General features: G+C 38.4%; 3 protein-coding genes and 2 pseudogenes across 9 annotated transcripts; 4 read left to right on the plus strand and 1 right to left on the minus strand.

Moving 5' to 3' along the window:
- Positions 1 to 1,136: 1,136 nt before the first annotated feature.
- Positions 1,137 to 5,091, plus strand: LOC131300364 (GATA transcription factor 1). Its single transcript, XM_058326156.1, has 2 exons — positions 1,137 to 1,443; positions 4,221 to 5,091. The coding sequence occupies exons 1-2, from the start codon at positions 1,309 to 1,311 to the stop codon at positions 4,815 to 4,817; spliced, it is 732 nt and encodes a 243-aa protein (XP_058182139.1). The 5' UTR covers positions 1,137 to 1,308; the 3' UTR covers positions 4,818 to 5,091.
- Positions 5,092 to 18,485: 13,394 nt separating this feature from the next.
- On the plus strand, positions 18,486 to 25,474 carry LOC131300366 (probable leucine-rich repeat receptor-like protein kinase At2g33170). Of its 7 annotated transcripts, none has more exons than XM_058326164.1 (3): positions 18,505 to 22,360; positions 23,577 to 23,704; positions 24,955 to 25,225. In XM_058326164.1, exons 1-3 carry the CDS (start codon positions 19,426 to 19,428, stop codon positions 24,979 to 24,981), a joined length of 3,090 nt encoding a protein of 1,029 aa, XP_058182147.1. In that variant the 5' UTR covers positions 18,505 to 19,425; the 3' UTR covers positions 24,982 to 25,225. The 7 variants fall into 7 exon arrangements, with proteins under 7 accessions (XP_058182142.1, XP_058182147.1, XP_058182146.1 ...); XM_058326163.1 differs by lacking the exon at positions 24,955 to 25,225 and having other exon boundaries at positions 18,505 to 20,935; positions 21,143 to 22,360; positions 23,577 to 24,132; XM_058326162.1 differs by lacking the exon at positions 24,955 to 25,225 and adding an exon at positions 25,243 to 25,474 and having other exon boundaries at positions 18,506 to 22,360; positions 23,577 to 23,955.
- A 7,586-nt stretch (positions 25,475 to 33,060) lies between these two features.
- On the plus strand, positions 33,061 to 40,831 carry LOC131299575 (uncharacterized). Its single transcript, XM_058325161.1, has 3 exons — positions 33,061 to 33,199; positions 37,783 to 38,070; positions 38,677 to 40,831. Exons 1-3 carry the CDS (start codon positions 33,061 to 33,063, stop codon positions 39,039 to 39,041), a joined length of 792 nt encoding a protein of 263 aa, XP_058181144.1. The 3' UTR covers positions 39,042 to 40,831.
- Positions 36,100 to 36,259, minus strand: LOC131302191 (U2 spliceosomal RNA; annotated as a pseudogene).
- An 8,496-nt stretch (positions 40,832 to 49,327) lies between the features above and the next one.
- Positions 49,328 to 55,711, plus strand: LOC131300367 (probable leucine-rich repeat receptor-like protein kinase At2g33170; annotated as a pseudogene).
- Positions 55,712 to 72,089: the final 16,378 nt, after the last annotated feature.

A 72,089-nucleotide genomic window follows, 5' to 3' on the forward strand; every position in this document is an offset into this window, starting at 1 on the left:
AAGAGTAGTGGAAGTTAGAAAGTTATTTCCTACACATTTATTGTTTCCTATAAATAGTCTTTTAAGACTTCATTGTAATCTCTTCAACAAATCAAAGTCTTAACTTTATTCTTAAGTTTTGGCACTACTAACCCATTCGGGTTATAATTAGGAGTAAGATTTCATATTCTAAACTTAATTTAGGATCTTCAATATGTCGCCCACGGTGATAGATCAATCGTTGAAGATTGATGAAAGAATCTCTTCCATTTGTCTTCATTCCTATCATCAATTTCACATTTAACTCGACTGTCATTTCTTTTCCGGTGAAATCTTAAAATACGGCGTGGAACCACGGATCTGTCTTGTGGAAACATAGCCGCATCGCCCTTATTTTGATGTTGACATTATTTTCCGAAATCTCTGTTGATTTCGATCGTAGGAAAAATTGGTAAACAATTAGTACTATTACTACAATAGGAAAAACTATTCAACGCCTTGCACAAGGACGGTGTCCGAAGATCTCTTTCCACCGCACATTTTGGTATGGGATTCAAAACAAGTGCTTAAGTTTCATTCAACTCAATGTGCAGTGAAATAATACTCTGAAGTACCACGTAACAGTGCCACAAGAGCACATAATGATGTCTCCCAAAATAGTAGAACTATTGTAGAGGTGTAGATGTATGAATAAAGGCTGCTACTCGTACAGACAAAAGCACATAGATTGTGCACAATTTTTTTTGTAGGGCCTAACACGGGTTTCAAACAAATAATTTGAGCCGTTCATTAAATATAAAATATTTTTTTAAGAGTCCCCTTAAAAAATCAGCTCAATTCGATACCTATAAGTTCTCAATCTAATCATTTAACTTTTCATTGAGATTTCAGGATAAAGAAAAGTAAATGATTGGATCGAACACTTGTAAGTAGCAGATTGAGCTAATTTTTTACGGAGACTATTGAAAACGTATTTTAAATTTAATGAACAAATCAGATCATTTGTGCGAAATCCATGATGTATCCCAAAAAAAATCTGTGCACAATCTGTGCATGAAAGGCGTGTGCGGCCTTCCTGGCATGGAAATGGAAAACACAAAAGAGAAAGAAACGACAAAAAAAAAATCTACATCCCCTCGTTGCCCACCCAAATAAAATAATCTCCACAATAAAAGAGAGAGGAAACAGCCCCCATCTCTCTCTCAACACCTTCTTGTTTCTCTCTCCCAAAAAAAAAAAAACGCCCATATTTCCTGGCTGTACCCCCTAGCAAGTTTCAACGTTCTTTCTTCATCTTCTTTTCCTTTACCTCTCTGTCTGTATCTGGAAATGGAGGGTCGTATCATGGTGGAGGATCTTCTAAACTTTACTTTGGACGTGGGTGAGGAAGATTATCATTATGACGAAAATACCCTCAAAGCCCCTTCTTCTACCACTTCCAATAGCCAAGACCCAGATGACCCTGTAAGTTCCTCCCCCCCTCCCCCCCAGTTCCTTTTCATTTCGTCATTTGGGCAGGCTGCAAATTCTGTCCGAGTTTGTGCATGACTCGGAATTTTTTTGGGGTTTCTATGGTTCTTTGGGGGCCAGTAACGTCGTGACTCGGCCGGTTTTGGGTCGACTCGGACGAGTTCGGCCGAGTCGGGACTGGGTCTGATGAGTCGGACTGTGTTGGGGCGGCAGTTTCGATGTTTTTTTAAAAAAAAATCGGTAACTACTCAGTTGCCCGGAGCCCAGCCGCGTGGTGTTCTCAATCATTTAGCACCACACAGTTGTAAGTGGCCGTATGCTCAGTTGTGGGTCCCACAAGAGTGTGTGGTACTAGAGTGTTTCAGAGCATCACATGTCCGTGCTCCGAGAGCACCGAATAATTAGACTAAAAGTCACGGGTGAGAGAAGATTATTTCTAGAAGGTTGCGGGTTACGACAATGGATAATTAATGCATGTGGAAGGGTCGTTTAGGAATTTCAATAATGTGTTTTTCCTTTTACTTGGTACCAAGGATGGGACCAGGGGTCTAGTGGTGCGACCGCCACTACAAGAATTTTAAAAAATACAATTATTATATGTAAAAAAAAAATTATGCCCAACTTATATAGTTTCGCCACCATTAGATTTTTTTAGTATATATTTCGCCACTGCTAGAGTAAAATCTTGATTTCATCTTTGTTTGGTTGGGTGGCCAACTTGTGACATGATGGATGTAGTAATTATTCAGTGCCCCGAACTCTTCTTTATCCCACATTTGTGTAGGCTCCAAATGCTTTGTGTTGAAGAAATAGTTTGGGGCACCACGTGACAATGTCTCCTGGCATTGAATAATTTTTCTGCTGAATGGGTTGTATCAAATTGTGGCATCATATAGTACTTGTCTATGATGCAACCATTTAGAGTATCTTCACTTCTTACTCAGATTTTTACTCAAATTTGAATAAAAATTTGGGTAAAAACTTGATTTGGTATTGTGTGTCCCAATAGGTAAACTCAAATCCAAGCACAAATACGCACAAATTTGAGTAAAAACTTCATTAGAGGCAATATTGTAAATTTAAAGTTGTGAAATTTGCCTTAAAAAATTTGAGTAAGAGTATGAGTCTTAACCAAATTTGTTTGGTATAGGTTTGGGTAAGGAGTGGAGGGGGATTTTGGATGATTTTTATTCAAATTTGAGTTTGAGTCAAGATTTGAGTAAGGAGTGGAGATGCTCTTAAGCTTCGTTCAATTGCACGGAAAGGATGAGAAAATCAACTTTTATGTAACTTTCTGCGTGTTCAGTTATCAGGATTTGTAGGACTCATAACTTTTAACTTTCTCATTGAGAAACACTTTCTTGCAAAACAAGTTTTGCCAAAAGAATGGAATTCTTGTTTTCTTGCAAGATTTTCTGTCAAGAGAACACACATTGAAAAATAATTTTTTTTTTCCTTTACTTCACTTCACTTCACTTTTTTTGATAACCAATTTCTGACATAATATTTTCGACAACTGAACAGAGCCTTAGAGAATCAATGTGCCCGAGCTTGCAACTAATTGTTAGAGTTACACCAACTAAAATAAGATAAGTACTTATTTTTTGAATTAAAGGTGATGTATTATGAGAGAGTGATTTGTCTCGTAAAACGAAAAATAAGTACCTAAAAAATAAAAAACTTATATAGAAGTTGGTTCATATGAACTGGCCCCACAAGGTCTCGGTCACCTGACCTTTAGAGAATGAATCATACCATCCACTAACAGGCTCTATTAAAGCTTGGGTCTATATGAATTGACCCATTAAAATTGGAAACGATAGGAATTGAAAAAAACACCTAGGAGATTTCGAGCTCGAAACCTAGGAAAGAGCAAACCATGTCATGGTTACTCTTGCCTTGAAATGCCATTAATATCCCTCGTACTTTTGCATAATTGCCCTTTGTCCTTGGCCAGAAATTATTTGATGAGCCACGTACTATCCTTGGTCCGCACAAAATTGTATGGTAACCTAGGGCACATAATTCTCCAATAAGACCCTCCACTCTTGTTCTTAATTCTCGCATTACGCTCTCATTTTCAGCCTTAGCACTACACTCTCTTTTTCAATCATTGTACTTGCAAATTTTAGCTTTTCGAAAGACTCACGCACATACATTATTTGATTTGACTTAGATGGCACCATAGCAAACTCCATGTGGGTTGAAATATACCATATTCTATTCAAACGCACATAGATTATTTGACTTAGATGGCACCATAGCAAACTCCATGTGGGTTGAAATATACCATATTGTATTCAAATGTTGTGCCTAAATGCTATTACCCATATAGTTTAGTATGAAATCTATATGGAGAAAAAAACAAAAAACAAATGGGATGCTTTGAGGAGAAATTGGATGGTATGTGAATGAATTTCTCCTTCTGGTTATTTCGTAACCAATGTTTCATAAATTTGATTGGTTTGATAGATTTCAGGATTTGTTTGTGGGAAAAAAAAAAAAAAAACCCTTGTGGAAAATACTCCTACCATCTTAATTTATTGGTGTTACTTTAATTCATCTAATGGGAAAAGAAGAATTGCATGACATACAAATATCAAGTTGAATAGTGGACGAGTAAATTGGAACGGATAGAGTAATGTTCTACTAAATTTCGACTAATAGAAAAAAATCGACTACTATTTTTCGCTCCAAGCCTCCCAGGGCAGTTTTAAAATGATGATTATTTGTGTTTGGGTACTGAGCCATTTTTCTTCCAATATATGCAGGAGCATGCAGAGGAAGAGCTGGAATGGCTGTCGAACAAAGACGCATTCCCGTCGGTCGAAACATGCTTCGACATTCTCACCCCCCACCCCAGCATTGCCCAGAACCAACACAGCCCCGTCTCCGTACTTGACCCTACCACTACCACCACCAATAGTAGCAACAGCAGCTCCACCATGAGCTGCTGTGGCAGCGGCAACAACATTCTAGCCCCAGCTCGTTACCCCATGAAACCGCGGAGCAAAAGGAGGAGGCCAAGGCGGCCAGGTGCGTTGGCCGACCTAGCCAATCAGCAGTATTGGTGTTGGAGCCAAGTGGACGCAGAGAACTCTAAACAGCAGCTCCGAGTGACAGTGGTGCCGCTGAAGGCTCCCGAGATAGGGAGGAGGTGCCAGCATTGCGGGGCTGAGAAGACCCCGCAGTGGCGGGCGGGCCCTATGGGGCCCAAAACACTGTGCAATGCTTGTGGGGTCCGATACAAGTCAGGGCGGCTCGTGCCCGAGTACCGCCCCGCGAGCAGTCCGACGTTTTCGAGCTTGTTGCATTCGAATTCTCACCGGAAGGTGATGGAGATGAGGAGGCAGACGCAGATGGGATGAAATGATGCATGTGAATATAAGGTAGGTTAGTGTTGACTGGTGTGGTGAGTAGTTCTTTTTATTTTATTTATTTATTTTGGGTGCTTTTCTTGGGTTTTTTTTTTTTCTTCACATGGTTAGATTAGATAAGATTAGAAACTAGTAGGTTTTGTTGTAACGGATTAGAACTTAGATGTTTAGTGAATCTTTCTTATTTGTTACAGTATTTTTCATCAATTTCTTTAGGGAATTATGTCTCAAGTGTGGAAACCCGAAAAAGTTTTGGTTTTGGTTTTGAGCAATGTTCTAAAAATCGTAAGGCGCTAGTCGGACGGAAAAGCGTTGGACCACCGCCTAGCACCTAATAGCACCTAGGCAGGAATTATTCGGTCTAGGCGGTCAACTTTTAGAACATTGGTTTTGAGCTTTCATTGCTTGTGATTGGTGAAATGCAAGTTTAATTTGGTGAATGCATAAGAGGCTATGATGTGATATTATGCGAGAAAACTTCGCACTAATTTCTACTTGTTGAGTGGATTTTAAACGACTCACTCTATTATAGTCAAGAATCAAGATCCTCTCATGTGACGTTAAATAGTACCTACCACAATTTTATGTGACAATCCCGAGTCGTTTATTTTGTAAGTATTGATGTTTTTATCATCCATGCAAATATTCACGTGGATCAAACATCAAACCCTGAACGGAACTTATTTGTCTCAAGAGAACTAAACAGGAAGACTAATAGTCTATTTTTCTTCTATAAAAAATAGTGATGCCTAAGTTTTGATCGATATGGGATTAACTTTATTGGTCGCATGAATGAAAAACGCATCAAGATTTGTAAAATGGACACTTGCATCGTCAAATAAATTTACAGTGAGTCTCATTTTGCGTCATATAAGGGACCACATGAGGACAAGAGGACCATAACTAATCAAGAATAATGCATTAATGTTTGGCATCCCTAGCAACGATAAGTAGCTAGACTAGAGAAAGGTTTGGCATTCATCACAAGAGTACTGGTGCTTTCTGTATCAGTTTTCCTATACATATTTAATATTTTAGAGCCAGAGATCAGAGGTACACAGTTTTTTGGTATGCCCATGTACCAAGTGAATTATTGCTGCAAAATTGTGTTTAAAGAATCTCACGTGATTCTACGGCTGCAAATTACTTGGTACATGGGTTCATCAAAAATTGGGTATGTCACCAAATATTGGGTACGGAGGACATTGAGCCATATTTTGGTACTCAAAACTTTTTTTTTTTGTTTTCCTTTGGAGACTCATTGTGAGAAAGCATTGAGGAGATGTTCCCAAGTTCTCAAAAGTCCGTTTCCTCTAGTTAAAAACTGGAAAATAAATTTTCCGAAGTGCACACTGAAGAACTGTTCTGGAAAGTTGTTCTTTTTTTTTTTGTCTGCCCAGTTTGAATTGGATTTCTTCCTTCTGGCTAGTGTGCAATGTGAATTGAGTTAATGTGTAGTCTCCTGCCACCAAGAAACGAGTGAAAATATTGATGGTAGCAAAGGTATAGGTGCTACATTTATAGCATTCACAATCACATTGTTTAAGACTTAAATACAAGCAAGACCCGGCCCCGGGAATAGGCTATTAGGCGAACGCCTTGGGCCTCCAATTTTCAGCCCAATAATAAGGCCCCAAAATAGCAACAAACATTAAATATAATGTATATCAAGAATTCATTGAATGGTTTGAGTGTCGTAAGATCCGCGTGGTTTAAACACTCGCAAACTGTGTTCGAGTCTTGCTCTCGACATTCTTTACGCGAACAGATTTGAACTACAAAAAGTGGCGTCAATTGGTAAGCGTTTAAAAATGGGAGGCCCCATTTTTAAACCCCGTCTTAGACCCCGAAAATCTCAGGACCGAACTTGATACAAGGCTCGAGTTGTTTTGTCCATCCATAGCAGTTGTCTTGTACTATCAGAGACGACTTGTACCCTTTCGGGCATGTGGGTGGCTAGGATATAGAAGTACTTTTTTCTCCACCGGTCTTTTGATTCGACGTTCGGGCCAGATTACGCACACTTCGACTAATTCTTTCTTCTATCTGGTCAAAGTATGGCCCTTGCTGAGATGAGAGGATTCACAATAAATTAACTTTTTTGCTGTCTGATTGCAAAAATTGAATTCTAGTCAACTAGGTGGTTAGGATATACACCTATTCATGTGGCGCTGAAGCAAAATCTGTGACTCTAGCATGTGCAATTCATTTGTGTGGAGTATGAACAACGTCATATGTCAAAAAGTAAATGAGGTAGGAAGCCCAATTGGTTTTGGGAATTGCCTGCATTTTTTTCATTTTTTGCTTTTAGATTTATTTTTCCGTCAAGATTTTTATTTTTTAAATATTTATTTTTCATTTTACAAGACAGGTTATTTTCTCACAAAATATCATCTCTAATTTAAAAAATACTAACTACTTATTTCTTTTAGCGGAAGGGGGCCTTAGTCAATAGCATCAACATTGAAAAGTTGAGAATTAATGAATTCAAAATGCAAAGTCCAAACACAACCGTAATCGAGAATTAAGGGATGGTGTTGTCCAGTGGTGTGCGCAGCACCGTGTTGCACACCTCTGAGCCGTCGGATGCACGATCCGACGGTTCGGAGTTGCGCAGCATGATGTTGTGCACTTCACTGCACAGCACCAATCCGAAGTCCTGTAATCGACGATGCTACAGCCACTGACGGGTGGTATCCTGAAATTGCACTGGCGGGCACGCAGGACCTACTCCGGGTCCCGCATGGATGATCCAAGCCGTTCAATAATTTTTTTTAAAAAAACCCGAGTGTGCCCTTGAGAAATCAGCTCAATCCGATATATGCAGGTGTTCGATCAAATCATTCCATTTTTTGAAAAATCGGCAAAAATGAGAAGATTGGATCGAACACCTATACATATCGGATTGAGCTGATTTCTCACAAGCCCATTTGGATTTTTTTTTAAAATTATTGAATGGCTAATATCATCTGTGCGGGATCCGGAGTGGATCCCGCGTGCCTGTCGGTGCAAGTTCAGGATACCACCCGTCGGCGGCTGTAGGTTTCTCGCGTGGACCCACTTATTTTTTTTAATAGAATTTTTAAACGACTCGAATTAGTCGTCTGTGGCTGGAGTGAGCGCCGCCGGTGGCTCCCGTCGGTTTCTTTAGCATTAGCGTTTTCAAATTATAAAGGAATCGTCTTCTTATTGAGTGCAGCATATTCATAGCCTCATAGGTCTAAAGTGGGGAGACTCCTATATACCCAGCTGGCAGCTAGCATTTCTAGATAAGTGTGGTTGATGTTTCTTTCCATTTGTATAGTCGAATATCTTTGTTCTCTTTAAGGAGATATGGTATTTGTAGTGGAAAAACCCCGAGAACCGATTCGACAAGTCTCTCAATTATCCTCCTCCAAGATACGATAACTCAACTCATTGTGTGTTTCTACACACTTTACAATGGTATGTGAACCCAAAGTTCTACCAAATTTTCTACTTCTTTGTAGTATAATTTTACCGGCTTTTTATAGCCTGCAAACCCTTCCATTTAATATTACGATGACTTCGGTTCATTCATAAGCTAATACCGTAATTTAATTAATGAATCATTCAAAATAATTAATAACTCTAGATTAATTCTTGGACTAACATGGTTTACACATGGTTTATCTTAACTTCCACTTCAAATCTAATCGGTCTACCCTAATAAAAACACTTCTTCATTTATTTCAAATGTTACACAACAAAGCAATTTGTTTACCAGCCCTATGGGCTATATTTTTGGACTAGTCCTCGTGACCCAAAGTGGAGCGGAATGGTCTATTATGGCCCAGCACGTGAAGCTGAGTGGGTTTTGTTTGAATCCTAGAATTGGGCTACGGATTAGCCCACGTCCTGTAAAATGGCAAAGTCAATGGTTATTTGTAACGCCTCTCTCGTATGCTGTAGGACCTACACATGCATGGGACTCACATCACATGAAAGGGCGTTACAAATAACTGTTGTATTGGAGGTTTTCTTTTTCCCTGTGAAAGGGCCTTTTTAATTTTATCTTACAATCGATAATTGAACCAACTAGGAGGCCAAGGTTCGAGCCTCGTCGAGGGCGTTTGGAATTTAGAGCTATGGATAGCCTCTGAAATTCACTGTGAACTAACCTACTAACTCATCACTAACTCTAGCTGATGTATACAATATTACCCAAAAAAAAAAAACCACAACCTTAAATTGCGCGACTGCAACGTAAATCGGGTCTTATGCCACACCTATTTGGCAACAACTTTCACTTGCGGAGGGGGTTGACCAAAGAATTTTCGCTCCGATGAGGGGGGTGTTTGGCGACTGAATTTTTGCATTTGTCGGATTCTCATTTTCCCATTTTGGGTGTTTAGCATTCCATTTTGAGAATGGATTGTGGGAGAATGGATTTTGGATTTTTGGGTTTAGAAGCAAAAAACCAGAATCAGGTTTGGAGGAGTTTTTCGGATTATTGGCTTTTCCCATTTTGTGGTCAATTACCAAAATACCCACATTCCTCTCTTCATTTTTCCTGTTTTGCCCGTCCCTCTTCTTATCCATTATTCCTTATCTGTTCACACACACTAGACTATTGAATAATAAATTTAAAAAAAAAAAATTGCAAGTGGCATGTTTACACCTGTTGGACAAAGGGCAATATGGGAAAAATGCAACCCATAATTCATTTTCAACAATCATCTACCAAACACTATTACAATTTCAAAATACATTCTGCACAAACAGAAAGTCTACACACACATACAATCTGTGTACAGATTGTGCACAGATTTTGTTGTGGGGCCCACCACGAGTCCCACACAAATCATCCAAACCGTTCATTAAATGTAAAATATTTTTTCAAGGGTCCCCGTAAAAAATAATCTCAATCCGATACCTATAGATACTCGATCCAATTGTATAACTTTTCATTCTCCGAAAATCTGAATGAAAAGTTAGATGGTTGGATGAAGCACATATAGGTATTGGATTGAGCTTATTTTTTATGGGAACCCTTGAAAAAATGTTTTACATTTAATAAACGGTTTGGATGATTTGTGTGGGACCCGTGGTGGGCTCCACAACAAAATCTGTGCACAGAAATCTGTGTGAATAGCACAGCTCCTGCACAAATCTTCCAAACACTCTACCTTACTAAAAATACATTCTAGCCATAATCCGAAAAGCCAAAAAGTCAAAAATCTGAAAATAAAAAGCCAAAAAGAAGGCTTCCAAACACCCCTGAGATTTGAGTTGGAGGCTCTAACTCGTCCTCCTTGATCCGGAAGATTATTTGGAAATCCGCCATAATACATAGTTGACAATGCGAAGGAATTGCTGGACTTGCTCGAAAGAGAGATTTTTCATCACTTTGGGATGACTAGTTTCTTGTTAATATTTGGAGCATGAATTGGAGTATAGAACTCGAAAAAGACCCATCTAGAGCACAGATATACCCAAATGAAAATTATAAAAACCAACAGTTTTGAAAATCAAGATTTGTTGGCCGGTTCTAGACAAAGTAGGTTAATTAGGCCTAACGGTGTTGCAATGGACCCAGATGAAAAATTATAAAGGAAAATTCTAAAATCAACCCAATTGGCTGACAATAATAAGTGTGTGAATGTATATTAAAGGGTGCAAAAAGTACACATAATTACATGATTTTCTTGTTTTCTAATGTATTTATCGTCAGCCCAATAGACTGACAATAATAAGACCGGAAAAAAATCAAAAGATTTGAACATGTTCTTTTCCCCACTCGTGCCACCTGGATGTCACTTGGGTTTGACTGGAGTTTGGACCACAAAAACAAAACTAAAATTAGGTAGAACCATTATGTAGGGTCGGTGAGTTTTCCTAAATTAAACGGAACCAAACCCGTGTTTTCATTAATTTTTAGGTAGGTCATTATATTCACATAGATCAACTAAAATCAGTACCGGTCTCGACATTTGGATTGTCTAAACCCGACCTTCCGCTTGGTTGTCCACTAGTGTTAAGTATAAAAAAAAGTTGACATACAAGCAAAAAAAAAAGAACAAAAACAAGATTATATTATCCATTTAGCTTGAATTACATCACTCGGGTATAGTGTTTTATGATTAACACGATCCTATTAAAAGAAAATAACTTCTCCTTGCATTTTTTGAAGCAAAATTTTCAATTATTAGATCATCATACTTTAACTTATCTAAGTACTTATTTTCAATTGATATCATAGCCAATTCAGTTAACAGAAATGCTATGTATACCGATGGAATTGTAGGGATATCGTACCGACCGGCGGCGCGGGGCCGTCTCCGGCCACCGGACGGCCGATCCGAGCCGTCCAAAAATTTTAAAAAAAAAAACCGAGGGGACCACGCGGGAATCAACGGCATCCGATGTGTGTAGGGTGCTTGATCTAAACACCTTATTTTTTGTGTATAAAATATACACAAAAAATAAGGTGTTTAGATCAAGCACCCTACACACATCGGATGCCGTTGATTCCCGCGTGGTCCCCTCGGTTTTTTTTTTTAAAATTTTTGGACGGCTCGGATCGGCCGTCCGGTGGCCGGAGACGGCCCCGCGCCGCCGGTCGGTACGATATCCCTACAATTCCATCGGTATACATAGCAGTTCTCTTCAGTTAATCTCTCATGTGACTTGATAGTCTGAAAATAAGTTTTTATTAACTTCAACTTCGAAAAACTCCTCTCAGCCGAAGCAACTATGATCGGAATAGTCAATAAAATCTGATAAGCAACCCAAACCAATTGGAAACCGCCATCTTTCCAATAAGACCTTATAAAATCAAGGATGTCAATCGATTTTGTTACTTCTGTCGGCAATATTGTTTTCAAGTGTCTAAGTTCTTGGAATAACTATTTCCCGTGAATATCAACATGTTGATTGTATTCCAAGAAACTTTATAGTTTAGTGCAATGCTCCGTCAATTGCTTTTTAGCAACACTCTTGAATTTTACGTTAAACAAAAATCCAACGATTGCTTCATAAAGTTCAAATTGCTCAAACCGGTCCTTAAGTGATGCAAGAGCTGATCTATGATGTGGAGGAAATAAGAAAATTTTAAACGATCTTCTAATGATAGACTTTTATTGGCATCATCTCCCACATCCTCATCAAATTGCTTCTTTCTATGAACAGGCGAGTATGAAATGAATCAAATTCATACTTTTTCTTATAAATTTATTATGCTCCACTACCACCAACTATACTAATTTTTTATTCTCCACTACTACCACCCACTAACCAAATAAAGAAAATAAAAAGTTCACTTACCAAGAAAGAGAAACAAAAAGTCTGGTCCTGAAAGACTAGAGAATAAAGAGAGTTCTTGGGCTTGAATCTGCTCTTGAGTCTTGATCAAAATAAAGAAAACAGCTTCGCACAATCCGGCGTTAGTGTTCGGCATTGTTCTTAACTTCTTCACAGAATTAGAGTTAAGGGTTTACACCAGTTAAATTTGGGGGCAATTCAGAGTAAGGGTTTCGCACAGTCCCATCCCTTCTTGTTTTGGCTATAGCGTCCCTTTTCTTTTTTTCCTTTTTATTTGATAACCCTCATAATTTTCTCTCTTAATAATTTGCCCGCCTAATTTTTTTTATCTGTTATTTACATAGGTATAGAAAACCTCTCTTTGCTCTCCTAATTTTCTTAAGTATCATAATTTTTTAAGTGGGTGGAAACCATACATATTTATTTATTTTTAAAAAAATTTGTACAAAATTTTTTGGATGATGCCCCTAAATATATTTTTTGTTGGATTCCTAATTTTTTTTGTATGATGCCCCTAAATATATTTTTTGCTGGATTTCTAATTTTTTTTGTATGATGCCACTAAATATATTTTTTGCTAGATTTCTAATTTTTTTTTGTATACATACAAAAATTTTTATTTTTTTGTTACCCCTTGCGGAGGGTTGCCTGAGTCGACTGGCTCCCGCTTACTCCTGCCGGCCCTGACTAAAATATTACAATTTAGCGAAAATAACTTGACTATTATCATTAGGGTGAAGACAAAAAAAAAAGAAAGAAAGTAAAAACTCACCCTGATTAAGTACATGAATACTAATTTACATGAACCCCATTCCTCTAAGGGAAATTAAGTACTTATTTTTTGAATTAAATGTGATGTATTGCGAGAGACTGGCCTATCACATAGGAGGCAAATATGCAAGGAAAACAATTGCTTTATTTTTCTGTAGTGGAGTAGATGATTTTTGGGTACAAATCAGGATGATTTGAGAAAAGTAGATACTGACTTTGTGAGTCAATACGTACTGTATTTGTAATTACGGTGTTATGAAGATTTTTTATAACCAAAGGGCAAAATACATTTATATAAGTTGGTTTAAAAGTTTAGGAATTAAGGATAAGCACATTTTGGATAGTCCACGCTTCGTGCCTGCGGCGTTTTCGCCAGACTACGGTCTTTGCCAGTAGTGCCGTGCCGTCCTACCTGCTGGCTGTATGGGCGAATTGTCTCTCGCTGCTGCGTTTTAGAGGATGAAAGCGAAAATAACCCCCCAAAAACGACGTGCGGGATTTCAACAACTTTGTACGTAAAATATTTTCAAAGTAGGTAATAAATAAGTCTTTGGGTCAGGTTGTCAGGGAATCAATCGAAGTGCGATTAGGAAATCGGTCGAAGTGCGATTAAGCTAGTCCTAACACCCCTTATCTTCGAACCAATAAATGAATACTCCATAAATAATTAGGACTTGCTTTAAATTGTGAGATATAGAGATGCTGTCGGGCAACCCCACCCTACAGCATAGAACTATGGGGTTGCATCAAAACAAACAAATCCTTAATTTTTTAGTAAGGTTTTTGTAGGGAACTAATCTTCGCGTTTAGGACAGATCTGCGTTTAATTTTAGATTAACGCGGTTTGACGACGGGGTCATACAGCTCTTACACCTACACTGATTCGATTATTTTAATCTAATTAAGAAGATTATTTTAAACTTTGTTTACGTTAGAGAGATTAGATTAACATCAGATCAATGGACGACAGGTGAGTATTCTTGATCCTAGTGTAAGATGGGTGAATTGTTGATTATTCATCTACTCCAGAGAGACATGATTCAAACTATAATAAGGTAAATTCTGAGGAGAAAAACTTCTTTATGGAGCATTCCGTGAAAAAAATTTGCGGTGCTAAATCGTGCGCACGCATTCATAAGTGAAATTGCGTGAAGCTGTAAATAAAATTTCACTCGAATTCCGAGATGTTTAACCAAAGCAGAAAGGAAAACAAAATGCCCTTGTAGTAAACAAATAAGTAAAAGAAAAATGAATACCAACAGCAAAACTGTGGTTAGGGGTTTAAATTAGGGGCGGACTCAGGATTTAGTCGCATTGGGGTTAAATATCTGAGACACATATAATTTGTTTTTTGTACGTAAAAATCGAATAAGGAATTGAATTATGCGAAAATGAAAAACAAAGAGCAGAAACTATTCATATTAGCATACTAGTACATAACTCATCTACCGTTGCAAAGAAAATTTGTTACTTGTAGAAATTGATGATTCTTATGGCATTTTTTTTTTTCAAATATCTCTTCAAAACTGCAGGAAAAAAAAAATTGAAATGTAACACATTTCAATAAGATCCAAGTTTATCCTAATTTCTCTATCTGTCCTTTTTTGTTTGTTATTTTCGATATCTTTGCCTGTTTTCAATTGCTTATATCTTCTAATATGAATTTCCAAAAATTATGCAAAATATTATAAATTGAAAGATATAAAGAATTAAAAAATAGAACAACATTCAAAAATGAACAAACAAAATAAGAGGGAGGGAGTAACAAATTGGACAACACTAAAAGATTACTTACCACAGTGCAAAATGCAACGACAGAGTTTTTAGTTTTAACTTGGAGAAACTATCATATCCAAGCTTTTTCACATTAATTGGTAATTGCCTGACCTAGCTTCTATCTAGATAGACTGTGCACCGGTAGAGTTTTAATTTTAACTTGGAGAAACTATCATATATATCCAAGCTTTTTCACATTAATTGGTAATTATCTGACCTAGCTTCTATTTAGATAGACTGCTTGCTTTTGTCTTTGCAGGAGCCTATGCTTGCTTTTGGGGAGGGAGAGAGAGAGAGATAAACAAACCAGAGTATAGAAGTCTATAGACTCGTAGACTTTGTAGAGAGAGAAAATACGTTGAGTTCTTTAGACTCTAAAACTTTGTGAAAAGAGAAAAAACGTTGAGTTCTTTGTATAACGTCACAATCAAAGAGGGCAAGAATTGTAAATCCCATGGGATTTTCAAGGCAATTATATTAACCTTTGGGGCAAAATTACAAAATACTTCTCGAAACTATACATGCTCTAGGGATATTTTGGGACTTAGTGGGGTCAAGTGACCCACCTTGACCTAGTAGGTCCGCCCTTGGTTTAAATGGTTCAGTTTGGTGCAAATCGTGCGATTTGGACATTTTTTTCCAAACCAAATCGGGCATTTTGGTTTGGACACTTTGCAAACCAAACCAAATATTGATCGGTTCAGTTTGATTCGACTTGACCGATTTAGGATCGAAATTTTCTTGATTCCTACCATCATTTTTCCTTAACACACTCTATCTTTCAATTACACAATATAATAGATATACTTCCTAAAACAGACGCTCTAAAAAGGAAAATCAATAAGTTAAAACTCAATAATAAGATATACAAATCAATATGCGTTTTTGTCATGGGATTTGCCAAAAATATAGACGTTACAACCCTTTTAAGCACAATTTTTTTTTTCAATTATGTATCTCGCTTATATTATTAATTTGGAAAAATCTAAAATCAGCCTATTGGGCTGACAATAAGAAGTGTAAATATATATTAAAAAGTGTAAAAAAATATATAGAAATATGCGTTTTTCTTATTCTCTTGTGTGCTTATTGTCAACCTACTGGGCTGACAATAGAAAGACCGTTATTAATTAGTTACATGATCATTTTTTATGGTCTAGTTAACACGAAGTATTTATTTTTTATTGACTTAAATTTCGAAATTTTACACAAAGTGCAAATCACTTTCAACTATAGAATAGAACATAATAGGCATAACCACCGGCCATCACTTTCAAGACTTCAACTATAGAATTCGCCAAATTGACATTGACTGTTGGTACCCAGGATTTCTTAACTAATTGGATTCAAATTCCCCATCAGTTTCTTAGTAGAAAATGGAAACCTTGTTTTGCATGAGTTGACTAATGCAATCTATCCAGAATTGAGTACCAGATATAACGACCACCTTTCATCATTAAAAAAAAAAAAAATACAGATGTTGCTCACTTCTTAGAGTTTATCTTGGATATTTCCAAAAACATTTGGATAAACATCATAATTTTTTACTTTTCCGATTCGTCTTGACGAAACGAATCAATAATCGACAAAAGTTGGGCGCAAAAAAGGTAACAAATGCAATTTTTTTTTGAATAAGAATAAAACAAGAAAAAAACCCAAGAACCCCTTAGCGACAACTTAGCCTAACTCCATGTGTTTTTCTAGTCAATATTACTAGTAGTATGTAAGTATATCAAAATTAACCATTAATGATTTTTTTCCTTTGGAGTTTGGATAACCCTAACTCCAAGAAAAAGTGCTTATTTGGAAACAACCCCAAACCTCATGGATTGAAGTCTGAAGTCTCCTTTTAATCACCACAAAAAATGCAAAATTAAAGCCTGGCCAAGGCATGAGTATGACACGTGTTCTTCCACCCAATTCAAAACTCACTACTTCTTCCTAGACTTATCCCACATAAAGTAAGTCTTAAAAAATGGCCCACCAATTCACCTTTCTAAATTATAATGATTAGTGTCACGACATAACACTAATGGTAAGCACTAATCAAGCACAAAGTGGATTATATATTAAATTTGATTTGGACATAAAGCAAGTGCTTGGACAACTTAAGAAGCCACCACTCCAATTTGAGGGTCCAATAACTTTGGGATGGTAGGACATACCTATGTTTGCCAAAGGGCTGGGGCTCTTCCAATGGCCCTATTAGCTGATTTTTCATATTTTTCTTTTTAGGAATTTGCTCTTTCTTCAAGTCTCAGTTTGAAACCTCTCATATGTTATCAACTCCTTAAGGGCCAATTCATACGAAGTCTTTACTTTGGCTTCAAGTGGGATGGTTGGTTTATGTTCCCTAGAATTAGTCGAAGTGAGCGTAATTAGCTGGCCAGGTACCTGGTTACGAAAAAAAAATCACGTTACACTAGTTAGGCGGAGGCTGCTTGATTCAGGCGTTGGATTCCCGCCTAACACCTAGGCGGGGACTAATCGGCTTAGGAAACCGTCTTTTGGAACACTGGCTTATACTTTACCTAGTTTTCCATATTCAAAACTTTAATATTATTTAGCTGAGTTTTATTTCATTACTCTTATATTATTTATCCAAACAAAAAAAACTTGCTATATAACTTCGTATTTGCTTTTGCTTCTTCAACAGAATTCACCAAAAATATAATTCAACCTAAGAAATTAATTATGGTTCTCTATCGTAACCTATCTCTATTTATAGACCTTAACTCGATTTGGGTAGTTCATCTGTTGATTATTTTAGCAACACTTTCTGTTGTGAGAATGAGCAGCACTAGAACTACTTTTTTTTTTTGGGATTTTAATAATACTTCTACCATTTTTGGCAAAAAGAAGAAGCAGAAGAAGATTATGAGTTGTACTTGATAGGAAAACATTAATATTGATCCAAATTTTTAACATCTATCTTTCAACACAAACAAAATAAACAATTCATTGGAATTTGCTTAATTTTTGACATTGGTTCATGGAGAATGACCAGTGCTAGAACTATACACATGTGTGGACCTGTCATCCATTGTGAATGAAAGACTATCGTGACTTTAGTTCGGGCGATGTCCTGAGCTCAAAAACATATTGATTTCATAAAATCTTGATGCGTACAACAACGTTGTATACTGTATGACAAAAAAAAAAAAAAAAGATTTCAAAAATTTAGTGAGAAAAATACATTTTATTAGTATAATTACAACAATTATATACTAGCCTTCAAAAACTGCAAAAAAATTACATGATTGGATCAATAAACTACACATGCCTGATTGGCTTGAATTTTTGTAAGATGGTGTTATTCACGTTTGGCTCTAAACAATGACCGATTCAGTTTATGTTTTTGAGCTCAGAATAGAGTGGGGCTACAGTTCCCGACGGAATTCCTGACGGCTCGTCGGGCCACTCCAGCCACCGGATGGCTAATCGGAGCCGACCAAAAATTCTAAAAAAAAAAAACCGAGTGGGTCCACGCGGGAATCAACGATATCCGATGTGTGTAGGTTTGTATACAAAAAAATAGAGTGTTTGGATCGGCCACGTACACACATCGGATGCCGTTGATTCTCACGCAAACCCACTCGATTTTTATTTTATAGAATTTTTGACCGATTCCGATTAGCCGTTCTGTGGCCGAAGTGGGCCTGGCAAGCCGTCAAGATTCGGTCGAAATCCCCCAGTCGGGATCCTTAGACTTTCTGCTCAGAATAAGACACGAGCCAAATTCACAGCGGGCTGCTGTGCCCCCTGGTTCGTGTGAACATGCGTGACTATATGTATGTTTGACTGCCAAAAACACTTCACTTTCACACGTTAGGAATCTCACAGTACCCACCCTCCACAAACTGTCACAGTCCAACAAATCTACAAAGAAAATTTTTTCTCGGGAAAATAAAACTTTTATACTCCAGCTTGAAAAGTTTTTTCTTGATCCGAGCTTGAAAAGTTCACCATCTCCTTTTCTCAAGCACTTCAGAGAAACTAGTGAGAGAATGTGAGATTAGAGAGAGAGAGAGAGAGAGAGAGAGAGAGAGGAGCACGGCATGCCTTGTCGGCCATTACAAACTTCAACCAAGAGCCCTCAAGTCTCACCCTTCCTTCGCTTCACCAACTAAAGTCTCAAGATCCTTCCCTATCATTGCCATTCCTATCCCACCCGACCAAAAGGTAAAAACCCAAATCCAAGACGTGGGTTTCTATTTTCTTGCTTCAATCCTGCCTTCATAAAATAATCCCAGAAAGAAAATCTCGATTCATTTCAGTTGATCGCATTCCTTTTCCTATATTTTTCTTGCTGTTTTGGCTCTTTTCACAAGAGATGGACTTGGAGGTATGTTTAAACTTTGACCTTTGATGGGTTTTCTTGAATGGCCGCTAGTGTTGTTTGGGTTTTTGAATGATTGATTCATGACTCTGCTCTATGAATATTTCCAAGGAATTGCATTGTTAGTTGCTAAAGATTGATTACAATGATTAGAAGGATCTGTCTTTTTTAGTGTCTGCTGATCTTGTTTTGATGGGCTCCTTGCCTCCTTCTAGTGGTTGATAGATCACTGTATTATTAATATGTTGGCTACAACACAAGATTGACGTTCTATATTGCTTGGTACTTTGAATCTCTGCTGTGGAACTGTGAATTGTGCTGTATATTAGCGCTAAATGCTCAGCCTGAATTTGGATTTTCAGCATGATAATCGGAGTTGCTTAGAGTACGCAAAGTTGTTGACTTCTCAGATTGTGTCGTTCATTTGACACAATGGAGGGTGTTATAATGTCAGACAGCAGGAGAGGTATTTTTGTGAGGGTTATTGGAATTTTTGTTGTCATGGCTCTTCTGGTTTATACTTCGAAAGGGTTGAATTCGGACGGGTTGTACCTTTTGAAATTCAAGGAAAACATCCATGACGAATTCAATTACCTGGGAAACTGGAACCCTGGCGACAAAACGCCGTGTGGATGGAAGGGTGTGAATTGCACGGCAGGTTCGGGGGTGGACTCTCTTGATTTAAGTTCAATGAACCTTTCGGGAACCCTGAGCCCTATTATTTGCAATTTGGTTGAACTTACTAAACTTGATGTTTCCAACAATGGTTTCAGTGGAAGTATCCCCAATGAGATTGGGAATTGCTCAAGATTGGAAAGTCTTTACTTGAATAACAACCAGTTTGATGGACAGATACCTTCGCAGTTGGGTAATTTGTCTAGTTTAACAGACTTGAATCTGTGCAATAATATGCTTTCTGGTCCTATTCCAGATGAGATTGGAAAGCTTTCTTCTCTCTTCCAGTTTTTGGCATACAGTAACAACATAACCGGTTCATTGCCGCGTTCTCTAGGGAACCTAACAAAATTGCAAATATTTCGAGCAGGTCAAAACGGTATTTCCGGGAGCATACCTTCAGAGATAGGTGGTTGTGAGAGCTTGACTGTACTTGGTCTTGCCCAAAATGACTTAGGTGGGAATATACCCAAAGAGTTAGGGATGCTTGGGAGTTTGACCGATTTAATTCTTTGGAATAATCAGTTATCTGGTTTTATCCCAAAGGAGCTTGGAAATTGCACGAATCTTGGGACTCTTGCTTTGTACCAAAACAACCTTGTGGGTGAAATTCCCGCTGAGATTGGAAACATAAAATTCTTGAAGGATTTATACTTGTACCAAAACGAGTTGAATGGAACAATACCTAGGGAAATTGGTAACCTTTCTTTAGCAGCAGAAATTGATTTCTCAGAGAACTCCTTGATGGGGAACATTCCAATTGAGTTAAGTCAAATAAAGGGTTTGCAATTACTCTTCCTTTTCCAAAACCAGCTCACAGGTTTTATACCAAACGAGCTTAGTAGCTTGAGGAATTTGACAAAGCTCGATCTTTCTATTAATTATCTCACTGGTCCCATCCCCTCTGGATTTCAGAACCTAACTGCAATGCTCCAGTTACAGCTTTTCGAAAATTCCCTTAGTGGTACCATCCCCCAAGGACTTGGACTCCACAGCCAGCTTTGGGTGGTTGATTTCTCAGAGAACAATCTCACCGGAACAATACCTCCTCATATTTGCCGGCATACCAACTTGATGTTGCTGAATCTTGAGGCTAATATGCTGTATGGGAATATCCCAGGTGGGGTTACAAGCTGCAAATCACTGGTTCAACTTCGTTTGAATGGAAACAGGCTAACTGGGAGCTTTCCTTCTGCATTGTGTAATTTGGCGAACCTTTCTGCCGTTGAATTGGGTCAGAACAAGTTTAGTGGTCCCATCCCTCCAGGTATTGGAACTTGCCAAAAGTTGCAAAGGCTAGATCTTTCAGACAATTACTTTGCATCGACGTTGCCGAGGGAGATTGGAAATCTTTCTGAATTGGTGACCTTTAATATTTCCTCTAATTTTTTCATTGGAGCAATACCTTCTGAGATTCTTAACTGCAAAATGCTTCAACGCCTTGATCTTAGCGGAAATTTCTTTGTAAATGCAGTACCAAATGAGTTGGGAACCCTTTCACAGCTGGAGCTTCTCATGCTTTCTGAAAACAAGTTTTCTGGAAATATTCCTTCGGCATTGGGCAATCTGTCTCGTTTGACAGAGTTGCAAATGGGTGGCAACTTGTTTTCTGGTGAAATACCATCGGAATTGGGCTCTCTCACTGGTTTGCAGATTGCGCTGAATCTTAGTTATAATAATCTCTCCGGAAGTATACCACCTCAGCTTGGGAATCTTATTTTGCTAGAATTCCTCTTTCTGAATAACAATAACTTGAGTGGTGAAATCCCTAGTACGTTTGACAATCTGTCGAGTTTATTGGGATGTAACTTCTCGTACAATGACCTTTCTGGTCCGTTGCCTACCGTTGCATTGTTTCAGAACATGGCCATGAGCAGTTTCATTGGAAACAAAGGGCTTTGTGGCGGCCCTTTTGGTGATTGCAATGGAAATTCTTCTTTTAACTCAATTCCTCCTTCGAAAGGTTTAGGTGCTCCACGGGGTGAAATCATTCCAATAGTTGCTGTTGCTGTTGGCGGAGTTTCTCTCATTCTTATTACAGTTATTTTATATTACATGAGGCGTCCAGTTGAGGTTGTTGCTTCTTCTCAAGAAGAAATTTCCTCTCCTGTTTCAGATATCTATTTTCCTCCAAAGGAGGGGTTCACTTTCCAAGATCTGGTTGAAGCAACGAACAATTTTCATGCCAGTTATGTTGTTGGTAGAGGAGCTGTGGGGACCGTATACAAGGCAGTTGTGCATTCCAGTCAAACAATTGCTGTTAAGAAGTTAGCGTCAAACAGAGAGGGGAACAACATTGAGAAAAGTTTTCGAGCTGAGATTTCAACTTTGGGGAAAATAAGGCATCGTAATATTGTCAAGCTTCATGGTTTTTGCTATCACCAGGGGTCAAATTTGCTTCTGTATGAGTACATGGAAAGGGGTAGCTTGGGTGAATTGCTTCATGGCACATCTTGTGGCTTGGAATGGCCTACACGATATATGATTGCTTTTGGGGCTGCGGAAGGGCTTTCTTATTTGCATCATGACTGTAAACCGAGGATCATTCACCGCGATATTAAGTCGAACAATATTCTGCTTGATGAGAATTTTGAAGCCCATGTGGGCGATTTTGGTTTGGCTAAGGTCATTGACATGCCTCAGTCCAAGTCCATGACGGCAGTTGCTGGATCGTATGGCTATATTGCGCCTGGTAAGCCATCTGTTTGATCCTTTTCATTACAGTACATTGTTTGTGTTTAGTTTTCAAAATGGATATTGTTGGATATGCAATCAACAAAAACGGAAAGAATTAGTGGTTGGTTTTAAGACTGTGTCTGTCACTACGTATCCTTTGAGAAGCCACAACAAAAACAGAATGTAGTGAAGAGTGATCGTGCGAAATATGATAGTTAAATGTCTCACAAGAATGTATTAATTGTCTACGTTGCCTTCTGCCTCCGTGTAGTTATGGTCGTTTATTCATCAGTTTAGTTGATAATTTTTTTACATGATTCTTCAGATGATGTACCTCTCTCTCTAAATTCTAAAGTGGGTAGCGATTCTATAGCATAAGATTTTTGCCATACAATCGTAGTTACTGTGGGTCTGTGGCTAAGTTATCATGGAAATTGAACTTTATTTGAATCTATAGAAAGAGGAGGAACCAAAAGTAGAGGAGGAAAACAACGGTCTTGCCAAAACCTTCGGCCGGAAATAGTAATCTTTCTCTCTATGGTCTTACATACACAGGGAAACGAATAGACCCATTTAGTACCCATAGTGGTGTCTACTGTCTAGGAGACATTGCTGGGGCACAGACCTAATTGTTAATGAAGGTTTATTTACCATAACTTGGACCTTTTCCTCTTTATAGACAGAAATGGCTGATAGTTGCTTCATTATGTCTGTTGAAGAAAAATTATGCGGCATTTGTATGAATGAGCTGAGATGGCTATAAATTGATCAGACAAGAATCACAAATTCAATTCTAAATATAGAAGAGTTTCCCAGTTCTATCTGTTTTTGGCAGTTGGGATACAATGGTTGCTTTCGTCGTTATAACTCCTAGAATCTTCCTGGGCTTAGGTTTGGAATACAAGCCTTGTAGTGTTATAGGTCTGTGCAACAGTTTCAGTCTGGAAAGCAGAAAAAAGGCATTGTGGTAGAACTCCTATGACCTCTTTCTCTGTTTCTCCTTCCTTATTGTTATTATTTTTCTCACTCTGCAAGTCCATATTGTCCCATCCACTTGGCACTTTTGCCCATATTGATAGGCAGAGAATATAAATCAAGCTGACGGCCTCACTTTTTTTGTTTGCTGTCTCCCCCATATGTCTCTCTGTCACTGTGTTGGTGGCTTATCCATTGTAATTGAAACATTAATACTTACTCCGTCTGACTGATCATTTGTCTTCTCTTCATGCCAGAATATGCCTATACAATGAAGGTTACTGAAAAATGTGATATTTATAGCTATGGAGTTGTTCTCTTGGAGTTGCTAACTGGAAGAACTCCGGTGCAGCCATTAGATCAAGGAGGTGATCTTGTCACGTGGGTTAGAAATTACATTCGGGAACATTCGTTGAAATCAGAGATGCTCGACAGCAGGGTAAATTTGAATGATGAAAATACCGTCAATCACATGATTACTGTCATGAAAATTGCTTTGTTGTGCACGAATATGTCACCTTTTGATCGGCCTTCAATGCGTGAAGTCGTGCTGATGTTAGTTGAGTCTGATGAGAGATACGGGAACTTTATTTCATCTCCCATGTATGATAGTCCTAAAGTTGATGCCCCTTAACCGTATGTAGCAATATCTGAGTTGCCTTACTGTTGTGATTTTTACTTCCCATTGTTCCTTGTACTTTTTACCACAATTTAAAGCATAAAATCATCGTGTACATTTTCTTTTGCAAAATAGCAAACTAGTATTTTGTAGGGAGTTTGCAAGTAACTAATTTTAATCTCAGGCCTCAAGTATTTTTTCCCCCTGTTGTACCTTCTTTTATACCCAAGAGGAATACCATGTACCGGATATGACAGAACAGTAGATGCAGGTTGATTTCCTTTCTTGTAGATTGAATTGCTTGAAAATTGTTCCTGTCTCACCAGATGATAAGCGTCTTGTTTCAATCATCAGCTATTTCCATTTCTTTCCTATCATGAAGAAAGTATGGGACATGACGGGGTATGTATGGGGGGTCATTCATCCTAGCTATGCACTATTGACTGACCTGAGCCCGATCCCAAATGCGGTCGGGATTCAATCTTGGTCGATAATATGGTGGAAAGTGTAGTGTAACATAGCCCAATTAAAGCGGTGAAGGTTCCCCCGCAACTCCGTGGATTGGTATAGGAATCCCTAGGCTGCCAAATCCTCTTGAATCGTACTTGCGCTTGTACTACCAGTAATCACGTAGCTCTTCATTTTTGTTGTTTCTGATCAGTGTCACAGTGTGGACTACATTTAGTGTTGGATACGTGTACAATTGGTAACTCATTAGTCACATACCTCCTTAAGGTTGATACCTTCTTGCTAATCTTGTGAACTGTAGAGATGTGAAGCAGGATAGATGGAGAACAAAACTGTAAACCTGAGAACCCTTTTCACGAACTTTAGTAAAGGCGTAAATGAAGGACACTCTTTAGTGGAATTTATGAGATATCTTCCATTTACGTCTTCAGGGGTTGGGATTTCTGAACGTAAAATGCATGCAACATATTATTAGTCATTTCAATATGTCCATTATAGATGAGTCAATAGTTCCTGCTTCTAAGTGGGTCTTCTCGCTTCTGTTCAAGTTATGTAGTTATCTGAAGTGTAGTTGAAAGAAGCACTCCCGGATCTGAAAAAGCGTGGAAGGTTAGGCTGGGTCTGGCTGTTCATTCCTCAACGATCGAGTTAAGTTAGCCCTGTCTTCCTATATTGTTGCATAATGTTTCAAGGATTGGATGGGAGAAAAAAACTCCGTGAGATTGATCTTGACTTTTACTGTAGCATCTCATCGGTTAGGCAGGAGTGACTTCCTTAGTTTTAAGAAAAAGTATCCAGGCAGATGCCTGTAGTCAATATGTATTTGGTTCTTGCAGGCCGTGGAGCAACAGAAAATTTGTATGAGACTTGGAACAAGTAGCATAGTGGAGGAATAGGGAAAATCTTTGATTGATCATCCTAAAGCATCTTGCTTTGCTTCCTCAGTCATATTCCTAGTAGGATATTCATGGAGATTAGACTTTCTGTCTCCTTGACTGGCATTTTAAGATTCTGGTATACTGTACTCTTTGAATAAATTCTAAGTTTTGTCTATCCAGAATCCAACCTTCGGGTTTCCTATAACTTTACCGATTTGAGTCGGATAAAATAGACTTCTAAGTTTTCGTCACAAATGCTCCTACCTGCATGCCACTATGTAGGCTGCTGCCTTTTTCCTGATTAATCCCCAAGGAACACAGTCCTGTAGGATCCTTTATATACAACTCTCCCCCTCTACTGTTGCTCTTTATTTTGTAAGGAAGGAGGAAAGATGTTTTGTTTGTGTAATTGCTTTTGTGCGTTCAAATATTTCCTCCGTATACAAGATGCTTTGTCGGGTTATGAATGTTTCACACTCTACCGTATATCATGAATATTATATGGATACCAAAAAATTGCTTGTTGGGATGAGGGATTGACTGAAAGAACCTTTCTATTTTGTAATAGATAGAAGGAGACCTTTGTTTGGGCATTTTGGTACTCAACCATGTCGCCTGCCAGTTATGCTGAACAATTTGTTGTTTCTGCTTCGAAAGAAGAAATAGCTGAATAATATATTAAGCTGAACTAAGCCACTCCTAAAAACCCCTCAAGTGAAATTTAGGCTTGTAAAGATCCTTTGCTGGACGCAAAGGACTTATGTCACACGTGGACTTGGTTAGAGGTGTCTGGTGCGCTTATGTATCGAAGTGTCTGGTTTACCTAATTATCATAACCAAGGACACTAGAGCACTGCCATAATCTTTGTGTTTAAGCAGAGTATTTTCTATTTTCTAGGTTAAAATGATGTCTACAATACAAGTTCCATGCACAGATATGATGAGTTGATTAAAATACTTGTGTCCATTTTCCGCCACTCATGTCGGCTGGACACATAAGCGGATATCTTCCTGTTAAGATATAGGAAGGTTCGCAGATGTGACGGAAGACAAGCTTGAGAATAGAAACGTATACAAACAAACTAGTTTTTCGCAGCACTAATCGTGTATGAAATTAATACTACACATATTGTTCTAAAGCAAAGATCTTGCAATAACGCAATAACTGTCCTCTTTATTTGCTCGTTCCCTGTACCTACAATGATTAATTTCATAAGTTTCCTTGGATTTATCTCCATGATTGAATTTGAAGATATTTGATTATGGATGTCGGTTTCTTTGAACAATTTTAATTTGATCAGCAAAAGAAGAATTTGTATGGAGAATCAATAAGGGTACATCAATAGGAGAAAGGCGAAAACCATTAGCAGCAAAACAGGGCTGCCATGATTGACCACAAAAATCCAACCAAAGTTGGATGGTACAAAAAGAAGAAGAAAAACAAAAACAATCTCACTAATCTGCAACCTCAAATATTCAGTTTTCTGACCCCCTCCAGGCAAATCCAAGATATGTTCCACCATTTCATTAAATTAGACCATACCTTCCAAGAGAGAGGGCAGAGGAGTAGACGGTTTGGAGTTTCTTCAGCTTGTGAGCACAGAGGACAGACCTTGTTTCTTTCAACAATTGACAAGACAATGGCTAAGGAGTATATTCCATGATCACCCACATTGCCCACATATGTTGATAGTAGTAATAATTAAGAGGCTACCTCACAAATGACTTTTTCTCTTTGATGCAAGCAAAAGGAATCATTATCTTGAAAACCATAAGAAAATAATAGTATGTCCTCAATTCTATACCTTTCCAAGGAAAGAGTACAAGAGAACTTTATAATACTTAGATACAGTAGCAGAGACAAGATTTAACTAAGGGGGGTTACACTGTTCAAATGGAGTTTACTAGTATGTGTTTTTTTATAATACAGGGTGTCTCGGGTCAGCTTGTGCGCACCTCGGACTGATCCCTGTAGTCCCTCCCACAGCCATTTCACACGTTTACGCGTGGAGTGAGGTGTCCCAAAAGATCGTTGGCAAGGAGAATTGAACCTTAGACCTTAGATGTTGGGTTTACAATTGTAATGGAACCGAGGGACTCTTAAGAATTTTTTATAAAATGAGTTTTCAAAACATTTTTTTTGGATTCCTTTTACGAGACAAAAAAACATGTTTTGGGCTACTTACCAAAAAAATAAAATAAAATTTTGGGCTAGTTAAGAAGATATTAAAAGGTTTTTTTGAATTTGCATCAATCTTTTTAGGCTTAAAATGAAGATAGGCAAGATCAAATCGTGCACGGTAAGCCCAAAAAGCCCATTCTAACGCAAAAATTAAACATTGCGGCAAAAAGGCAAGATTTGTGGCTGAAGCTAAACATAACCGACTTTTTTAACCTTGTGGTAGCAGTGCTGAAGTTTGTGGCCAACTGTTATATGCTCCGTATATAGAGAGAGGATTGGAACTTAAGGCTCGGTTTGGTTTGGTTACTATTCAACTTTACTTAAGAGATATTACGCTCTAACTTCATCAATTTGGATGTCCAAAGTCTGCTGATCCCTGTCATTCAAGAACAATCGTTTCATCACCAAATGCAAATTTCTTTCCCCATTTTTTACCCTTATTGCTATCTCACTGTGTATTTTGAAGATGCTAAGTTATCTATGTTGGCACTAGCTTCCAAAAGAGGAGAGAGAGTCTATCAGAGACGGTTGCCATATTGTTGTTGCAAATGTTGGGAATGCATTATCGACCAAGTCAATATAGTGCCCATAAATCTGATTTTCAAGCAGCTATAGCTTCTTACATCCTTCTCATTTATTCGACAATGTGCCCTCACACTCAGTTTTCCACCATGCCCCATGCAACAGATTCTGTGATCTAATTATTTCTTTCGCTTGTCCTAGGTTTTGCATGTCTAACTGGTCTTGAAGATAAGTCGCTGCTGCATACTGTTTGGGTGTTGCATATAGACATTACCCTATGGTTTAGTTAAGTTGCTGCTGCATACTGTTTGGGTGTTGCATATAGACATTACCCTGTGGTTTAGTTAAGTTGCTGCTGCATACTGTTTGGGTGTTGCATATAGACATTACCCTATGGTTTAGTTCATATAACGCTTCTCATCGCTTAACTTATTTTGGCTTTTTAAGTTTGTCTCAATCTGCAACTTCCACATTGGATGTTCTATAATAAGGCTCTGACTTGCAATGATGATCCATTGTCAATACTTGAGGCTTATATCGAGCAATCTGTCATACAGTCAATTGTATGTCGAAACAGTTCGAAGACGGGAGAAAAAAATTGACAACCTGCGAATATAGTGTCAAGGGTCAGCATTATTTAAGACCTTCTAGAGTTTTTGGGCACCAATATATCCTCTGGATCAGGAAATACGCTCCCAATTAGGAAAGCTCAAGTGGTATTTGAGTATACAAGATGGTTTAATACACACAAAGAAAAAGGTGATCCAGAGAAAAGCAATGCAATGAAAATTGATTCTCTCTTCTTCTTCTTCTTCTTTTTTTCTCTTGATGAGATTAAAGAAGGTGCCAAGACAACTATCCACGAAGCAGGTCATATATTGAATATGGGCGAATTCTTACGTATTGGACAAATTTTGAGTAATATCTGTAACTTTATGATCAAATTCCCCCATTTATGGTTGTATATTAGTCGGATGATTGTATCATGTATGGTTAAAGTCTTTGAGATGAACCTAAGAACTTGTAGTAAAATGCTAATAAATGGAAACTGAAGTCTTTCAAGATAAATGAGAAGATGCAAGAACAATAGTATGTTTTAGTAGGAGTATTCCACATAGCCTTCCAACCATCGTAATAAGGTCAATGAGCTTGGGCATTCTTGGCGTCTGTTGCCTAAATTTCCTGTTAAAAACCAGTAGCAGAAAACATGAGATTATCTATTTTTTAAAACAATTGTCTATAACTAAGAGTGCCTCTGACCTCATTGAGGGAGAACTAGGCCTGTCAATGGGCCGGATCCGATCCGGATCCGACAGATCCGGATCCGGATCCGAATCCGATAAGACACAATCCGATCCGGATCCGATAAGACTCAAATCCGATAGTGAGAATCCGGATCCGAATCCGAAAAATCCGGATCCGATCCGAAAATCCGAATCCGATCCGGAAACTTTTTTTACTTCAAAAATTTTAGCCAAAAAAAAATATTTTTTTCAAAAAAATAAAATTTTTTTTTTCAAAAAAAAATTATTTTCAGAAAAAAAAATTAAAAAATTTAAAATAAAAAATAAAAATAAAAATACAATTTCTTAAACATTTTTTTTTTCAAAATAAAAATTTTACTATTTTTTTAAAAAAATTTAAAATTTTTAAAAAAAATAAAGTTCGGATTCGGATTGATAACGGATTTAATCCGACCCGATCCGGATCCGACCCGGATCCGTATTGAATTACCGGATCCGGATTATCGGATTATCGGATCGATGTTATCGGATTCGGATCCGGATCCGGATCGGATTTTTCGGATCGGATCCGGATCGAATCCGGTCCATTGACAGGCCTAGGGAGAAGCTTTTTTTGGTGCACTGGTTGTACTAGTTCTTGGCATTGGCTTTGGTACACTCAATTGCACCAAAAAAATTAAATTTTCCCTCTGGTTGCCAGCCCAAGACAGATTACCGAGTAACGCTGTCAGGTTTATTAGAAGCATGACCAATAACCTTAATTGTGAAAGATACAACTGTGCACAGGAGAATACTCTACGCATTTTGATGGATAGCCCTCATGAGTCGTGATTGGAAGTTTGGGAGAAATATATGCCTAGTTCTAACCTTGGGATTGGCTTGATGGCAGTAGCAGTCCTTGGGCATTTCTTTTCTCATCGGTGGCTTGGTTTCTATGGAAGGAGTGGAACAACTTGGTGTTCAATGGCAATGCTACCAATAACAATGTCCTTCATAGAAACCACGGAGTGGAGCAAGCTTTTCACGCAGGTAAGGTGTCCCTGAGAAACAAGGATGTAAATCCTTTTCATTGGCGTAGAATAAAACTTAATATTGGTTGGTGTGCGAAAGGAAACCCTCAGCTTGCGGGGTTTGGAAGAATTTTTAGAACTGACCATGGGAAGTGTATAATGCAGCTTCATGGGAAGAATTGCTTGGGCAACATCTTTGGAGGGTGAGGTCAGGTGTATTATGAAGGGGCACGAGTTAAGCAGACATCATGAGTACAAGGAAGTCATCATAGAATTCGATTCTGCCGTTGCGATTAATTTGATCAAGCAGGGGGTGTGTTTGAGAGCGAGGCTGGGGTCAGGTGTATTTTGAAGGGGCAAGAGCTAAGTAGATATCATGAGTACAAGGAAGTCATCATAGAATCCTATTCTGCCGTTGCACTTAATTTGATCAACCAGGGTGTGTGTTTGAGAGCACAACTACAGAGCTCTTCTGGAGGATATTCTCTTCTTAATGCGAAAGCATGAATGCTCTATAATTCAAAGCTACAGAGAGAGGGAATCACTGCACTGACCAGCGGCAAACAAAGGAGCCTAGACTAGAGACGAAGTGATCTATTTGGAGGCTACTACTCAGGAGTAGCAGGTGCTGGTGATGAAGGATGCGCAGACGGAGGCGACTGAGAGAATGACTCAATTTAGGTCTGCCTTTGTTTTCCTAGTTTGTTTCCAGTCAACCGGAAAAAAAAAAAAAAAGAGAGAGAGAGACAGAGGAACCCCCCTTAAGTGGCATGGTAAATTGGGCTTGCACTACAACATTTTGACAGTTACACTTTTGCTAAGTTAACTTCAGCAAAACCATTCTTTCCTGGCTCGGAAGATATAGTTGCGTCTTTTAGAGATTGCGTAAAACTGGAGATGCAATTTTTAGTATTGAAACCGAAAATTAGTTTTTGAGAATATTTATATAAGTGAGTTTATGGTATATTTGGTATATTGGCATAGAGAAGTGAAAATGAACAAGCAAACTAGAAATTTCCCAAGACTCTTGAATGTCTCGAATTATGTAAAATCAGCTAAGAACTCTGATTGCAGATCTCAAACATGTCGTTAGCATAACAAAATTACTGATTAAAACAGAACAATTTCTACTTATGTAATAGGTTGAATCGGTTGAGCTCCCATAACAGAAAGTTAACCAAACCTTGACGAACCTGCTCGTTGAACAACATTTGCAAGTTACAAGTGGTCTTCCATTGGAGAGACCACACCAATGAGTTTGACTCACTCTGAATTTTCATCGCATAGCACCAGTTGGTATCCAAACCTTACAAAGATATGGAAAGGTATGTTTTGAACAGCTATTTGAAAGCAGACTATAAGGATTATAATCCATGATACACTTCTTCTTGAACTTCATGTGAATTGTTCGGATGCCCAAAAAAAGTCTCTTGCGCAAAACAAGCTCATCATCTTTGGTTAACTGAATCCAAGACATAGCAATTTCTATTCGGTAATGTCAACCATTACATTCATGAAAACATTGTCCTACCAGTGATCTGCAGCCGCAAGTGTTGAGGACTTAAAAAACATGACTAAATTGATATAGTCAACAATAGCTAAAAGAAGTTTACTATATCTACAGATTCAAATAAGCTGCATGAAAAACTGGACTTGAGCAAGAAATCACAGTAATTTTCAAAACTACATCAAACCAGAAAAGGTATTGGCCCAAACTTAGTTCCATCTTACTTTGTGTGTTTCTCACTTACAGCATTTTATTCTTCCTCTGACATCAAGTTTAGACGATTCAAAACCTGGAAATGGTGGTTGCAAAAGGTTGCACTGCCAAGCCCGCTTAACCATGCCATGGAAGACAATCCATCTATCTTAAGTCATTGTTGTAATGCCCTTATCCAAAGCCAAGCTTGAAGAACTGGCATGTGAAAACGGATAGTGATTGATGAGTTTCCAGTAGCCCAAAATGCACAATTAGATGTATCAGTTATTCCAGATTCAGTTAATCCATCTTTGTAAGCTACAAACGGAAACTACCCCCTTGTACACTCGAAACTGCTAGGAAATAAAGCAAAAGATAAATCCTCGAGCAAAACATATAGAAACAGAAGTAAAAAGACTTAAAACTGTGTCTCATGAACGTCCGTAATGCCATAAAATAAGCCTAGTTCAATCGGGACATCATGGTCCCCAAATATCGGCAACCAAGAAAACTAGAAACACTAGTGAAGAATTTATCAACCTTCGGCCTTTACTTAGCTCATACACTATCCGTATAACAAAAGTACAACACTATCGGTGAAGAAACCAGAAATAAATTTTCTTGACGTCAAAAGGAAGAAAAGAAAAAGAATTCCCAGAGTGTTTTGAACTTGATCTACTGAAGACAAAGAAAATGCAAGAATCACTTCCCTTCATTTTATTGTGTTAATGTATTTTACTTGTATTCAGTTCGCCAAGAGACCCGATGACTTGAGTTCAATACATAATAGATAGGGAACGTTTGATACGAAAAATACAAGACTTGTATGTTTGTGGTGAGAGAAAATAGGGTGTTTTTTTTTATCCTATTGTAGATTGTACTTTCAGAGGCGATGTAATTTAGGCCTGGCATTTTGTACCGATCTATTTTCATAGGGGAATAACTTGGGACAGAGGGAGTATAACCCAAGGCGGTTACGAGACTTACTGTCTAGTCTTGCTAGCGTTCAAGTCTGCTATAACTTGTGAGTAGTGATCCCTTTGGAGCTCTAAACTCGTGGAATGAATCCAACCACGGTGTAAGAGGCTGTAATTTCGTGGTCATAAGCTAACCGGTTCCATGTCATCTCATGTTGAGAATATGAACTTTCTCAGAGGGCTCTGGTTGGCTAACGACAGCTCGAGCGGCGAACACCCCCTAGAACTCTGCCACTCGAGAAGACTTGAACGTTTCTCAGTTGCTATTAATTCTATTACTGGTGAAATTCCATCCAATGTCGGGTTGCTCTAACCTCATTCTACCCAATTGATTGGGTCCTTACAAGTGGAAATTGGGCGTTTAGTAAATCTCGAAACTCTAGATGTGTTTGAGAACTTGTTGTCTGGTTGAATTTCAAACGCTCTTGGCAGTTGCGTAAAATTGAAGTCAATATATATGGAAGGAAACAATTTCTCGGGAATCCTTCGTCTTTAAGTCAGTTGAGAGGCATGATGGAATTAGATATTTCTCAGGAAAAAACCCAGATCATCTTCTTACAAGTTTTGTGGGGGTATATTTAGAGGGCTTCATCTTCTTACAGGCTTTGTGGGGGTATACCTGATATACAGTTGAGCAATTGACACAAAATGGAATTTGGTAAGAAAAGATTTACGCCGAGTAAGAAACTAACAGCCCGTTTGGATGGAGGATTTGTTTTGGGTGGACTTGTAATGAGGGGGTATTTGAAGGTGGATATGTAATGAGGGGTGATATGTTAAGAAGGGTGGGCCCACCTCTTAAGAAGAGAGAATTTATAATGAGGTGTTTGGATGATTTTTTGAGAAGGGGGATTTGGAGGGTGGATATGATGGGATAAAGTGTAGAATGACTCAATTGCCCCCTTTAGTTATTTATTATTAATTGGGGGATAAAAATAAATTTATTAAATCTTAAAAATGTTTAAACCTCATTTATGATTTTTTAATTTTTTTTCGGGAAAAAAAATATAAAACTGATTGTAAGCATGTGATTTGAAGAAAAAGAAAACTACTACGTGTATGGTATATCAAAGGGGTGGCATCCCAGCCAATGGATCAAAGCCCATTGATAAGGAAAAAGAAAGATAACGATTGTATAGGATTAAAACCCAATATTCATTCCCAATTCTAGATCTAAAACCACGACCACAACCCAGTGACCCACAGATTTCGACCGAAGATCAGCAGCTTCGGTGACGAGCGGTAATCTTCTTTGTCTTCTCCTCTCTCTCTCTCTCTCTCTCCGGTCTGGTTTGAACAGATGGAGTCGTGATACAAGATAAAAGGCAAGGGCAAAACAGTCTATATCGCCCCCGCTTCACCAACGACAGGGGGCACCCTGTCGTTGCCAAATCCGGGAAGAGGTGGAGAAGAATCCGGGAGAGACTCAAATCCCCCTTCCCATTTTCACTCCCAAACACCGGATTTGTGTGGGACCAGGAGATCATATCCGGGTGGCTCCAAATCCGGCCTCCAACTCCGGCATCCAAACAGGCCGTAATAGGACAAAGTCCACTTTGACCACCATGTGATTATCATCATGTGCGGATACCTCTTTCATGGTTTAAAACTGAGCACATAACTTATTTGTGTTTTAAAACATGTGCAGATAGACTCTCTGTCGTCATGTTTTTTATCCATATTAATAGACGCAACATTAAAAGACCGATATACCTTCACCATGTCCCTTAATTCTTCTTCTTTTTTAAATCTAACCACACCATCTCCTATACCAAACATTGAATCCAAACCGTTAATATTGTAAATTTTGACGAGTACTACATCTATGCCAAAATTCAAGTCAATCAAAAAATGAAAAACTCATGGTCGAATTGATTTTGTTATGAAATTAAAATTTCAAATTTGAATTTACTAAAAATTAGATCACTGAATTATTGATGCCTGATTGAGATGATTTTTTATATAGAGATACTCTATTCGTTATTTAATACATTATGAACGACTAAGATTATATTCTAGAGGCGTGTGAAATACACCTCCGTTAATATGGATGGAAAACATGACGGCATGGGATTTATCTGCACATTTTCAAAACCACTGGTAGGTTATGCGCTCAGTTTTGAATCATGAGAAAATATTCGCACATAACGATAACTACAGGGGTGAAATTGGACTTTACTAATAATCCCAACATCTTTTGAACTTTTAGGACTATTTCTCGTGGTGTATTTCCTATATCTTTGGTGGTTTAGAAAGAGAACAGAAGCGCCTGCTTTTAGAGTTTTCGGGAAATCATTTCTAAAGCTCTTATCAAACTCTAAAAAGCGACCAATGGGTTCTCTCTAGTCAATTTGGTCGGCATGGGTAGGTTTGGTTTGGTGTACAAAAGAGTTCTTGATCTTGATTTGGGTGAAACAACGGTTGTAGTGAAGGTAATAAACCTTCAATACCGTGGATCTTTCAAAAGTTTCATTGCTGAGTGTAAGGCTTTGAGGAGCATCAAGCATCAGAACCTTGTAAATATTCTCTCAAGATGTTCAAGTGTTGGCTATCAAGGTAACGATTTCAAAGCTCTTGTATACGAGTTCATGGTCAATGGGAGCCTAGACGACTGGTTGCATCCAAATGACAGATAAGGCGCATGAGGAGTCAAGGACTTTAACCCTTTCACATGCAAAGGTTAAATATTACTATTGACTTCGCTTCTCCACTTGATCTTAGTCGAAAGGCTGAGAATACTTGATAGTTTTTTGTTCAGCGATACTATACAGTTGATCTTATAAGTCACCGAATGCAAAGTTTCCTCCGCTACAGGTGCTACACTTGATCTCTTCTTTTTTTTTTTGCAATGCTACACTTGATCTTAGTTGAAAGACGACTGAGAACATGTGCTACACTTGATTTTTGTTTATTCAGCGATATTACACTTTATCTTAGCCGAAAGGCCGCGAAGAGATGCTTCACTTGACCTTAGCCAAAAGGCTGAGAACATATACTATACTTGATCTTTTTTTAATCGGCAATACTACACTTGATATTAGCCAAAAAGGCAAGAATAGATGCTATTCTTGATCTTTTTTTTTTATCGGCCATACTACACTTGATCTTAGCCGAAAGGCCAAGAATAGATGCTATAGTTGATTTTTTTTTTTTATCGACAATACTACTCTTGATCTTAGCCAAAAGGTTGAGAACAGATGCTACACTTTATAAATTTTTTTTCCAACAATAATACACTTGATTTTAGCCAAACAGCCAAGGACAGATGCAACACTTGATTTTAGCCAAATAGCCAAGAACAGATGCAACACTTGATCTTAGCCAAAAGGCCGAGAATAGATACTACACTTTGTCCTTTTTTTTAATCCACAATGGACTAACCAAAATTGGATTACTAAAAGTTGCCACATTACCTTTTGGTTATCTATTTAGTGTAACTAAAGTTAGCAACCCTAAGCTTCACAAAGGCTTGATCAAAATGAATCGGCAAAAATTAAAATCCAACGATTAATTTTTTTTCTTCTCAATCAAGTGTTCTATATTGAATGACATTCTAGTAAGATAAGTGAAAGTGGAAAGCGTTTGTTAAAACCCATAAAATGACTAACATTGGTAAACGTACAACCACTTGCCAAAGAAGAGAGTAAGTTTCATCTACTAATAAAATATTTGTTTTATGGAGAGTGAATTTCAAACAACAAAAAACATGTAGAGTAATTTTTGTGAGTAAGACTCGTTATTTTTGGTTATTGAGACAAATGTTGCTAACTTTGATTATTGAAATGCTCAATTTGATTATTGGTTAAGATGTTGCTAAGTTTGATTATTCCATTGTGAACCATTTTTTAGGCCAACATTACTAACTTTGTAAATATATATGTTACTTTTAATTATGTCATTGTGATGCACTTAGAAGTTTACCTTAGGAGCCATTGTGACAAGTCCATTGGAGCACTAACATAACGAAATAATTACTAACTTTATCCATGTCACCTGGAAGCCTAACCAACACTAAATTGAAGAAATAATTGATTACTCCACACTACTTCTTGATGGGGGAGTAATCAATCCTAATGACCAATAAAACAACGTCACAATATTTAGCAATGCTATTGACACTAGTTTTTGACACTATATTTTTTTTACTCTACAGACACATAAGAATGAGTAGTGCTATTGGTACCGACGGTACCATAGGGAAAATGTACCGACGGCCACCGGACGGCCGTCTCCGGCCACCGGACGGCCGATCCGAGCCGTCCAAAAATGTTAAAAAATAAAACCGAGTGGGCCTACGCGAGAATCAATGGCATCCGAGGTGTGTAGAGTACTTGATCCGAGCACCCCTTTTTCGTGTATATACACGTATATACAAATATACACGAAAAATGGGTGCTCGGATCAAGTACCCTACACACCTCGGATGCCATTGATTCTCGCGTAGGCCCACTCGATTTTATTTTTTAAAATTTTTGGACGGCTCGGATCGGCCGTCCGGTGGCCGGAGACGGCCGTCCGGCGGCCGTCGGTACATTTTCCCTATGGTACCCGTCGGTACCAATAGGATTTCTGCATAAGAATATTGGACTCTACACAAACACTTACGTGAAGACCGCCATATCTGTGTCTGCGGGGTCCAATATGCCGTGTCAAAATGTGGTATTACTAGACCTTCCCTTTTGCATGTTGGTTTTCCTTCTAAAATACACCAGACGTGCTATCTTCACAGACAATATGAAAATTCACTTCATTGCATCTCCAATTTTTGCCATCAGCAAGGACCTCTAAACCGACCATTACAATGATGCTGCGTGAAAAGTTAGGGTCCCACTTCTCCTAGCACCAAAATTTTTGAAAATTCTAGAATTTAAAATTTTCGAAATTTTGAATCGGACATATATACTCTCTCTTCTCCGTCTCACACACAAACCACGATCTCCCTCTTCTCCTCTCTTTTCCATCTCACACTCTCCTTTTGACGCACCACCACCGACGGCCCCCCCAAAACTGCCCCCACCACCACCGACGCACCACCACCACGATCTCCTCTCTTCCCTCCCCTCCATCTCACACAACCTCCTCTCGACGCACCACCACCGACGGACACCCCAAACCCGCCCCTTCCGCCACCACCATCTCTTCTCTCTCGCAGGTATCTCTCTCTCACTTCCCTCTCCGCTAATCTACACTTGATTGTAAAAAAAACAAATTTTTTTTTGCTGATCTCATAAAATTAGGGCTTTTTAGGAGGTCGATGTGTTATTGAATCACATGAATCCATAAAATACAAGTTTTTTTTGAGGAATTTGAATGGATTTGGTTTTGAGATGAGATAATCCCCTGTTTTAGAGTGGGTAAGAATGTGGGGCATTATTTTGTTTGGATTGAAGTCATTGGGTTCACAAGTTGTTTAAACATTGGGTTGTTGCCGTCTCTGTGTAAAAGAGGGTTTAAACACTGAAGTCCTTTGTTGTTTCTTGACTGCTGCCCTGTACTTTTTGGCTCATATCCCACCAATCGGGCTCCAATCTGCCCTTGGTTGGAGTGGTGTATTTCAATGATTGCTCCATTCAGTGTTCTTTGTAGTTTCAGCCTTCAAATTTTGTGGTTCTGTTTCTTTTTTCCATTTCTTATTGGGTGAATACAATTTTGTTTTCATATGCAATTCTCTTTTGAAGAAGTGCAAGTTTCTTTTTATAGGATATGCAATTGTTTACAGGAGCTACTATTTAATTGTTTTAATGCCACCAATATTCAGGGGATTATTCAGTGGGTTCACCTTCAGGGCTCTCTCCTTCCTCTTCCTCCTCACAAGCTCATTTCCGTCCATGGCCACCCTACCCTCCACCACTGCTTGCATCACCCCCAAGTCCCGTCTCAGGGGCGTGGTCTTCGACATGGACGGAACCCCAACTGTCCCCGTCATCGATTTCCAGGCAATGTACAGGGCCATGCTCGGCGAAGAGGAGTATTTGGCCCTCGAATCGAGGAACCCTGCTATGGGAATTGATATACTGCATCACATCGAGAATTGGAGCCCTGATAAGCAACATAGAGCTTATGAATAATTTTTCTATACAGGGATGTTTCTCTATAGGAGGATGTTTCCTCTCCGCTCTCTGAGCCAAAATCGCCATAGAGGATCCGTTGGATGTAAGAACACTTGCTCTCCTCCCCCCCCCCCTCCCCAAACCAAAATCTGAAGAATGAAGGCTCGGTTTGCACTTTTCAAAATTGTGCAACGCAGTGATTGAAAAAGCACGCCTAGGCGAGGTTGGGTGAGGTGGGTGGCTAGTCTCACTTCAAGTCACCTAGGCGTGAGGCATGAAAAAGTGGCGCCTAGGCGTCGTTAGGGCAAAACAGCTCAATTAAAACACAAATCTGCCTCTCCTCAATCAGAAATCTATGGTCTCTCCACTGGGCTCTCTCGTCTCTCCTCTGGGCGTAACAGGTATGTCGATCTCTCTCTCTCTCTGATCGACACACAACACACACGCGCACCCTTCTTCTTCTTCTCTCTGATCGACACACAGTCACACACGCACCCTCCTTCTTCTCTCTCTCTCTCTCTCTCTCTCTCGCACCCTCTCTCAACCCATCTGGGTCAGTCGGTTGCACTCTGCAGCTGCTGCTAGTGCTGGCCCTGCTGGGTAATATTTTTTTCTCACATACACTATACACACAGTGTGTGTGTATATATATATTATACAGTATATACTATATACTCCGTATATAATACAGTATACAGTATATATTGATTAATAATTTAATTTAATATTGTACAGTATATACAGTAGTAACTAGTAACAGTAATGAATCAAAAATCTGATGATTAATCAGTTTGTTGTTTGTATATATTAATACTAGTGGTGTTGATCATATTTTATCTCCTTTGTTTGTGTATACATTTTGTTTGATTGACAAACCCCATGATTTTGGGAAAATCCATGGTCTGACTTCTAGAGCAAACTGATTTGTTCTGTTGAAGGGAAAGGCAAGCTAACTTTGAGCAAAGCAAAGCAGCCCCATGATTCTATTACTAGGTTCAAAATCATATCCCTAGGCTCCAATTTGAAAGCCCTAAACCTAAACTAACTTGGGAAAATTGATTATTTCCTAGATTGTGACTTTTTTTTTTTTTTTTGGGAATTGTAGATTGGGGAACCTTGATGGGTTTGTGCATTCACAAGTAAAAAATTGTTTGCATTATAGATAAGTTTCCCCCAAGTTTCATAAGAAGTATGCATAGTTGTTGAGTTTTTTACTTGGATTGTTTATTCTACGCGTTGTTATACTTTGGGTTGTGTCAACTAAGTTAGGGCTTTTGATTCAAATATGTTTTAATGGAGGTTCATTCATGATACCTATTTTTGAGTCCCCTTGATCCTTTCTTTTTGTTTTAGGTCATGGAAACTTAGTTTTGGAGATCGGTTCACGGACAATGACGTGAAGGAGTATAGCTTTCCCACACCTCCATCTAGAATTTTACGATAGGCTGAAGTATGAAGTATAGTTCTGAACTCCATATCTATATTTCAAAAGAGCTCATTATACCAATGTTTCATCCTTTAAAAATCAAGACAAATTCTCCGAGTGGAAAGAAAGTGGCAAAAAGACAAGGGTATAGGAATGGTCTAACCAATCCAATTGAACGACACAAACGAACAAACATAAGTCAAGAGGCTAAACTAAGTATTTATAACTAGGTCTCCTATATGCAATTCCAAGCGATCGAATGAAGATTGAAACTGTAATACTAAGTCAGCCTTTTCCAGAGAAAGTAAATCAAACAAAGTTAAAAGGAGAATTTAAAGCAACGCAAAGAGAAATTATTTAATAGTTGAGAGTCGAATTTATCCTTAGTTTTCTAACGAAGAATATTTCCATGTCAATTCTATTGCCCAATCCTAGCAGTTCTAGTGTTATTGAAGATGTGTTTTTTCCCCTCATCTTTTATTTATTCATAGTTTGCGAACGAACAAACCAAGACGAGAAAGAATGACAAAAATGATTACACTATTTGCTATCATGCAACAAGATTTGACTGCACCCGGGGAAAGTATAAGCATTATCGCGCCTTTTGATATACCAAATGATTAGACAGAAGGTATCACTTACTTTGTGCTAGACCCCTTAAATGTATACCCCTTAGATGCACATTTTGCTGTGGATAGTGGGTAAGCCGTGGTACCCCTTTTGTTGAACTGCTACCCCCTTTACTTGAACTCTTTGTCTGCATAGATTGGCTGGTTCTTGTTTCTTCTCATCCCCTTTTATTCTTTTGGAGGTTTTGATTGGAATACCAAATTTTTTTTATGGTTGTGACATGTACAACAAAGTCGAGTTTATGCACAATGAAGGAGTTTAGCCCGACTACCCTTCCGCAAGAGTTGAACACGGGGGACCCACCCTAACGAACAAATATCTTGTGGAAATTATTTATTGGAATCACTTCACAACTATTACTCACGAGACCGGGCCGATCATTGTCAAAATTATCTAAATTACATTTCTCACGTTCCGCTTCCCCCTAAGCCGATAATTGGGATACATAACCTCACCACATAAAAATGTGCAATTTATGGAACGTGGGTGAGAAATCGTAAATACGTTCATTCCTACAACAACTGTGTCATCTGGTGAAAGCATTGCGTAATTCGTGAAAATCTTTTTCAAGGTCGCAAGATGGCCAAGTCCAAGTTGGTGTTTCTATGATGCACATTAGTATCAAAAGACTCTTCCCTATTATGTTCAAAACTAAATTGCACCAAGACTATCTTCTTTGGAACCACTCTTGAACATGTCAATATAACACCCTCTTCACACATAATAACCCATGCGTTAGTCTTTACCTTTGACTTCTTGTCTGCCTCCGCTACTGGAAACCTTTGTTGTCTGTGGTTGGGTCTCTTTCGAGTATACTTTGTTCGAATGTAAACCACGAGTTTTGTTGTTGTTGAAGGGACTCGTTGTTTTCATTCGAACATCCCTCGAGTATACTTTGTTCGAATGAAAACAACAAATCTTTTAGTCGCGGGAGGGACTCGTGGTTTTCATTCGAATAATGTATAAAGATCTAACTGTGGACAAAAAACGTTTCTAGGAGCAAAGGCAGGAGCGAAGGCAGACAACAAGTCAAATGTAAAGACTGGTGTTGGGGTTATATGCCTAAAGAGGGTGTTATGTTGACATGTTCGCGTGTGGTTCCAAAGAAGGTAGTCTCGGTGTAAATTAGTTTTGAGCATAATAGGGAGGAGTTTTTCGAAGTTGATGTGGTTCAGAGAAATGCCGACTTGGACTCGGCTATCTTGCTACCTCGAAAATGATTTTGACGGGATTACGAAATGCTTTCACTAGATGATACGGTTGTTGTATGAATGAACGTATTTACGGTTTCTCACCAATGTTTCATGAAGTGGTTACCTATCCCAATTATCGGTTAAAGAGAAAAGTGGAAAGGAAGGTAATTCTGATGATGATTGCCTTGGTGTCATGGTTATGAAGTGATTCCGATAAATAAGTTCCATAAGATAAAGAGTTCGTTAGGGTCCCCCATGTTTGTCTCCTATGTAAGGGTAGTTGGGTTAAACTTCTTCATTGTGTACGAACTTGACCTTGCTGTGCATGTCACTACCGTAAATTTTTTTGGGTATTCTAATTAAAATCTTCTAAAGAATGGGGGCGAGAAGAAATTGGAACCAACTAGTCTATGCATAGAGATTGTTTAAGTAAAGGGGTAGCAGTTCAAGAAAAAGGGGTACCACTGTTTACTCACCATCCACGGCAAAAGGTGCGTCTAAGGGGTTTGGTACAAAGCCAGGCGGAGCACTTGGTATATCGAAATGTGTGATAATTCTTGTACTTTTCACGGATACGGTCTATATCTTTTTGCATTGTCTAGATTTCTAGATTTTTCATGAAGAATGGGAGCCCCACCAGTATCTAGAAAGTTAAAATTCAGTCCAATATGATAGGCATATCTTCACTTTCTCCCCCTACCAATATTTCTTCACCTACCATAAGTTAGCTCACATCTGAAGTACTTATCCACATACATACATTTTATATTTCGAATCTTGGAGCTAAAACCTCCTCTAACTATACTAGGAACAAGAACCTGACCACGTAATTCTCCTTCGAAACTTCAAACACTACATGAAAGAATAAACTATGGAAGAAAATATTGCCCACAAAAGAAGCCAAAGCACATGCACCACCGCAGTGCTGCTGTTAGGGGCCTTGCAGGTAATTTCAATATTCAGGATAGCTTCCATCTTACATATTGGGATCTTGAGTAGCTTTAGCACCTCCACAAGTTTCATATCCAGGTTGATATCCATAAGATCCACCGTTCCACTGGTTTGGATCCAGCTGAGTCTGAACAAAGCCAACAGATGGAAGATTTATGTTTTAGTACTTCATTTGAAAAGAAGTAAAGTAAATTGCAGAAAGCACAGTTTACTCAGTTTTGGATGATACATACCTATTTGTTTTAAGGACTACGACCCCATAAGAGTCGGATATTTTGTTCTTCCAACCGAGCAAAGTCAGTAAAACTAACGCGCATTGTAATTTCTAGTATGTAACTGAGGCAGACATAGCTTACCTATCAGCAAATTAAACAAACCCACATTGCTTGCCAACTAGAATTTTTACATGGACTAAAACTGTCGATAAGCTGCTCATCTGAAACACTTATTATTCAAACCAACAAATACCTGGCAATACAAATTGGTGGCCATGACCATATTTGGCTCCCTCCCAAACAAATTATACAAATTATTTAAACACAGAGAGAGAGTTAAAGAGCGGGGGTGGAGGGGAACTTACAGTTGTATTATTTGAATCATCCTCATTCTGCATTTCCAGAGTATCCTGATATGAAGTTGCAACATGGAAAGCGAAAAGTTAAAACAATGGCTAAAAATGATGTTTCCTCACACAATACAAGATACATTTCTATGGATTATGTTAAAAAATAAATCACCCTGCAGAAGATTTCCATGTAGAGCAGAAAATCTACATCCATGATCCATCAATGTAAACAATAGCGTGCAATTGTGGTAACCAATTTCAACAAAGAATTTCTCATGGTGAATAGTATCATCCGAAAATAAAAATCTAGAAAGCTCAACTATTTTCATACTGAGCAATATATCTAAGCAATAAACACAATTTCTGAATAGCAAAAAATGCATACACGCACGGTTGATCCTAAATTGAGAAACTGGAAGTGTGCAATATCGTTGCTCCTTCATAAATCCAAAAGAAAGTAGTTCTACACTTTTGAAATGCAGTGTCCACCTATATGTGTTGTTGCAGGTAATAAAAGACATCAGTTAGATATCAAATACAATTTCCGAAATATACAAACGTATGGTGCTATAATATTTCCACAGGGACACTGCAAATGCGGTGTAATACAATGTAATTATGGGCATGTTTTTCCTCAAGAAATCCGAAATAATGTAACATCACGCTTTTGAAATGCCACTAGTGCTACCAAAGTGTTCAACTTTTACATGCTTAAAGAGAGGAAATAGCATAACAACTAAGTAATTAAAGCAACTAAGTAATTAAAGATGACGGATGGAAACCAAAAAAAAAAACTCACGAAGTTGGTGAAAAGAAACCCAAGGATCCTACGACTTTCCTTATTTGATTGGTAACATACTTAATTCCCATGTTCTCAATTGAACCAAACTCAACAAGGCTTCATCCCGCACTATATACGAAGAATGGGAGCCCCACGTGAGTCTAAGATAATTGAATATCTAACATTGCTTCTAAAGTTACAAATACATGCCTAAAAAAACATACAAGATGAAAATTAGTACGATACTTACTGTGGAGGGGAAGTTGAAGTTCATTATTGAATAACGAAGAGAGTTTTCATGCCAATTCTTTTGCCCCATCCGAGCAGTTCTAGTGATAGCGCGTGTTTTTTCCCTTCATGTTTTATTTATCTAGATATTGGACTGAATCTAGAAAGTTCAAATATTGGTGGGGCTCCCATTCTTCGTATTTAGTGCGGGATGAAGTCTTGTTGAGTTTTGTTGAATTGAGAAAGTGGGAATTAAGCATGTTACCAATCAAATAAGGAAAGTCGTAGGGTTCTTGGGTTTCTTTTTACATTTTTTTTTTCTCCGTCTGTCATCTTCAATTACTTAGTTTTTACGCTATTTGTTCTCCTTTTGAGCGTGTAAAGAGTTGAACACTTTGGTGGGTAGAGCACTAGAACATTTCAGAAGTGTGATATTACATTATTTCGGATTTCTTGAGGAAAAAACATGCCCATAATTACACCACATTTGCAGTGTCCTTACTTTTGGAAATATTATAGCACCATACATTTGTACTTTTCAGAAATTGTATTTGATAGCTGACTGATGTCTTTTATTACCAGGAACACATATTGGTGCACACTGCATTTCAGAAGTGTAAAACTACTTTCTTTTGGATTTCTGAAGGAGCAACGATATAGCACACTTGCAGTTTCTCTATATACGATTGACCGTGTATTTTATTTGTGTACGCTTTTTCGCTATTCAGAAATTGTGTTTATTGCTTAGATATATTGCTCAGTGTGAAAATAGTTGAGCTTTCTAGATTTTTAGTTTCGGACAATACTATTCACCATGAGATATTGTCTACTGAAGTTGGTTACCATAGTTGTACGCTGTTGTTTACAGTGATGGATCATGGATGTGGATTTTCCACGCTACATGGAAATCTTTCTGCAGGGTAATTTATTTTTGAACATGATCCATAGAAATGTATCTTGTAATGTTGTACGAGGAACATCATTTTTAGTCATTGTTCAGAATACTCTGGAAATGCAGAATGAGAATAATTTTAAGGAGGGAGCTTGATATGGTCGTGGCCACCAATTTGCATTGCTAGGTATTTGTTGGTGGTTTGAATGAGCAGCTCTGGCGGTTTTTCAGCCTGTATGGGCAGTTAGTTGCCAAGCGATGTGGGTTTGTTCAATTTGCTGACAGGTAAGCTATGTCTGCCTCAGTTACATGAAATTATGATGCACGTTAATATGACTGACCTTGTTCTGTTCCTTGTTGGGCTGAGGTAACACTGAAGATGTTAAATGGAACTCAGTTGGGCTGAGGTAACACTGACCTTGTTCTGTTCCTTGCATATGAAAGGCTTTGTTGTATATAAACTGGTGCCATAAAAGAACAACAAACTGGTGCCATAAAAGAACATGATTGGAGGATGAATTTTATTTATTGTTGCAAGGCAAATATGAGGTGATGTGCCAACATTGTAATTCTTTTTTGAATTTGACATATTTCACAGTTTTTTACTACTTTAACCTGGAGGCGCACTTGTCTCTACATACATAAAGTTGTTTCTATTTTGCCATTTTATGCGACTTCACCTTAGCACACTATCATGTCAGATTACTAGATTTAGGAGAGATTAAGCTTAAAATTTAATAATGATCATGTACCACGCTTAAGTGCATGACTTTTTTTTTCTTTTTCCTAAAGCATTAGAAATTGATTTATATGACTACTTTCAGTTTGAGAATCTCAGAAAAACCAAACCAAACACGAAATATGCCTTGTGTCCTACTCAATTAGGGCTGGCTAGAAGAATCCTGTTTCACCATCCTGCTCTGTTAAGGCTGTACGACCTTTTATATCTCTAGGCCTCAAGGTACTAGCTTAGCACCTATTGACACTTGCTGAAGCAACCTTTCACTTTGAATATTGCTTTTAGGGTTTTGGTGTAGAAGATTCCACTAAGCATGTTTTCAGAATGAAAGCCATTTGTTTGAGAAGGTAATGGTTTATTAGTTATAACTTGAAATGGAAAACCAGGAAACAATGGTTTAAGCTGCCTTGGCTTTTAACACCAAATATACAATACGAAGGAGGTACCTATTTGTATGCTATGAAACACACAAGCCGCGTCTGTCTTCTATCCCTATGCGGGGTCAAATTCCCATATATCTTGTTCCTTTCCATGTTCTTCATTTCCATCAATACCCACAGGGGATTGTGTAGTTACTCGGCATACCCAGAAGCAAAAAGTTTTGAGAAGGGCAAATCCGTGAATGAATTGAAAATTGTTCATTTGTGACTTTTCTTTGAGGGGGAGCCACTGTTCAATCTGAGAACGAAAAATAGGGGATGAAAGTACTGTGCATTGCTCTCCCATTCTATATATAGGAAGGATGCAAGAGGTTTAGTCATAGGTGGCTTGTGAAATAAAGTGGAAGATAAATTTGGAGTAAAAGGGATGTAATTTATTGAGATCATTGTATAGCTATAATCCTTAATATGAAGGATTTCAAATCACTCCTATTATGTAGTATATAGTTATTTCAAATCCATCTCAATAGAGCTCTCAAACTCAATCTCCAAATTCCTATGTGATGATAAAATCTAATTTTAAGCTATGCTTTTTGAACAATAATTTCAAATCCCTTTGACTTGAAATACATAGCTATCCTAAAGGGCAGTTGGTGTTAGGATGACCCCAACATTGTATTTGAATGAATGATTGTTGTGCTTGTTAGTCAATTACTTTATAATCTGAGCCATCAAAAGTTTCTTTGTGCTTTTTCGTTGGATGTGTTTTCTAGCCAAGGCTTCCACTGACTTTATGTCACCTGAATAAGTGAGTACTGCTTTTGGAGAAGGACCTTTTCGTGTGGAGCGCCAGGACTCTTCTTGCTCGTTTAGCTTTTCTAATCAGGTGGTTTGTTGTTGTGGGCCTGTTGTACTGTGGAGAGAGCCCTGATATGCTGGTGCTATGCCAGGACTAGTACTGCTTTTAGTGTCTCTTTATATCAATGAATTTGTTGTACTAGATTTAGGATATGATACGACTGATGTAGTGCATGATTTGTGCAGAAAGATGATTTAGCAGTTAAAATTAATGTAATTCAGAGAGTTGATTTTGCACCTCTAGTGTCAATATAAAAATCCATCAACTTGTAAACTATTTGATGCTTGTAAAAAAGGTGGTCTGTTTTGACATATACAGTAAAAGGCAGCATTTTGGCTGAAAATCTTGCTGTTTCTGCGATCTAAGCTTTTAAACATGATAGTGGAGTTTTCATGTGTTTATTCATACACACAAGGATACGTTATATGTGTATATTATATTGACACATATATTGTGTCATTGTGTTATTGAATGGGTAGCGCAGATTAATTTGAAGTGTAAAAATGCCACATTGGAACTGAAATCCAACTCCATGCTAACAATTTCGCTGGTCGCTATGGGGCACAAAATTGAAAACATAAGTTTAGTTCTGCCTTGTTCTTTACGTCTGTTTTGTCAACACAAGTTGCCGGTTGTCACATTTGAATTTCTTAGCCGAAAATGGGTTTGGACAGTTCATAGAGGGGTCTTGGACAGTTCATAGAGGTGTTTTAACACTCCGTTCGACATCGCAGGTATGCTCCATCTCTCTATCTCAGCTCTCATTTCACTCTATCTCAAGCATTTGTACACCATATTATTTTAGTCTGTAATTCTCAAGAAGGGTTGAGTTGTAAATGTTTCTCTAAAGACTTTTGAAGTAGCAGCGCAAATCAGGTATGGCCGAGATTGTTTTACCCATAGTTCACTTAAAATAGAGTTTTCTCTCTTCATTTGACTTGGGTTGCCTTCACAGTTATGTGATTTCTCAGGCCTAGTTTACTTGTCATTGAGAATCTAAGAAGCACGGATACGGATACGGATACGCGGATACGTGATTTTTTCAAAAAGAAGGATATGATATGTTGGGGATACATTGAATATAAAAGTAAATAAAAAACATATTATATATATTATAATTTTTAATTCCTAAAATTCCATTAATGATTAAAGTTTTCCATTATACAAGCTCACCATTTCACATGCCGATAAAGATATTTTCATATAGTTATAATATAGTTATATATATAATTGTATCCACATAGTTATATATATAGACATATACAGAGAGAGAGAGAGAGAGAGAGAGAGAGAGAGAGAGAGAGAGAGAGAGAGATTTTGGTGTCGGTTGGTGGGGGAGAAAGAAAAATATAGTTCCTAATTGCAATTTTAACCCATATATTTAAGTAATAACATATTTATCCTCACGTGTATCCAAAATGTATCCGAGCGTATCTGAAATGTATCGGGATACCAAAAAATAATGAGAGAGAGAGAGAGAGAGAGAGAGAGAGAGAGAGTGTGTGTTTTTGGTGTCGGTTGGTGGGGGAGAAAGAAAAATATAGTTCCTAATTGCAATTTTAACCCATATATTTAAGTAATAACATATTTATCCTCACGTGTATCCAAAATGTATCCGAGCGTATCTGAAATGTATCGGGATACCAAAAAATAATGAGAGAGAGAGAGAGAGAGAGAGAGAGAGAGAGAGAGAGAGAGAGAGAGAGTGTTTTTGGTGTCGGTTGGTGGGGGAGAAAGAAAAATATAGTTCCTAATTGCAATTTTAACCCATATATTTAAGTAATAACATATTTACCCTCACGTGTATCCAAAATGTATCCGAGCGTATCCGAAATGTATCGGGATACCAAAAAATAATTCTAAAAGCAGGATACTTTAAAAAAGCGTATCGGATACGTATCTGGAGTGTATCCGAGAGTATTGGTATCCGATATGGATACGATACGTGATACGTAGGCCAAAATAGAGTATCCGTGCTTCATAGTTGAGGATTGATGTGCTAAATGGGAGTGTTTTAGTACATGTGTCATCATACCAAAGCTTAGAGCTTTAGGGAAACCATCAATATCCCCATTATTACAGAATAAGACCCATTTGATAATGTATCCATACACTTCATTCTTTCCCCTGTAGAAACTGCTCTTCTTTTCCCTTTTTTTTTTTTCCTCGATGGGGTTTGAGAGACACTTGTATATTGAAAATTGGCGTGAAAGTGAACAAAGACAATAAACTCAAGTAGTTTGTGACAGGATACACCCAATGCTTGTCCAATAATCATATCGTTCTGTAGAGTTATGACAGGAAAACCTAACCTATTAATATAATGATTGATTGAATAAGTTAGGCGTAGTTGTGGTTTACCCCAAATTTGGTTGCATAGGCAACTGCAAAATTGTTTTGCTTGGGTCAATCGTTGAACTTCTAGCTGACACTGTCACACTGCATAATTGAGACATTTTGTTTGATTGACAATGCCCAATCCATTCTATGCAGCTCTATTCCATGGTTACTTTTCGGAGTTGCGACTGTTAAGCCTCTGCAACTATTTCTTTAGTTATTGTGTTCATTTAGCTGAAAGATACCTCATCTTTCTTGCATTTACTTCTTTTAGTTATAGTTTTCATATGCACTTACTCCAATGTGCGGTGATTTTTGTTGTGTTGATATCAAAATGCCGATGGTCCTTGGTTTGAAGTTTTGTTTCTGTAAGTTCACTTGGAAACCCTGGGCACTTGAAAAGTAGTAAATTGGAATAAAAGGTTAAAGTTTTCTTCCTTTACTTGCATCTCTGTTCCTAATGGCTGCATGGAAACATAACATAGAGGATTATTTTCAGCATGTTGTGGATCATAAATAGAATGGAAGTAACCTTATGTTCTGACTCTGTCGAAGTAATTTTATTCATGTAGTTTGTTCTTGGGTGTTGTTCATTGGTCCTTGAACCAATTCTCAGACTTCTTAAGAGTCGTTTGAGTAAGAACCGGTTTATAATCGAAATGTTTGATTTCCTGATAGTGTACATGGGTGGCATCCGATTGGTGCCTTTTTTCCCGGTAAGAATACAAAAAGATGCGGTTTGTCTACGGCCTTTTCAAATTGAAGGCAATCTCCATACCAACTTTTTGTCTTTTTTTGTGTTGTCTTGCTTTTTCCCTCTGAACTTTTGATGATCTGCAACAGAAATGAAAATACAGTAAAATTGGCTTTTATCTAGTTAGGAGTTGCTTAGAGTACACAAAGTTGTTGACTTCTCAGATTGTGTTGTTCATTTGACACAATGGAGGGCGTTATAATGTCAGACAGTAGGAGAGGTATTTTTGTGAGGGTTATTGGAATTTTTGTTGTCATGGCTCTTCTGGTTTCTACTTCGAAAGGGTTGAATTCGGATGGGTTGTACCTTTTAGAATTCAAGGAAAACATCCACGACGAATTCAATTACCTGGGAAACTGGAACCCTCGCGACAAAACGACTTGTAGATGGAAGGGTGTGAATTGCACGGCGGGTTCAGTGGTGGACTCTCTTGATTTAAGTTCAATGAACCCATCGGGAACGCTGAGCCCTATTATTTGCAATTTGGTTGAACTTACTAAACTTGATGTTTCTGTCAATGGTTTCAGTGGAAGTATCCCCAATGAGATTGGGAATTGCTCAAGATTGGAAAGTCTTTACTTGAATAACAACCAGTTTGATGGACAGATACCTTCGCAGTTGGGTAATTTGTCTAGTTTTGTCTAGTTTGACAGACTTGAATCTGTGCAATAATATGCTTTCTGGTCCTATTCCAGATGAGATTGGAAAGCTTTCTTCTCTCTTCCAGTTTTTGGCATACAGTAACAACATAACCCGTTCATTGCTGCGTTCTCTAGGGAACCTAACAAAATTGCAAATATTTCGAGCCGGTCAAAAAGGTATTTCTGGGAGCATACCTTCAGAGATAGGTGGTTGTGAGAGCTTGACTTTACTTGGTCTTGCCCAAAATGACTTAGGTGGGAATATACCCATAGAGTTAGGGATGCTTGGGAGTTTGAACGATTTGATTCTTGGGAATAATCAGTTATCTGGTTTTATCCCAAAGGAGCTTGGAAATTGCACGAATCTTGGGACTCTTGCTTTGTACCAAAACAACCTTGTGGGTGAAATTCCCACTGAGATTGGAAACATAAAATTCCTGAAGGATTTATACTTGTACCAAAACGAGTTGAATGGAACAATACCTAGGGAAATTGGTAACCTTTCCTTAGCAGCAGAAATTGATTTCTCAGAGAACTCCTTGATGGGAAACATTCCAACTGAGTTAAGTCAAATAGTGGGTTTGCAATTACTCTTCCTTTTCCAAAACCAGCTTACAGGTTTTATACCAAACGAGCTTAGTAGCTTGAGGAATTTGACAAAGCTTGATCTTTCTATTAATTATCTCACCGGTCCCATCCCCTCTGGATTTCAGAACCTAACTGCAATGCTCCAGTTACAGCTTTTCGAAAATTCCCTTAGTGGTAGCATCCCCCAAGGACTTGGACTCCAAAGCCAGCTTTGGGTGGTTGATTTCTCAGACAACAATCTCACCGGGCAATACCTCCTCATATTTGCCGGCATACTAACTTGATGTTGCTGAATCTTGAGGCTAATATGCTGTATGGAAATATCCCAGGTGGGCTCACAAGCTGGAAATCACTGGTTCAACTTCGTTTGAATGGAAACAGGCTAACTGGGAGCTTTCCTTCTGCATTGTGTAATTTGGCGAACCTTTCTGCCGTTGAATTGGGTCAGAACAAGTTTAGTGGTCCCATCCCTCCGGGTATTGGAACTTGCCAAAAGTTGCAAAGGCTTGATCTTTTGGACAATTACTTTACATCGGCCTTGCCGAGGGAGATTGGAAATCTTTTTGAATCGGTGACCTTTAATATTTCCTCTAATTTTTTCATTGGAGTAATACCTTCTGAGATTCTTAACTGCAAAATGCTTCAATGCCTTGATCTTAGCGGAAATTTCTTTGAAAATGCAGTACCAAATGAGTTGGGAACCCTTTCACAGCTGGAGCTTCTCATGCTTTCTGAGAACAAGTTTTCTGGAAATATTCCTCCGGCATTGGGCAATCTGTCTCGTTTGACAGAGTTGCAAATGGGTGGCAACTTGTTTTCAGGTGAAATACCATCGGAATTGGGCTCTCTCACTTGTTTGCAGATTGTGCTGAATCTTAGTTACAATAGTCTCTCCGGGACTATACCACCTCAGCTTGGTATTTTGCTAGAATTCCTCTTTCTGAATAACAATAACTTGAGTGTTGAGTGGTGAAATACCAAGTACGTTTGACAATCTGTCGAGTTTATTGGTATGTTACTTCTCATACAATGACCTTTTTGGTCCGTTGCCTACCGTTGCATTGTTTGAGAACATGGCCATGAGCAGCTTCATTGGAAACAAAGGGCTTTGTGGTGGCCCTTTTGGCGATTGCAATGGAAATTCATCTTTTAACTCGATTCCTCCTTTGAAAGGATTAGGCACTACATGGGGTGAAATCATTCCAATAGTTGCTGTTGCTGTTGGCGGAGTTTCTCTCATTCTAATTACAGTTATTTTATATTATTTGAGGCGTCCAGTTGAGGTTCTTGCTTCTTCTCAAGAAGAAATTTCCTCTCCTGTTTCAGATATCTATTTCCCTCCGAAGGAGGGGTTCAGTTTCCAAGATCTGGTTGAGGCAACAAGCAATTTTCATGCCAGTTACGTTGTTGGTAGAGGAGCTATGGGGACCGAATACAAGGCAGTTGTGCATTCTGGTCAAACAATTGCTGTTAAGAAGTTAGCGTCAAACAGAGAGGGGAACAACATTGAGAAAAGTTTTGGAGCTGATTTTTCAACTTTGGGGAAATTAGGCCTCGTAATATTGTTAAGCTTCATGGTTTTTGCTATCACCAGGGTTTAAATCTGCTTCTGTATGAGTATATGGAAAGGGGTAGCTTGGGTGAATTGCTTCATCTCACATCTTGTGGCTTGGAATGGCCTACATGCTTTATGAATCGCTTTTGGGGCTGCGGAGGGGCTTTCTTATTTGCATCACGACTGTAAACCGAGGATCATTCACTGCGATATTAAGTCAAACAATATTCTGCTTGATGAGAATTTTGAAGCCCATGTGGGTGATTTTGGCTTGGCTGAGGTCATTGACATGTCACATGCTGCTGGATCGTATGGCTATATTACCCCTGGTAAGCCATCTGTTTGATCCTTTTCATTACAGTACATTGTTTGTGTTTTGTTTTCAAAATGCATATTGTTGGATATGCAATCTACAAAATGGAAGGAATTAGTGGTTGGTTTTAAGACTGTCACTACGTATCTTTGAGAAGCCACAACAAAAACAGAACGTAGTGAAGATTGATCGTGCAAAATGTGACAGTTAAATGTCCTTCAATAATGTATTGATTATCTACGCTGCCTTCTGCCTTTGTGTTGTTATGGTCGTTTGATGCATCAGTTTAGTTGATAATTTTTTTACATGATTCTTCAGATGATATACCTCTCTTTCTAAATTCTATAGCGGGGAGTGATTCTATAGCATAAGATTTTCACCATACAATTGTAGTTACTGCGGCTAAGTTATCATGGAATTTGAACTTTATTTGAATCTATAGAAAGAGGAGGAACCAAAAGTAGAGGAGGAAAACAACCGTCTTGCCAAAACCTTCTGCCGGAAAGAGTAATTTTTCTCTCTATGGTCTTACATACATAGGGAAACGAATAGACCCATTTAGTACCCATAGTGGTGTCTACTGTCTAGGAGACAGCTGGGGCACTGACATAATTGTTAAATGAACGTTTATTTACTATAACGTGGACCTTTTCCTCTTTATAGCAATATTCCAAAAGTCGCTGGGCGCTAGTCGAGCGAACGGCCACCTTCGAGCGATTAATCAGTGTGTATTGATTATTAATGGGCGATTAATCATTAGTCGGACCTAATCCATTAGTCCCCGCCAGCGATTAATCGCCGATTAATTCCTTGTTTTAGAACACTGCTTTATAGACAGAAATGGCTGATAGTTGCTTCATTATTTGTGTTGAGGAAAAATTTGTGGCATTTGTATGAATCAGCTGAGATGGCTATAAATTGATCAGACAGGAATCACAAATTCAATTCTTAACATAGAAGAGTTTCCCAGTTCTATCTGTTTTATGTAGTTTGGATGCAATGGTTTACTTTCGTCATTATACCTCCAAGAATCTTCCTGGGCTTAGGTTTGGAATATAAGCCTTGTAGTGTTATAGGTCTGGGAAACAGTTTCAGTCGGGAAAGCAGAAAAAAGGCATTTTGGTAGAACTCCTATGACCTCTTTCTCTGTCTCTCTTTCCCTATTATTATTATTATTTTTTTACTCACTCTGCAAGTCCATATTGTCCCATCCACTTGGCACTTGTGCTCATATTGATAGGCAGAGAATGTAAATCAAGTGACGGCCTCACTTTTTTTGATTGCTGTCTCCCCCGTATGTCTCTCTTTCACTGTGTTGGTCGGCTTATCCATTGTAATTGAAACATTAATAGTTATTCTGTCTTACCGATAATTTGTCTTCTCTTCATGCCAGAATATGCCTACACAATGAAGGTTACCGAAAAATGTGATATTTATAGCTATGGAGTTGTTCTTTTGGAGTTGCTAACTGGAAGAACTCCAGTGCAGCCATTAGATCAAGGAGGTGATCTTGTCACGTGGGTGAGAATTTACATTCGGGAACATTCGTTGTTTTCAGAGATGCTCGACAGCAGAGTAAAATTGAAAGATGAAAATACTGTCAATCACATGATTACTGTCATGAAAATTGCTTTGTTGTACACGAATATGTCACCTTTTGATCGGCCTTCAATGCGTGAAGTTGTGCTGATGTTAATTGAGTCTGATGAGAGATACGGGAACTTTATTTCACCTCCTGTGTTCGATAGTCCTAAAGATGATGCCTCTTAACCGTATGTAACCATATCTGAGTTGCCTTACTGTTATGATTTTTACTTCTCATTGTTCCTTGTACTTTTTACCACAATTTAAAGCATAAATTCATCGTGTACATTTTCTTTAGAAAGATAGCAAGCTAGTGTTTTGTCGTGAGTTTGCAAGTAACTAATTTTAATCTCAGGCCTCAAGCATTTTTTTCCCTGGAAAGTCTGTTGACAAAACTTCGTAGACACAGATCTGTTGTGGGGCCCACTACGGGTCCCATGCAAACAATTTGAACCGTTCATTAAATGTAGAATATTTTTTCAAGAGTCCTCGCAAAAAATCAGCTCAATCCGATACCTTTAGATATTCGATTCTATCATCTAACTTTTCATTATCGTGACATCCAAATGAAAAGTTAGATGATTGAATCGAGTATCTAAAGATATTAGATTGAGCTATTTTTTTGCAAGAACCCTTGAAAAAACGTTTTACATTTAATGAACGGTTCAGGTCATTTATGTGGGACCCGTAGTGGGCCCCACAACAAATTGGTGCACGATGTCTGTGTATTATTGCTGTGTGGGTAGCACTGCTGTTTTTCCCCTGTTGTACCTTCTTTTATGCACAAGAGGAATACCATGTACCGGATATGACGGAACAGTAGATGCAGGTTGAATTCCTTTCCTGTAGATTGAATTGCTTGAAAATCGTTCCTGTTTCACCAATTGTCGTAGCTCTTCATTTTCGTCGTTTCTGATCCGTGTTAGTGTGGACTACATTTAGTGTTGGATACCTGTACAATTGTTAAATCATTAGTTACATAGCTCTTATTGATATCATTTTGCTAATCTTTTGAACTGTAGAGATGTGAAGTAGGATAGATGGAGAACAAAACTGTAGACCTGAGAACCCTTTTCGCTAACTTTGGTAAAATAAGTACAAACCTCTAAAGGCATAAATGAAGGACACTCTTTGAGTGAATAGTACGTGCTTCTAAATGGGTCTTCTTACTTCTGTTCAAGTTATTTTATTATTGTAAAGTGTAGTCGTAAGAAGCACTCCGGATCTGAAAAAACGCATGGTCTGGCTGTTCATTCATCAGTGATTGAGTTAAGTTAGCTCTGTCTTCCTATGTCATTGCATAATGTTTTTTAAGGATTGGATGGGAGTGAAAAACTGTGAGCTTGATCGTGACTTTTCGTCTTTTCCGATGGCCTTCCTTAATTCTTACTATTGTTTTTCTTCCCAGAATTCAGGCAGATGCCTCTGTCAACATTTATAATTTGGTTCTTGAAGGCCGTGGAGCAACAAAAAATTTGTATGCAGCTTCGAACAATTAGCATAGCAGAGGAAATAGGGAAAATCTTTTCTTGATCGTTGTAAATCAACTTGCGTTGCTTCCCCGGTCATTTTCCTAGTTTTCTTGATTGGCGTTTTGGGATTCTGTTCTACTGTGCTCCTTGAATAACTTTCCAAGTTTTGTCTATCCCGAATCCAACCTTCGGGTTTACCATAAGCTTACCAGTTTGAGTTGGATAAGTAGACTTATAAGTTTTCGTAAGAAATGGTCCGTGTATGTCACCTGCATGCCCAGTATTTAGGCTGCTGCTTTTCCCTGATTAATGCCCAAGTAACATAGTCCCGTAGGATCCTTTCTTTACATTTCTCCCCCTCCCCTGTTGTTCTGTATTTTGTAAGGAAGGAGGAAAGATGTTTTGTTTGTGCTTATGCATTCAAATATTTCCTCCATATACGAGATGCTTTGTCGGGTTATGAATGTTTCACTCTCTATTGTGTATCACGTATATTATATTTTGATACCATAAATAGCGTATTGGGATCAGGGATTGACGGAAAGAACCATTCTATTTTGGTAATAGATGGAAGGAGACCTTTTTTTGGGCATTTGGGTACTCAACAATGTCGCCTGCTAGTTATGCTGAACAATTTGTTGTTCCTTCTTAGAATATGAGTTCCGTGCACAGATACGACGAGTTGATTAACATACTTGTGTTCATTTTCCACCACTCATGTTGGACGCATAAACAGATGTCTTCCAATGCAAGGCTTTGTTGATATGACATGATTGGAGGGTGAATTTTAGCCAAAATAACCAAGTCGCAGCCTGCATAGGTCCTCGCACGTTTAAGAGCTTGAACAACATGCTCGGTATCGCCTTCCACTATAATCCGAGAGAAGTTCCAAGACAAGGTCATCTCAAGAGCATACCAAAATCCTATAGCTCCAATAACTCGCAGGGAGTAAGAAACTTTGAACGAATCCAAAGCTACTCCAACAATAATACCAGCCCTGTTCCGCACAACCACCCCTACTCCTCCAAATCTGAGTTTAAAGCTCCGTTTTACCAATATGCAACCCACCATCGGCGATCATCGTCGCCTGAGATCAGCACTACCATCGTCTGTCGTCAAATCTTCCACCCCCGACCCACCACCATCATCCATCCTCATCCGACCACTATGAATATCAACATAATCGATGGTGGCTTCTCTCACTGACAGTTAGTTTTTTTTTTTCCCGAAAATTAGCATATGCTAGATTTAAGTAATGGGAAGCCATACACACGTAATATCGCCAATATTAGACCATAAAAACAACATTCAAACCCTAAAATGAAAGATTGAAGCCTACAAAAAAATAGGACGAAGAACACTGTCAGATTTTCAGTCCTAAAACACACTTAACTATTCATACGTTAACTTCCGAATATATCCTTTCAATTCATATGTAAACTTTCGAATGTTTTTCTTAAGCCTAAAAGACCATTCAGAAGTTAACATCCGAACTGAGGATTTTTCCAGAAGTCAACTTCCGAATGGTGTAGCATATTTTCAGAATTGAACTTCTGAATCATCTTCTTGCCTTGTCGATGGCATTCAGAAGTGAACATTTTTGGAAGTTAACAGTCGAACGGCATCGAAAACGCAAGATGTACCTAATGGCTATCCTCTCTAGCACTGATGGATGTTAGGGCCTCACGTCCACACCTATTTTAGCAAAATTTTCTCGTGTTAAAAAAAATATAGGATAAAGTGTAAAATTGGGAAGGCATCAATTGTTTGGGGTTTTATTTGAGGAGTGATTTTGCCACTCCCCTTTTCTCTAACGCCACTCCCCTTTGTGTCTCTATTGGGCCATTTGTTTGGCGAGAGAAGGAGAGTGGCAAAATCAATTCCGTTTTATTTAGGACAAATTCTATAACCCCCTTCTTTTCTCCCTAACCACACCCAAAAAACAGGCGCGTGGGGCCCACCATGGCCCCACCTTGATCATCACAACGGTTTGTTTTGTAAACAAAATAAGGTGTAGATGATTCTTGTAAAAAATCAAGTTGATCGGATATCTGCAAGTTTCTAGTTTGTCTTGAAAACAATGGACAATCAAAAAATTCAAGCGTCTCTTGTTTTTAATAGAAATGACCAACTTTTTGATATCCGACGAACTTGATTTTTTATAGAAATGATCACACACTATTGTTTACATTACAAAATACACGGGGTTTGGACGTTAAAGGTGGGCCCCACATGCTCGGGCCTTATTAGTCTTTTCTGGGTGTGGGTATGGAGAAAAGAATGGAGTGTGTATATAATTTCCCTTTTAATTTAGCACAACAAAAAGCGTTTGCGTTTATTCAGGATAAAATATGTACTTGTCCCTTTAACTATTCATTACTTTTTTTAATGGAACACACATACCCCTTTAAACTAACCAAACGTTACATATGTCATCCAATTACCATCTTCCATCCAAAATATCCCCATTCCACTAAAAACTTTTTCAACTTTTTTTTTGGTTGTCTTTATTTGGATTTTTTCGCGTTTGTTAGTTTTGTGCCTCACTTTTTTGGTTTTTCGATTCGTCATTTTTTGGAGAACTTAAATAGGGGTCATTTCCTATATAAATACTAAAGTCTTCATCCTAGTGAGTTTGAAAACTTATCTGTCCATCCTCAAATTCAAATAAATCCTAAACTATCGTTTCTCTCTCCTAATATTTGAAATCTTTCACTCTCATTATCTTTCCTAATTTATCTCATCCTCTCTCCTATCTTTTCTCCCCTAATCTTATCTTTCCAATTTTCTCTCACCTAAAATCTAAAAACATTTAAAAATAAAACTAACATCTACCATAAATATAAAAATGAATATTCATAAATAAGAATGTATATTGGGTGTCCATCAACAATCATGGCATATTTCTGTAAAACTATCATTGTAATACCCGTCCCGGATATTTAGTATTTTAAACTCCTATTTTAATTGAATTATGTGTTTACAAGGTTAATTATTATTTGATGGGAATTTAACTAAATGCTATTGGTCGGTTGCATAAGTGGATGGGTGGTGTGGTTACACTACATAATTTTTCAAAAGGAGATATTTCTTAAATATCTCATTCCTCCCCCTTTTCCTGATATTTTTCGTGGAGAGAGAGAGAGAGAGAGAGAGAGAGAGAGAGAGAGACGCTGGGAGAAAGAAGAGGAGAAGGAGAAGAAGAGAAGAAAAGAAAAAGAGAAGAGAAGGGGATTTGCTTGTGGATGATCATTCTTTCTTAGAATTGAAGTCCTAACATGGTAATTCATGTTTTCTTGTATTTGATTTCATATTTAATTTGTTGAGTTCATATGTTTGGGGGTTGAAATCGTGCCTAGAATAGATGGGCTTGGGTTAATTTGGATGTGGGTTGGAGTTCTTGGAGAAATTAAGAACTTAGTCTTAAATCCCTTGAATTTGGTGTTTAGAACTTGATTTGATTCGTGGGTTTTGATGTTCTTGAGTAGCTCTTTGTTATGTACGAGTTTGAGCATGATTTTGTGAAGTTTTAGTGGGTTTTAGATGAGATTTGAGTGGAGAAAAGGTTGGGAATCGGAGGATGAACAAACTGAATTTTCGCTGAAAAACCCAGTCGGTACCCGTACCACTTTTTGGTGGTACCTGTACCGGCAGATCAGAATTGAAACATTTGGGTCGATTTTGGGTGGGTACTCGTACTGAGTTTTTGTGGTACCTGTACCTCTCGGGTAACTTTTCAGCAACTGTTGTGAAACTTCGGACGATCATATCTTTTTCATCCGAACTCCTTTTTGGGCAAATTATATATCGAAATTGATGTACTCAAAACGTACTTTCTAATGGTGGAGGTTTCATAACCCAATTCTAATCCTAAAAGAAGTTATGGTCAAAATATGGTGAAATGGTTATAAGTTTCCATATAGATTTTGGAGATTAAGTGCTACTCTAACTTTATGTATGCTTTGGTACACATATAGGTCTTTGAGATGGACATGTTTGTATATGTTGGGTATTGTTTAATACCTAGTTAGCTCTACAACTCGATATTAAACATTCGTTTGAATGCCTTAGGGATGTTTGGTGACTTGGTTAACTTTTTGGCATGTGTTAGCTTGGTAAAATGTTATGAGGTGTTATCATAAATTTGTTTGAGCATTTCAATGGAGTCGTATGCTAATATGGTTAGCTTGTGATTAGGTAGCGAGTTGGTCAAGTGGGAGGTGTCGAAACCGTAAGTTTGGCATACTCCAGTCGAAGCGAAGGTGAGTGTGTCTGATATGGTACTTCTCAATAAGATATTGTTGTGGTGATATGTGTATATCATGCTAATGGTATTTTAGCTTTCGATATGATTATCGTTATATAGATAATGCGGTGGAGGTGATTGTATATCAATGATATCATGCTAATCGAGGTTTAGCTATTGATATGGATATATATGGTCGAAATTGTATATCATGCTATATGTTGTTTTAGCTAATGGTATGCATGCTTGTTGTATGTTGATTGTACCCGCGAAAGGATTGTGGAGTGAGTCACGCCATGTCGTATGCCATTCCGTCTAATTAACGGAGGTTGGGAGCATGGTTTGCGGGACACAATGCCTTGGGTACATGGGAATGTGGCAGACGTGTCACTGCATGCTTGTGTGATTTACATTCATGCTGTCGTTAATTCAGTTATTGTTACGTGGCTGTTTATTGGATAATATTGCTATGTTTGGCGGATGTGGTGGTTATAACTAATATACTCATATGGGTATTACAGTTATGTTGGTGGTGAATATTCTTATTGATATTCTTATGGGTATTGTGATATTTTATTGAGCATTTCTATATCTCACACACTCTGGCTTTCCTTTTTGGTCTGCCAGGTAGCAGGTTCCTTAGAGTGGTTCCACTACCGGTCGACGTGTTGAGGTGTACTCAAGTATTAGCTTTGGGAGGTGTTGGTGGTCGAGCGTGCTGTAGGTAGTTATTGAAGGAATTGATTTTTATAAGTTGTAATTTAGTCATTGGTGAATATGTTGAAGTATAGAACTTAATAAGTCTTGTAGTAGTGGTTATGGTTTTAGCTATGCAGGCTTGTGATTGGTTGATCGGTACGTTGACTCATTTCTGTTTTATTGTGAGAAGTCTTCCGCTAAGTTGTATTCTAATTGGTTGTAGAGTGTGGTGTGGTCTTTTGTGTGGAATGCCACGTGACCGCGCCGACTCGGGCCCACTTTGGGTGTCGTTTGCGGGGCGGGGCGTGACAATCATGATAAATTTTTATGATATATTACTTGAAATTTTATATGAATTTGTCATGAATACGTATCATAAGATTGTCCTTATAAAACTACATTAAACCAAAATTATAACAAAATTTGTAAAAGTAGAAACACACATACTAAAATTAAGAAAAAAATTGTGAAATCACCATGATTCAAAAAAAAAAATCATGACTACATATCGTAGAATTGTGCCGACGAACTCTAGTAAAACGAAATCATGACAAAATTCATGTAGAAGGAAAAAAAAAGATAGGCCCTTTTTAGATGAATTTAGCCGAATATCCCTGGACACAGGATGCTAACAAAGGACACCAGCTTACCAAAATAAAAAAAAAACAGAGGACATCGGTACAAGTCCGATCGAAAATATGAAGCGTGTCAATTCCGTTGGCCACGTCATCAACAGTTGCGACAGCCTTAGAAGCCGCCATGACCTTCCCTCCTCTCTTGGCGACAGCCGCTGCCTTCTTCTAGGCCGCTTTCTTCTTGCTCGTGTCCGACATAAATTTGTTCCACACAAAAAAATCGATCCAGTAGGATTTTCAGAGTTTCTTGACAGGGAGGAAAGGTTTTGGACTGACGGTGCGCGCGCGCGCGCACACACACATATATATATATATACAGTCAGTCTCAAATGAGGGAGTCCTTATTTTAGTTAAAATGCGGACCTCCTCATTTCTCCCATTTTCCTATCGAATTTCGATGATCCGAGCCGCTCAATGTGTTCAGAACGTGATTTTAAGGGTATCCGCGAGAAATCGGCAAAAAAAATGACTGGGAAGGGCTTCATCCGAGCAGTTTTTGTTTGAACCGTTCGATAAAAAACAAACAAAAACTGCTCGGATAAAGTCCTTTCTGATCATTTTTTTTGCTGATTTCTCACGGGTACCCTTAAAATCACGTTCTGAACACATTGAGCGGCTCAGATCATCGAAATTCAATCAGGAAAGGGAGGTCCGCATTTTATTAAAATAAGGTGGTCCTTACGGGATACGGACTGTATATATATATATATATATATATATATATATAGAGAGAGAGAGAGAGAGAGAGAGAGAGAGAGAGAGAGAGAGAGAGAGAGTTTGCTTTTGGTTAGATTTGTTTGTTTTTCTATATCACATGATTGGAACTGTATGTGTTCTTCTCCTAATCATGGAACTGTAAGTGTTCTCCTCCTAAGCATGGAACTGTACGCGTTCCTTTCCTAAACTAATCCAAACTCCCTATATTATAGGACTAATCCTATTTGAAAGGGAAACGAAAAACGTAAATATAGGAAATAATAGGTAGACATTATATGTGTGTGTGTATATATATATATATACGGAACGGTTCAAGGGACACCTAAAAAAACACCTAAAAAAACATCCAAAATCTCAAACTCATAGTTCCCGATAAATTTTTTATGATCCGAACCGTTCAATGTGTGCAGAATGTTATTTTAAGAGTGCCCGCGAGAAATTAACAAAAAAAATAATCGGGAAATGCTTGATTTGAGCAGTTTTTATTTGAACTGTTCAATAAAAAACTGTTCGAAACTGTTCGGATCAAGCCTTTTCCGGTCATTTTTTTGTTGATTTCTCTCCAGGACCCTTAAAATCACGTTCTGATCACATTGAGCGGCTCGGATTATCAAAATTTGATCGGGAACTATGAGGTTTTTTTAGGTATTTTTTTGGGTATCCCCGAAATCGCCCCGGTATATATATATATATATATATATATATATATAGTCCGGTTCCCTTAAGGGATCCCGCACAGGTTTACCGTGCGGGATTCCTATTTTCCGATCAAATTGGGACTATCCGAGCCGCTCAAAGTGATCAGAACGTGATTTTAAGGGTCCCCGCGAGAAATCAACAAAAAAAATGATCGGGAAGGGCTTGATCCGAGCAGTTTTTTATTGAACGGTTCAGAAAAAACTACTCGGATCAAGCCCTTCCCGATCATTTTTTTTGCCAATTCCACGCGGGGACCCTTAAAATCACGTTCTGAACACATTGAGCGGCTCAGATCGTCACAATTCGATCGAAAAATGGGAGGTCCGCACGGTAGACTGGTAAGGGATCCCTCACTGGATCCGTGTTGTGTGTGTGTGTGTGTATATATATATAATGGGTAATAATGAATTTTGAGGATGAGAACATAATTATTTAAAACCTTTAGGATGGACAACTGAATAAGTTGAGTAAAGAGGATGCCTATTAAATTTTATCTAATTTTTTTTTTTACTTTTACCCGAATATTTTGGGAAATAACCACTTTTAAGTAATAAAAAGTAAAACTTTTATTTTTTTATTTTGCTAAAAAGTGGTTATTTTCCAAAATATTTGGGTAAAAGTAAATTTTTTTTTTTACTTTTCGACGAGACGAATCGATAATCTACAAAAATTTGGCACAAAATTAACAAATACGAAATTTTGTTGAGTAAAGGTAAAATGCTCACCTTTTCTAATCTAAAAGTCCTAAAAGAGTTAGTGGAACTCCACCAAGACCTAGAAGTAGGGTGAAGATAGTTAAGTATTTGACCTACCACTGCACTATATATATCCCTTCTCCCGCCCTCCCTCATCAGTCATCCACTTCATCCCCCTCTCCTCTCCCTTCCCCAACTCTCTCTCTCTCTCTGCACAATGGCAAAGAGTAACGGCACAACATCCGCTCACCGACTACATGTTCAACTTCGTCTTCTACCATAAGGAGCTACGACTCGAAGATTTCTCGTTTATCGACTATTTCCTCTGAAACCTTCGGTTCTCTCTCCGATAAGTTCACTGAAAACACCAAAACTGGTATGAAATCTAAATCATTCCCATATTTCCACTTTATTTGGTTCCTTATGTAGTTAGGGTTTTACCAAAATAGGGTTTCTATGCATATTATATAATATTTTGTTTGATGCTACATTTTTTTTTCTGAGTATTGGTGAAGCTGTGCAGGCTTTCCCTTGCATATAAATGCTAAATATTTGACGATTCTACAGTTTTTTTATTCTTATTTTTAGAAGAAATGTGTTCCACAGTTCTCATTTTTTTTCCTCATTTGATTAATCCGATTCGTCTTATCAAGACGAATCAATAATCTAAAAAATTTGGCGCAAAACTAACAAATGCAAAAAAAAATTAAACAAGGACAAAAGGACAAAACGCGTACTTTTTCTAAAAATTATAAAAGTGTTAGCGGAACGCCTCCACTTAACACTAATAGCTAGCCCCTTTGGCAATGGAGGTGAGAAAAGAAAAGAGAGGGGAGTGGTCTCCTTTATTAGTGAGAAAATAGAAGAAAATCAAACTCTAGCTCTCCACATCTCCGGCGACTTCAACTCTATCTCCGGCGACCTAAAACTCTCTGTTTCTCTCATCTTCGGCGACTGAAACTCCCATCTCCTTGATGGGAGTTTTGATCACAAAAGTTTGATCACAGAAGTAGCTTTTCCTTGATGAGACGAAGAAACGGTGCAAGTACGACGATGATTCGACGAGAGGGTGGACCACACGTGTTGCCGGAAGTTGCGCGAGTAAGATCTACCCTCACCCACGCTCCTCTCACTCTCTCCCTTTCTCACGGAATCTTGCCATTTTTGGCGAGAAATAGAACTGGGGTGTGAGGGGGTTCCCGTCTCCCTCATCCTTTCACCCTCTCTCTCCTTCTGGGCCTTCCAAACAAGGAAGTGAATCGCTTCTCCCTCCGCCCCCTTTCTTTTCTCTCGAAATCCCACGTTCTAAACGAGCTGTAAGTATTGGGAAGATAGTTAAGGTATTTGACCTATCACTGCACTATACATATCCCTTCTCCCTCCCTCATTAGTCATCCACATCGTCCCCCTCTCCTCTTTCTTCCCCAACTCTCTCTCTCTCTCTCTCTCTCTCTCTCTCTCTCTCTCTCTTCTCCTACCAAGCCTACAGCTTCACCAATACTTGGAAAAAAGAAAAAATGTAGCATCAAACAAAAAAATTATATAAAAATATGCGTAGAAACCCTCTTTTGGTAAAACCCTAACTACATAAGGAACCAAATAAAGTGGAAATGTGGGAATGATTTAGATTTCATACCAGTTTTGGTGTTTTCAGTGAACTTGTTGGAGAGAGAATGGAAGGTTTCAGAGGAGAGAATCAATAAACAAGAAACCTTCGAGTCGCAGCTCCTTATGGTAGAAGACGAAGTTGAACATGTAGTCGGTGAGCGGATGGGGTGCGATGCATCGCGTAATTAACTATAAATGAACCCAAAGGTTGCAAGATGGCCAAGTTTAACTCGAAACTTATTAATCAATATTGGTCTGTCTCCAATCCTCCCCCGCCCATACCCCAAATAATTGGAGAATTACATGGGTTCTGTTGTTGTTGTATTGTTTTGTGAAAATCATTGCCTGCATTAGCTTGCATGGTCAAAACAAAACAACACTACGTGAAATCTCTCAGAAATGATGTGTGAACAAGTCTATATGCAACCCTCTCGATTTATGATAACCCCACTGCCTGCCATTGGTCTCCTATTATCATCGTTGGCCCGGTTCACGGACAATGATATGATGGAGCGTCACCTTTCGGCACACAAGGCTAGAATTTTACAATAGGCTAAAGGAACTCGTGGTTATCATTCGAGCAATTTTTTCTCCTTAAGATGGGACTAGACGGCCTCAGCAATTGACCCTTCCAGTCCCATCTCGAAGAGAATAAAGTGCTCGAATGATAACCATGAGTTTCTTTAGCCCATTGTAAAATTCTAGCTGGTTGTGTGGCGAAAGGCGATGCTCCATCATGTCATTTTTTGTGAACCGACCAACGATAATAATAGAAAATCAACGGTATGTAATGGGGTTATTATCAATCGAGAGGGTTGCATATGGACTTGTTCACATGTCATTCCGCAAAGGTTTCGCGTAGTGTTTTGTGCATGCGAGGGGTGATGCGGGCGATGATTTTCATCAAGCGATATTGATTAGAAGAAGCGTTGAGTTAGACTTGGCCATCTTGCAACCTTTGGGTTCATTTACAATTAATTATGCGATGCTTTCACCAGGTCCAGAAGAAATGGTTGGGGCAGGAATAGAAGTATTTACCATTCTCACCTGAGTTATAAGACTTGGCCTGTGGATTGCAAGTTACACTCATAAATAACATGCATGGTGGAACAGGTGCTTTAGGTGCCCTTGTGTTTGATTCTCGCGGGAGGGTCGTTGTAATCTTCATTTTCACTGCGAGAAAATTGACTATGCTGTGCATGTAAAGAATATAAAAAATTTTTGGGAGCCCTTTCAAAAGACACTTGAGAAAAAAAGAGAGCAAGAGGATAGTAGCACCAGACAAAGAGTTCAAGAAAATGGGGTAGCAGTTCAACAAAAAGGGGTACCACTGCTTACTCACCATCCACGGCAAAAGGTGCATCTAAGACAACAGTATCAAAGAGGGTGGAGCTTCATAGAGAATTCGTATAACTTGTGGACATAAAGCATGTGCGGGCAGGGCATTTCAGTGATACCATTTGGTGAAGCATTCGGTATATCGTAAGGTTTGAAAGTGGCATTCGATGATCGTGAGAACAAAAAGACGAAAATGATGGGCATAATTATGAACAAAAGGTTGGAGCAGGATGAAAATGACAAGGTACGTAGAATGAAACCTTTTTGTTCAAGTAAATTTGATTGCTTGATATTGCAGCTGATTGACCGTATGAGTAAATGCATCGCCATGCTTGTGATTTCGCCGTGCATCCCCACTAATACATTTAAATACATCTCGAATATCCAAATTGTGTATTGATGTTCACGTAGTGCATGTACAAAGGTGAGCAATATCCTATGTTGTGAATGGTGAAAACAACAAGGTGGGTTCTATTCTAAGCAGTGGATACCAGTGTTTTAACCAATCAAAATAGAGAGAGTGTTTGATTTAAATCAGGCTTCTTTTACATCTACTTGCTACAAATGTTTGCCAATGCAGGTGGTCTCTTCAAAAATTATCCAAAACAAGCAAAGTGGTCAACCAGAGTGTTATGGCTTTGTTGAGTTTGTAAGTCATGCTGCTGTGGGAAGAGCTTTACAAGCTTATAATGGTTCCCTGATGCCAAATGTTGAGCAGAGTTAAAGGCTGAATTGGGCATCATTTGGTGCGCGTGACGGATAGTGGGGTCTGACACTCCAAGAGACATTCAGACCGCACTATTCGTCAGTTAAGGGTGCAAAGGTTGTATCCGATAGGCTTACTGGACGGACGAAAGGCTATGGGTTTGTGAGTTTTGGGGATGAAAGCGAACAATTACATGCTATGACTGAGATGAATGGAAAGTTTTGTTCGACCTGGCCCATGCGTATTGGGCCAACTGCGAACAAGAAGAATGTGGGTAAGGCAGCAATATCATGTAGACATGTAGTTATATTACATGGGTAGTTTCCTTCAGCTGGCCTTTATTATAGTTCTTAGCCCTTTGAAAATCCTTTGCATTTGAATGACTTTATTACTTGGATTCAAAGGTTTTATTCTGGTGTGCATCTGTTATTGCACGGTTTTATTTCTAACTTTGGCCTCTAGGATGGAAAGGTGGATCATCTTCATTAATTGGCTATAGGTGTGTCCAAGTCCTTTCTTTTTCTTATTCATTCAAAATTTTTTTGGGTGACCCAACATGATCAATTAGATTACGTTCATGGTTGCAGATTTATCAATTGGCCAACTTCAAAGTTCCTGCCCCTCCACCAGATTTTATCAATTGCCCCTCCAAAGATGCAGATTTAATTGAAAGAGAAACTTGCTCATGGAACTCTAATGTACTGCGAAGTCTTTCTGATCCAGCAATCAAGAAAGAAATCGAGAAAGTCCCTATATATTTGCTTTTAACTACAAGAAAAAAGGCCTTTTGCTTCGGAGTATTTGCAACAGTAGCAAATGTCGCAACAGGGAACAATTAGTGACTTGTGTTGCCCCCGACACAAATAATATTCCCTTTTTACTCTAGGTTTAGGATGTGAAAAAAATCCCCCTTCAATCTTGTACGACGACCCTAGCTCGCCTCCGTTGGAAATATTGCAGGTGTACCTAATATTCTTCAAAAAAATGCAAACTCTTCTAAGAGGTAAGTATTCCATAACATGTATGCGACCATAATGCTATCATGTCTGCCAGTTTTATACCAGATCGGGTATTTTGCTTTCCCAGGGAGACCGAGTGGTTTCTTCAATGCTGGATTTTTCATGCTGTCTTATTTTGTATTCTGTATCCTTGCATTTCTCTGGGGTCTCTGTTTGATTCTGGTTTCATTATGAGGGTAGTGTGTGTTTTTCTTGATCTCTGTAGTTTCCTTCGATGTTTATATCATACAGGAAAGATAGCAGCTGTCAGCAATGAATATGATGAGGATACGAGACTGCCAAAGCTGGATGGTGAACTTTCCAAGTATAAAATTGATAGAGAAAAAGCTCCCTCGACCTCCACCACCGCTGAAAAAGGGACCTGATTCAAAAGAGAAGCAAGACCCTGATGTTCCCAGAGCTGAAGAGGATAACGTATTTCTGGGGGATGGCATTGATTATGCTATTCCCAGTAAAGCTATGAGCCAAAGCCCTACTTCAGAAGACATTGAAGAATCTACTCAAAATAAGGAAATAGTTTCCTATTTCAACGAACCTGCTTATGGTCCAGTCCCACCCTCGGTTTGGTTTGGTTTGATCAGCTGGCCTATCCAGAGCAATACCTCCGGCAGAACATTGAAAACTATGATGTGCAAACTGTTTAAACATCCGACAGGACCCACGCCTCATGACTCAAGAAGAGAATGATCGGGGTTTGGGTTCAGTGTTTAAGCGTGATGATCAGAGGCTCTAGCAGCTGAGAGAGAGATTTGTGGGAGAAGGATCTGAACTTCATATCCGATAGTTATTCTGAATGCTATCCTGGGTATCAAGAGTTCAATCATGATATTGTTGACAGCGATGATGAAGCTGATCAGTCAAAAATGGACATGGGTGGACAGGAAGGTGATATTTTGTATTCTTTGATTGTTTATCTACACATTGATGCTTTTGTCAAATTGAGTTTCTCTTTCATGGTTCCACATGAAAAAACATACATGCTCGCTAGCCTTATCATCCTCTTAGTCGATTCGTTGCTCTCTCTTCTGCGTGACAATCCTCCTCTTCAGGTCTCTCTCTCTCTCTCTCTCTCTCTCTCTCTCTCTCTCTCTCTCGGATCTGTTTGAATTTTTTGGCAGCCCAGTTGGGGATTCCAAGGATGCCGTCGAGATGAAGGTGGGACTGGGGCTGGGGTAGGCCGTAGGCCTTGGTGAAGGTGGGGCTCGGCTATATCTGGGTGAAGGTGGGGTTGATTTAGGGTCTTATTGTTTTGATTTTGGGTAACGGTTGACTGATTTCGTATTTTTCATTCTTGTGTGCGGAGAACTTTACCCTAGTTCTCAAAATGCCAATGGTCCTTGGTTTAAAAGTTTTGTTTCTGTAAGTTCACTTGGAAAACCTGGGCCATATACTTGATAAGTAGTAATAAATTGGAATAAAAGCTTAAAGTTTTCTTCCTTCAGTTGCATCTCTGTTGGGCTAATAATATGTTAAGCTATACTTTATTCCTTTCTAATTAATGGCTGCATAGAAGCATTACATAGGGAATTATTTTCAGCATGTTGTGGATCATGAATAGAATGGAAGTAACCTTATGTTTTGACTCTATCGTAGTAAATTTTGTTCATGTAGTTTGTTCTTGGGTGTTGTTCATTGGTCCTTGAACCAATTGTCGGACTTCTTAAGAGTCGTTTGAGTAAGAGCTGGTATATAATCCAAATGATTGATTTCCTGATAGTGTACGTGGGTGGCATCCGATTGGTGCCTTTTTTTCCCGATATAAACTTGTCATAAGAATACAAAAAGAAGCGGGTTGTCTACGGCCTTTTCAAATTGAAGGCAATCTCCATACCAACTTTCTGTCTTTTTTGTGTTGTCTTGCTTCTTCCCTCTGTACTCTTGATGAGCTGCAACAGAAATGAAAATACAGTGTAAAATTGGCTTTTATCTAGTTAGGAGGGTGCAAAGGGAAGTTACTTGGTTTTGGGGAATACCAATTTGAAAGCAACGATGCTACCCACACATATAAATAGGTACATATTTTACACAGATTTTTTGTGTGGCCCACATCGGGTCCCACACAAACAATTTAAGCCGTTCATTAAATGTAAAACATTTTTTCAAGGGCCTCTGCAAAAAATCAGTTCAATTTGATACTTATAGATGTTCGATCTAATCATCCAATTTTTCATTTTGATTTCCGGATAATGAATAGTTAGATACACATATAAATAAGGTACATATTTTACACAGATTTTTTGTGTGGCCCACATCGGGTCCCACACAAACAATTTAAGCCGTTCATTAAATGTAAAACATTTTTTCAAGGGCCTCTGCAAAAAATCAGTTCAATTTGATACTTATAGATGTTCGATCTAATCATCCAATTTTTCATTTTGATTTCCGGATAATGAATAGTTAGATGATTGGATTAAGCATCTATAGTTATTGGATTGAAGTGATTTTTAGTGGGGGCCTTTGAAAAAATGTTTTACACTTAATGAACATCTCAGATCGTTTGTGTGGGACCTGAGGTGGTCTCCACAAAAAATTTGTGTAGAATATGTACCTTATTTATATGTGAGCTTAGACTTTTCGATTTGCAAGTATCAAAAAGTTGATTTTTAAGTTTCTTGACTCACTTTTTGTTGACTTTCTCAATTCATCTCAACTTTCAAAGGTGAAAACTCGTCCGTGTCAATTGTAAAAAAATTTACCAACAAATATTTAGACTTTTGTGCTATGTTTACAAGCTTTTGTGCCTAACGGAGAACGTTTGAATTTTTGTGCTTAGTACGTATTTCGTTATTGTATTTTACTTTAAATATGTTTAAGTTTATTGTAAAGTGGTGCTCCTCTAAGTGAAATTTTTGACTTCGCCACTGCCTATTG

Source organism: Rhododendron vialii, chromosome 9a, assembly GCF_030253575.1.
Source record: "Rhododendron vialii isolate Sample 1 chromosome 9a, ASM3025357v1".
NCBI lineage: Eukaryota > Viridiplantae > Streptophyta > Magnoliopsida > Ericales > Ericaceae > Rhododendron > Rhododendron vialii.

Coding starts and splice junctions, on each gene's coding strand:
- LOC131300366 (XM_058326159.1), top strand. CDS start 19,426: ATGGAGGGTGTTATAATGTCAGACAGCAGGAGAGGTATTTTTGTGAGG. Junction 22,361..23,576: donor GTATGGCTATATTGCGCCTG/GTAAGCCATCTG, acceptor TCTTCATGCCAG/AATATGCCTATACAATGAAG.
- LOC131299575 (XM_058325161.1), top strand. CDS start 33,061: ATGTCATCTCATGTTGAGAATATGAACTTTCTCAGAGGGCTCTGGTTG. Junction 33,200..37,782: donor TGCTATTAATTCTATTACTG/GTGAAATTCCAT, acceptor TGAAAATTCTAG/AATTTAAAATTTTCGAAATT. Junction 38,071..38,676: donor CCATCTCTTCTCTCTCGCAG/GTATCTCTCTCT, acceptor ACCAATATTCAG/GGGATTATTCAGTGGGTTCA.
- LOC131300364 (XM_058326156.1), top strand. CDS start 1,309: ATGGAGGGTCGTATCATGGTGGAGGATCTTCTAAACTTTACTTTGGAC. Junction 1,444..4,220: donor GCCAAGACCCAGATGACCCT/GTAAGTTCCTCC, acceptor CAATATATGCAG/GAGCATGCAGAGGAAGAGCT.